Source organism: Xiphophorus hellerii, chromosome 16 (assembly GCF_003331165.1).
Source record: "Xiphophorus hellerii strain 12219 chromosome 16, Xiphophorus_hellerii-4.1, whole genome shotgun sequence".
Lineage (NCBI taxonomy): Eukaryota > Metazoa > Chordata > Actinopteri > Cyprinodontiformes > Poeciliidae > Xiphophorus > Xiphophorus hellerii.
Window position 1 is genome coordinate 24,976,827 of NC_045687.1, and position 64,343 is coordinate 25,041,169.

At 39.3% G+C, this 64,343-nt stretch overlaps 1 protein-coding gene across 1 annotated transcript; it reads left to right on the forward strand.

The window, feature by feature from the left end:
- Positions 1 to 2,449: 2,449 nt before the first annotated feature.
- igf2bp1 (insulin-like growth factor 2 mRNA binding protein 1) lies at positions 2,450 to 48,332 on the forward strand. Its single transcript, XM_032588509.1, has 15 exons — positions 2,450 to 2,802; positions 3,840 to 3,900; positions 31,114 to 31,162; positions 33,877 to 33,928; positions 35,041 to 35,104; positions 36,081 to 36,374; positions 37,163 to 37,297; positions 37,391 to 37,513; positions 38,453 to 38,588; positions 39,021 to 39,143; positions 39,933 to 40,049; positions 40,614 to 40,688; positions 40,809 to 40,940; positions 41,075 to 41,188; positions 42,008 to 48,332. Exons 1-15 carry the CDS (start codon positions 2,628 to 2,630, stop codon positions 42,161 to 42,163), a joined length of 1,806 nt encoding a protein of 601 aa, XP_032444400.1. The 5' UTR covers positions 2,450 to 2,627; the 3' UTR covers positions 42,164 to 48,332.
- The last annotated feature ends 16,011 nt before the right edge of the window (positions 48,333 to 64,343 follow it).

Sequence of the window (64,343 nt, forward strand, 5' to 3'; positions counted from 1 at the left end):
TAATACGTTCTCAACAGTATGTGTTCAATCACAGATGCTTAATAGTGAAGCTGCAGCATCCAGACCTAAACTGGACTTAGAGCGGAATTTCCATGAACTCCATCTTTAATTCTACATACATGGTTCATGTTTTAGGCATTACTTCTACTACTTTAAGGTTTAAAAATAATGTGCTTATTGCCATTTCTAGTTTCAGTTGTAGTTATTTATAGTCTACTGTTTTGTTTATTGAATATTCCTACAGGTAGGATTAGAAAACACATTATGAAATTTGCATGGAGCTGTGATTGGAGGTGTGTGGGGTAAAAGTCCATGGATACTGGACTTTTACCCCAAGAGATCACAACATATGAATGTTTTTTTTATTATTATTATTTCCACAAGAAAAAAGAAAATCATTTACTCTTTACTGGACTTCAAGCAAACCTGGTTGTGTCTAAGATATGGGAAACATGGAAACCACACAGGTTGATGACAGCTGCTTTTGATTTTTTAGGTATTGATTACTGTGTGTACATGTGTATGTTTGTGTGTATATATATATATATATATATATATATATATATATATAATTTTTAAAAGTTCATGTTGACCTTTTAAAAAGGAATGTTCTCTTCCTTTGTTTGAAAACATGTCAGTGTTGTTTGAGCCACAGAACTGCCCTTTGACCTGCGTGTTTCTCTAAACAAGGTGGGTTGGAGAGATGGAGCTGAAGTTTTCTCATGGAATGGAAAAAAACCTTAAACTGAATCTCATAGGTTTGCAGTAACAGAAGTGCACAGGGCAGCTGACTGTATGAAGTGATAGGTTGTGCAGGTTTGGTAGATTTGTCAAATAAAATTTATTTGTTATACTAAGGCTTTTAAATGTAATTATACATTTAAATTAAGCATTCCTGTCATTCAATATTTAAAACAACACTAGGCTCGTACTGAGATGTCTGAATAAGATGCTACTTAGTTTTTAAGGGTTCAGAACTCTGGGGTTTTCATATTCGGACCCAGTAATAGTCTGGGAACGACGGAAAGCTCCTCTGGACCCGCGTTCAGGGTTCGGATCATCTTCTACGCAGAGACGCCACGTAGCACCCTGAACGTGATGATCGTCACCTATCACTGTAATGAAATAACCATGTTAACTCAGATTCGGGTTAGGGGCAACACAATGAACCAACAAGCGAGAAAGCGGATTATAACCACGCCACGCGGCGCCATAATGACACAGCCCACCTCCACGTAGCCTGCGCAGTCAGGACAGGCCTTTGGAACCGTTGCAGCCTCCATTTTGAGAGGTTGGAGGTCTGAGACAACGCCATGTTATCTGTTCGCTTGTGCAGCACAACTAAAACTGATGTAAACACGAAGCTCCGTTCTCCCGAGAATGTAGCTGAAGTGCCTTTAGGCTGAGGTTAAAAACACAAAACACATCTAGGCGACAAAATAACTGGTTCAAGTTAAAATGTCTTTTAACTGCAAATTTTATGCAGTTAAAAGACATTTTAATTAATATCCGTCTGACTTGGGGAAATGTCACAAAGGAAAGCTGCTACATTTTTGACACATTGCTTCAGTAAATACGAACTCTGCCATACGATACATTTGGTCAAAATAAGGATCATTTTGTAGTAAGTACAGTCAGCAAGGTTATTGCAGCTCTGGAGGAAAATTTAGGACTTGAGGTTTGTTACTGCGAACGTAAGTTTAGGGAGCAAAACTGTTCAAATATCCATGTTCACTTTTTCCTATATAAACATCAGGAGGCGTTGGACGGAATAAATAAAAATAACAAGTGGAAATCCAACCACTCAGCTAACACTGTTGACCTACTTCATAAAGCTGCTCTTACGACGAGCAGAAGCAACTGAAACTGGTTATTGTTTAAAAAATAAGCAGAAAAGACAGAAATCCACAGATGACAGATGTTTGCGAGTGGAAACATCTCTCATCTGGCGAAGCTAAAATATAAACGTGGCCCCTCCCCTTCCGCCTCTAACCTACTCCAAACAGACCACGTGGTAAAAAAAAAAAAAAAAACCGTGAATCGGAGTCTGAAGAGGGGCGGCGTCACCGCTCAGCCGGCAGCTCGCGAAGAAAGACGGGCAGAAAGGAGAGAGAGAGAAAGGAAAACACAAGCCTACTCCCGATTTGATCTGGTCCCGCCAGAGTTTCCCCCACTCTTCCAACACAGACCCACCATCCACCCATCAGCTCCAACCCCTGTAATCCACAGTCCGATAGAGAGCCCACAGGCTGCTGCTTCGACTGCTGGAGCCGGTTGCGATTCATCGGATTTGATTTCTTCTGCTCCTCTAATCCATCTGGATTTACAAATACACTAACTCACCTCCTGGTTCGACTTTTGAAATAGTTTTTTTTTTCTTTTAAATTTTGACTTTTGTCCGATTTGTAACTTTTGTTCTGTAGCCAGTCATTTTTGTTATCCTTTTTTTTTTTTTTTTTTTTTACATTTTTCTCCTTTAGCTTGAATTCGTTTCTGTTTGAGAGCAGTGTGACAGGGGAGCTGGTTACGCTGTTTGATTTTTTTACGATCGGAACTTTTTGATTTCTTTAAATTCCTTGGTTTGTTTTTTTTTCATATTTTTGGACTGTGACAAACAATTAGCCACCATGCACAAACTATACATTGGGAATCTAGGCGACAGCGTGACTGCCGAGGACTTGATCAAAACCTTCGAGGATCACAAGATCCCATACTCCGGACAGTTCCTCATGAAAAACGGCTATGCCTTTGTGGACTGTCCTGATGATCACTGGGCAATGAAAGCAATCGAGACCTTTTCGGGTGAGTTTAAAATGATTACTAGTCGCCAAAAGCTTCTTTTTAATTCATAGTAATTTCGGCTTTAGACGCCGACATGCAGCCCCGGCTCCACGCTCACCCTCAGCAGTGTGTCCTCGTTTTATTCTTTGTGAAATTTCCCAGGCTTCTGCAAGAAGGCGATGCATAAAAATCCATGCATTCTGTTTGGGAACTTCTTCGGTAGTGACTTAATGAATGAAGGGGTGCCATGGATTATACGCCCTGGGGAGTCATTCAACTTTTGCAGGGGGGAGGGTCACGTATTCTGGAAATTTACGGTCGTGGTGGTGAATGTATATCTAGGAGGTTGCTGTAATGTAGCAAACAAAATAACTTATTATTTTCTGAATAAAAAAGACAATATGTTGCATCTGTCTTCCCCTCAGGAGGTTTGATTGAACAGCCTTCCGTGTGATATAGAGTGAAGCTTTACTAATCTCCCCTCCCCCTTAAAGATGAGAGTCCACTGTGACAAAGATGGATAAAAAGCTGACCTATGTTGAGTGGTCCAGCAAATTCAGAAACCCAGTTCTGAACATCACCACCTTCCCTTCCCTCGGTCTTCTACGTAAACCCCATGCAGCGAATTTTTCATGGTTTCCTACATGTGTAACATGAGGAGTGGCGAGGTCGCCATGCCAGTCAGCTGCCTCTTCTTCTGCCTGAACTCTCTCTTAATTACCAGAACATATTTTTGACGACAGTTTCACCTAAAATGCCAAAACACACACGCATTTTAACTGAAGGTTTGGGTTGAATTTACACAATTGTGTGACGGGCTCTTTCAGTTCTCTAGAATAATGCACTTGGGTGTTCCTTTGAGTCTTTTCTTAGCCAATGTGCTATTTTAGTTTTTTAATAAATAGGCTGAAAAACAGGTTGCTATAGTGGCCCCATTACTTAAGCTCTGAAGTTTAAAAACTCCAAACCCCCTCCCTTAGGCCTACAAAGCTAGTAAACAGTTAGCATGTAGCCACGATTTTTTTTTCTGAACTCCCCTTATGTATTTTTTTCCCCAGGTAAAGTGGAACTTCATGGGAAACGTATTGAGGTCGAGCACTCAGTACCCAAGAAGCAGAGGTACTGAAAAACCTTAAACACTTTCAACACTTCCTCTTCTATACACACCTCTAAATGTGTTTCACCACTTTACCTTCTGTGAAATTTCAGAAGGATGAAACCGCCTTTTCTGCTGATTTTATAATAAGTGTGTGCCTATAAGAAGCAGTCTGATTTGTTGTAGCCGGTCTGGGAGGCTAGCAGAGGGGAACCGTGCTGTGTAGTTGGTTTGAACGCTGTCGGCCATTGCTGAGGAACTGCACTGACAGTTCTGGTGGTGGAGTCTGCTGTGCGCTCTTTGCTTCTCGTAGCTGGATTTTCCTCCCCCTTTTAAATATGTTGATATTGGTTAGATATAAAACCTTAGTAATGGGATACATTAAAGTGCTACAGACAATTTTCTGGATAAAGTCGTCGCCATAAACTGTTCAACTCAGCAGGCCACACTGGCTGCTTTAAAAGTGGCCACAGTGTGTTAGACAGGGGTGTGTGTGGTGTGTTGTGGAAATGTCTTTTTTAATGCATTTATCTTCTGCATTATGGCAAAGTTATTTTATGTGTAGCGTTTGTTTCTGCATGCACGTGCTATGAATCCAACCACTTTTGATTTCTACGTCTTGTACGCAAGTATTGCTTACGTGTTTACGTTAATGCGGAGTCCTGCTTGTGTTTTTTTTTTTTTTTTTGGACATTTCCCAATTTTAGTGTAGTAACATTTTTAGTTTAGTAACTGCAATCTTATACTATTATTTTTTCCAGACCAAACCTCGTTGTAAGTTATTCCCTATTGTGCTGAGGGTAAATTTGGATTATTATTACCACATAGGTCTACATATAGCGTTTAAAATTCCTCGTTTCAGAGAATAATCTGTCGTTCAGTGTAGCTCAGCTGCTCTGTATTAAGATCCAGACCAGACCTGCTTTTAGCAGCATTATGGAATTCGCTTATAGTCCTCGATTCATGCCTGTAACCTTTGGCACAGATACAGCGCAGCTCCGCCATTTGGCTTCCCGTGTGCTCATCTATGTGCTCCATTATCAGAATAATGTGTTGTGCTTGTTCATATTCCACCCAACTACGTTTTTGGAGACTCCCCTGTATGACAACAGCACAAAGTATTTGATTAAGATCAGTTTTTAGGTGTCCGCCCTGCTGCCTGATTGCAGTTAAAATTGTGCAACACTGTAGCAGAACCCCCATGTTATTTTACGCTGAGCTGGAAGGACAAATCTCGAAAAATGAGAATTAAACTCGACCAGCACGAAGAGCAGATGGTCGTAAATGTTAGAATTGTCCAAATAATTATTGTGAAGTTACTGTGCTGTGCAAAGAGACCCACAGGCCTCCCATGTGGTAACGTTTGTGTAAAAGACGGTTTGTAGGGATCACCGTCAGCCACAGGCTTTCTATGGCGCTAAAACACGTGGTATCAGCAGGCGAAAAAGAAGCACTCCACATCAGGCAGTCAGCAAAATGGCGAAGCTTTCAGTTGAAAAAAGCTGGCTGCAACAGTGTGCTTCACTCCCCACCCGCAGTGTCTGCGTCTGGGGCCCTTCTGCGGCTGACGCACCCTGTTTTAGCGGCACAATTAACAGCGGATTGTTTGCGGCTCTGTCCTTCGTTTAATTCCGCGAGCTCGCTCTCATGGCCCAACTTTTAGGAACCCCATCTTAAAATGGCCGTCCATACAGCCACTCATCAACAGCAAGATTATTTAAAATGTTGTCACGAAATGGCGAAAAATTATTTAAACGTGCTGTTTAATTAATTAAACATATTAGACACCTGTACGCAGCGTTATGATAGGTTTTATGGTCACAAAATTACCGAAACGGTTTTTTTTGTGTAAAAACCTCATTAAGTCAGCAGTGGATTCCATTGAATCCATGTTTACGGGTCAAATAAATCAGGAAAGAGAAGCAAACAAAACCTGACGAGCAGTTTCTGTTTAATATCAAATTGTTTGAAAATTCCACATGAAACTAAATGTTTTTGGGGATGTTGCCTGTGTGGGTGTGATGGGTGCTGGTTCAATTCCAGGCTATGAAGAAGCTACTGGCGTTGCTCTAAAATTGCCTCTACACCTTTAGGTTGCAGTATTCAGTTGTTTGTGAAATGGGACCTCAATGGAGGTGTGTGTTTGTCCTGGAGGAGGAGGAGGGGTGTTCAGAGGGAACTGGCCTTTATGGAGGGGGGAGGGGCAGCCCGCTTTCTACAAGAAAAAGGCTTCAATTCTCTCTTTTTATGCTGCAAGTGGCAGGTCTGAACTTATTAGCTACAGGGGGAGGGGGCAGCCCCTGACCCTGGTCATGTTGTGGACGTAGAAGCTGTGAGTGTGTGTCTGTCTGTGTTTTGTGGAAGATGCACATGGATAGGTTTTAACATTCTAAGACAGTGATAGTATTCATCATGATGTTTTTGGAATGTTTGTGGAAAGTATTGGTGGATGGGGGAGATCTGGGGAAGCCTACGGTGGGCAGCTCAGAGCAGACTAGCTAGCTAGTGTGTGTGTGTGTATGCACACACGTATGGAGTCCTTATTGTTGGGGGAGAACATCTCTCTCCGTAGTCCTGATCAGTAGGAAATGGTGAGCACACAGTCTGGACAAACCAGAGTAAAGACGTAAGCACGGATCCTCTCTACACAACTCCAATTTTCTACAGCTGCCTGCAAAGTAAAAATATAAATTTCACACTAAAACGTGCAGCTTTAATCTGAAGTGAAACCATTTCAGATAGGGTTTGAGTTGAACTTATGCTGCACTAACACGGGTTTCAGTGTTGAATTTGATGTATTCAAGCAGAAATTTGTCAGTCTTTATAATTTCTATATTTTTATATCCATTGAGTCTGTAGAGATTAAAAAAGGATGTGTGGATGCTAAAAATAAATATTTAGACTTTATTAGCTTCATATTATTCATATGGTTATTTATGGGACTCAGTATTTTTGGGCTCATTAACATTGGATGTTATCTTCAGTAATATTTAGTGGCTGCTTGAAATAGTTTCTAGATGACAGACTTTAAATTCTGAGTTTGTAGAAGAGTTACTGTACGCTGATGACAGGTGAATTTGAAAATGGTTGTTTTCAAATGAATGAATTGTTGCCTTTATGCTCTTGGATAATAACTGCAGCCCAAATCTGGGCAATCATTTTCTAAATGGCTTCAATTATAGAATAATGAATAATTACTAATAAGCAGTCTTTATTAGCCTATTGTGTCACTTATTTTCAATATCAAATGAATAGTTTAATTGATAGAAGGAAGGATATTTGACAAAACAAGGGTTACAAATGTGGTCTGACGTTTCTCTGCCTTTGGTTTGGTCCGAGGAGGACGTAGTGAAACAATAACGTCTTGTTTGAATTCTAAGTGGAGATTTTTTCCACCAACCAAAGCTGAACTTGTCATTAAAAAATATCTGGTATTCTTCCCCAGCTCCACTCGCTGGTGGAGGATTCAGGGACGTTCGGCAGACCCAAAGGAATGAATGCTGCGTCTATTTTTGACTTCAGAAAATGTATTTCAGCAAATTAGCAAAATGTTTAAGCGTGTCAAATTTACTGCACATTATTTCCGGAGACTGGGTTGGAAGAGCAAGCTTTGAATGTTTCATATTTGAATGACAAAGAACGCGTTGAGCAACTGCTAGAATCTTGACTTTTTTTTTTATCAGTTTGGTATTTAGGAAGGATGGTGCATCATGCTCCTCTCTCTGCTGGTATTGCAGCTTTGGTTAGCCGTGGTGGACTTGTTGTTGGTCAGGTGGTAGAGCCCTTAGACAGCCCAGCAGAGCAGCGCCACAGGAAGGGTTTGATTGTGATTCGAGTGTCCGAAAGATAAAGCTGGACCCAAATAATTGATGGGTTATTCTTAATGAACAGGTTGTTGTTGAGTGGAGCACAGGTTCCAGTTGTCTGGACGACATGGAGTGAGCTGGAAGTGCTTGGCTAAAAACCCTTAATCACATCAGGTTGTGTTATCTGGTTGTCGCTCCTGCTACCACAATTATGATTCTGGAATCGCTTTCAGATGCTTTTCCACAACTTGCATTAGCAAACTAAAGACTACCAGAATCAGACGAAGGAGACATTATATACAAACCTAACCTTGGTCTTCATGTTTCAATAGAATACAAAGAGAGTTCAATAACAGCAAAAGCAAGAAAACCTTTCAGACGTTCACACAATACATCAGGTTGTTGTTAGTTACAAGCTAAGACCAGTAAACAGGTAAAGTAAAATATGTGTTTATAAAATGTCAACCTGTAGTCTGTCATGTCAGATGACCTAGTGGAGGGAGCATCATTATCATTTATATAGGTAGACACATTTTGGATCGGTGATCCCTGGAATTTGTATTGTTCTAAAATCAGACATTTCTTTTTTTTTTTTTTTGTTGAAAAGTTCAAATGTCACATTCAGTTATCAGGCATGGTGGTCATGTGGTCCTGAAGGCAGCAGAGAATCGGTGTACAGACGAACCCTGGCCGAGGCTGCTGGGCCTGGAGGACGGAGGCTGAGGGGAGGTGGAGGTCGCTACACCCAGATGCTATTCACTGCCCAGATGCTGTTCACTGCTTTGCTCCACAATAACCTCCAGGAACATTCAGAGTGAAGGAGTTCAGATATAACAGCTGCTCTTCTACATAAAATGAAATGGAGAAAGTGAGTGTGGAACACACAGAGCATGTGAGACGCTGCAGCGTTCAGAGAGAGGGAGCCATGGCTGGGTTTCCTCTCCTCTCGTGGCTGGAGAATAGGAGGAGGAGGGGACAGTGGGTGGAGGGAGCAAGGGGGGTGCGACCAATCGTCTGGCAGAGCTACCTGTGGTCACCCAGCTCCATGACTGGAGGGACTGGGTCCTCCCCCACACGCATGCTCTGACAGCGCTCCCAGTCTGCTTCCACATTTGCTCGCCGCTTTCCGTCTCTCTCTCCAGTACAGTATGTTCATTTCTCCCTCTCTTGTTATGCCCGGCCGTCCCTTGGCATGTTGCCATGTTCGCTGCACCACCCTAGTGCTTTCCACAAAGAGCCGACGCTGCGCGGTGGAAACAAAAGCAGACGGCGAGATGAAGTGGTGCAGTGAATGTGGCTGGAAGATGGATATTTGCGGTTTACATTTGAATTGCAGTTTTTCTGCGCGTCCGACAAACAGTTTTGGTTGCTGGAAGGCGAAAGTGATCGTGTGCCTCCAGACAGCCGCTGTAGACCTCTGTGTGTGGGGGCGTGTGTGTGTGTGTGTTGAAGACTAAACCACAGTTAGGAGACGGGGATGGGAACAGTCGCTCCAACCTGAAAGGCATAAATCTGCTCCAAAGAGTTTTTCTCTTTCTAAGCTCAGCAGAGTTAAATGAGCAAATTATCGTTCAGAAAATCCTGTGCTCATACATACTGGTGTTTCTGTTTAGAGTATGTACTGAAAATGTTTTCACAAAAAGCTGTCTGGCATTTCTTTTCTAATGTGATTGGAAAACAGAGAATCAATTTAAGGTTTTGTAAAACCTCCAAATGAACTCCTGATTTTCTTTTAAGTGCTTCGATAAAATAAACTGCAGCAGAGATGTGAGGGACACACATGGTACCAGCTGGATTTAGAATGAAATCATTTTATTTTTGCACATTGTCAAGTATACAGTTAGAGCTGTTCTGAATTATGTGTTGGTGTAAAGTGTTTTCTTTTTTGTGGAATACCTAAAAGGCTTTAGTGAAATCCTATACTACCTACGTCTTTGTAGCTGTCTTACAGCTTGGTGTGTAGACATGATAGGAGTGATATTGTATGATATTGTATGATTGTATGATATTGTGTGTCAAAGCTGTTGTTAAAATGTTTTTGTTACGTAATGTTCATAGGCCAGTAACTAGGCTGCTGTAGTATTTAGTTGTCTGCCCCAGACTTCCTGCTTCTTCTCTAATTGTGGTGGCAGTTTTGCGAGGCTAAAAGCTGCTGCTCTCCTCTTGTTTCAGCTCGCTGGTTTTCACTAAGCAAACTGTACCAACAACTCAACGTGTTTGTTATAGACGCTTCCTATATGTCACTAGAATGGTGCTAGAAGGATTCCTCTGAACAGAAGGGATTTCCCAACAGCTGCGCTTTTATATGGTGCGTTCTGATACAACGGGTACACTGGGTTATGATCCATATGTCAGAAGTCCAAAGTGATTTAAAAAAATGTCTATATTATTAAAGGTCTTCTAATACAAATTGAAAATGATTTTATATTGGCTGCACTCACTAATCCATTGGTAACTCCCAAAACAAAACAAAATCTTCAGTCTGTTCTATACTGGCCACCTTTTGTACTTGGAACCAGAATCCCATCATTCACCTCTTTAAATTATGTTTGTACTTTCATCTTTACATTCAGTTTTTCAGCTTGTGAACACAGTTTGCTCTTTATATGTGTTCCTGTATTTGTTAGTTGTTGTGCAGACTGTTGTTTGTAACATAAGCTGGTTAAGTCTGGGACTGATTGCCACCAGTTGGGTTTTAAAGACGAGGTATTTTTCCAAACAGGCAACATTGTGTCTTTTTTTTTTTTGTAAGAAAAGAAAAAGTGAAGCAGTCTTCTCTCAGTCAGCTCACACATTTTGGGGCAGTGCAGCATTCTACTGCTCCGTATAGATGAAGAAAACCTCCGTTTACGTTCTCTGGCCTCTCATTAAAGCTGGCGTATGTCACTTTTGTAAAACTTTTTTTATTTTCATATTTGTCAAAACTGTCCCCATATTGTGACAGGTAAGGTATGAGTCAGATAATCTGTGAAAAAGTAAAGCTCCTCTACTCAGGCTACTATAATAATCTATTTTATTATAACACATTGCTCCTGGTCAAAAACAATAAATCAGGACGAGTGTCTTAGCGCAGTCAACAACCTCATGTACATGTCCTCCGTCTCTCTTTGGTTGTCACCGTCTGTCACATTTGTCTCAAGTTAAACATCCAAACATTGCCTAGTCGTTGCTCCAGTGTTCAAAGAAAATTAAAATACATAAATAGAAACTGAAATAATAGAAAAGATGAGGAAAAAATATCCAGCTAGAGTAGAACATAATACAAATTTATTGTTAAACTGCCAGATTTTAGGTGGGTTTTTTTGTGCCACTATAAATTGAGAATATCTTGAATGTAATATTAATTTAGTGAAACTTGACTAACAATGACAGAATTAAAATTATTCATTAATAATTTTAATGGGTTACTAAACATTAAATTGATAGCTCAATTTGATTTCATGACATTTCCATTTCGGTGTAAAACTCTGGTCAATGTGAACCATATTTGATCATTTGTTCTGAATGTCTTTTCTATACTGCAAAAATAAATGAACCACTTGCTCTGTTTGGTTCTCGCAGAAGATTGATTTAGATCTGGGAAGGTTCTTGTTGTCAGACAGAATCATTGAAACATTTCAAAATATTTGTTTTAACCTCATTAGTAAAGAAAATGTTGTTCACTGCTGGAGCGCTCTGACTGAGACGTAGGTGAACGAGTGACGTGCTCTTGAAAAAAATCCCTCTGTGGTCAGATTCTTCAATGAGACAAACTTAATTCGACAGGGCGGTGTTCTGACATCTTCCTGTTGATTACTGGCTGGAGCTTTGGTGGTTCCTAAATGTCCCAAATAATTTCCTTTCCTCTAATTCTGGCGGTGTGGGTCAGAGGGTTGATGTAGTCGGCTGTTCCTGCAGGAATGATGATCCAAACGCATCAGAACTGCTGTTAGAATGAGTGGCATCTGGGACTGGCTCCCAAAGCCAAACCCTCTGAACGTTTTCTTAACTTTATTCAGTTGTAATAATGTTATTGTTCCGTTTCTGATAAAAAGAGTTCCTAGATATAGAGCTAGAGTCATGCCAAAAGTTTGTTGAGGTCTTTCTTCCTTTGCAATATGTTAAGAGACTAATATCAGTCAGTGTTTCTCTGTAAATGTGTGTATTGCTGGGAAAATGAGCTTTTTCAGATAGATTTAGGTTTTAAATAGAAGTGCTGCACTTTTGGTTAGAAATGTCCAAAAATAGTCTGCATATTGTAAAGTTCTATATTAATAATAAAAAAAAAGAATTTCAGTTCATTTAAAAATCCCTGTATTCTGTTTTTATTTGGGCTCCATTCAGGGTCCTGGAACGGAAAAATATGGCCGCATTTTAAAGAAGAGTTAAATTAAGCCTGTCTCTTTAAGAAGCCCCCACCCTTTAACCCCTCACCAACCGCTCCCTCACCCTTTTCTGATTGTTTCTTCTCTCTGGTTCAAACCATCTGTCCCGTCTTTCTTTCTGTCGATTTGCTCTTTCTCTCACCAAAAATAAACTGCACACACATCTGGGTACATGCATGACACACCAGGAGGAATGGGAGGGGGAGGGGCCGGAGGAACAATCAAGACATGAAGACAAAGGAAGGAGGAGGGTGGAGGCTTGTTGGTTGGGGCCCAGGGTCGGGTGTGTGTGGTGGTTGGGAGGCCGTGGTTATGTGAACAGCTTCAGTCATGGCGTGCATCAACAAACACCCTCTGCCTGTTTCGTGTTATTTTCTGGAAAGTCGGCTCAGATTCAGTCACTTGTGCATTTCAACAGGTGTTTCTGCAAGATGGCTGCTGTTGTGTCGCTTTTCTGTGCAACACGACCATTTTATGGACTCATTAGAAGTATAAGGTTGTTCTCGCCTTACTGTTGAGTTGCATCGGCCACAGGCCTCTGGGGCCTGTAAGGTGGCTGACTTTGCTGCGTGCTGGTTCTGATTTTCATGTTTGTCACACCAATGTATATAAAACCCATCAACTGACAGGCCGTCTGCAGAGCTGCTCTTGACCCAACCCAGAGCTGCGCGTGGCTGTAAACAGATGCTCGTTTTCTTCATCAGACTGATGGATCCTGCCTCCTGAACACCTGGATGTGTGTGAAGCAGCAGCAAAACATCCAGAAGTTCAAGGTTACAACAGAATTCCCTCAAATCGTAAACCTCAGCTAAAAAACAGATTTCCTCCAACTCCATAAAACCTGATGAGGAAAATCTAAGCATGTGGAATGTGAAAATACCATAATTTATTTGTTCAAAATTTCTAAAATGACCTTATTGCTGGCATTTAAAATAAAAGTACAATTATTTCAACTGCTGCCAAAAATAAAACTAACATCCTGGTGTTTACAGTTCTAGTATTTTATTACAATTATAATGTTGTGGTCAAAAGTAGTTTTTAAAGCAGTGCTGCATCAAAAAAAAGAGATAAAAAAAAAAGTAAAATTATGCATTCTTTAGTTTCCATAGGGTGACCACTACATTTATTGTTAATAAATCAGCAAATTCTTAAGTTTAAAAAAAACATTTTTTCTTTAGAAGGCAACAGGTAATACAAAAGTATAAAATGGTCTTAAGTACAAAGTACCAATTCAGCAAAGGAACAAGTAAAACAAAGACTTGATTAAAAATAATAATCCTGAAAATTCAGCATGTTGTGAACGCCTCATACTGACTGAACAAAAATAGGCAACAATGTGTCTCAGTTCAGTGGAAAAAGAGTTTCATTCTGTTAAGCCTTGTATTTAAAGTGCAGCAATGGAGAGTTCTGTAACACACTTCTCAACAGTTTATTAAATCTGTTTGATTTCCGAGTTTGTCTGCTTGGAATATTCATTAACAGTTTCCTAGATGTAATGGGCTAAAAATGAGAAGAAGCCAAATGAAAATGTCCGTCTGCACATGGACACAGCCGCCAAGGCATTAATCAAAAACTGCTTCAAGATTTATTCGAAATGTCAAACATGCATTGAGACAGAGCTGTTTCACTTAGTAGGTGGCTCTGTTTGTTCTATTGGCTCATCAGAAATGTCTAACACTAATGCGTCGTGCTGTGATTCTGTGTTAAACCAAGTAAACTTCCAGTGGGTCTCAGGCTCCTGTTTGTTTTTACCGACACCTTCAAGAAGTCCCAAACTTTACGCGGGAACCGCCGGTCCAATTTGTCTCTGAAGCAGACACTTTATCTGCTGGGGCTGGTTGAGAAGTAAGGCTGGGAAGAAGCCAGCTCCAGTGATGCATGCAGTTCACACACACACACACACACACACACAAACACACCCACACACACACACACCCACACACACACACACACACACACACACACCCACACACACACACACACACACACACACACACACACACACACACTACAGTACAGACAGGGGACTCCTCTGACTCTCTCTCCCTCCCTCTTTCTCTCTCTCACACAGGCACACACAAAAAAAGTTTATTTCTGTTGAAAGGTTAGGAATGAAACTATATATGCTGACGAGTGTCATTCATGTGTCATGATGAGTTAGTCAAGCTGAGGTAATATTCAGCTATAATTGGTAATATTTGCAAACTCCCAAAACTACTATAATACTGTGGGCTGTGACGAATTAAGAAAAATGTTTATGGAAGTTTTAATTGTGATTGCAATAAATACTGCAAAATATAACAAATCTGTAAGTCTACATCTCCCACAGCTAGTGGTAAATAAAACCATATGGATTATTATAGTATGTTATCCACTAGGCCAGGTGATCCTGGACACACAATGCTTCTGTTTTGGGACTGGAAATATTTTCCAAACAACTAAAATTGTCCTTCTAGAAATCCAAGAAAACTGCAGCAGTCAACATTGCTGAGCTGCGGTACGTAGCAATAAGTTGAGGAGGGGCAGATGGAGAAACGCTAGTCGTTCTTCCTCTTTAACTGGAATCTCATTAGACTGCAGAGACAGAAATTTATTAAACTAATTTTTATAAAATCTCAGTATACCTTTCCCAGCTTTCAATGTAAGGATCCATAATAGTGATTTACTATGAATTTTTAGTTAGAACTTTGAAAACTCTGCTGACTGAATCTTTTTGTTCCAAATTACCAAACGATAATGTTATGCAATAGAAATATATTCATTTTAGCAGTCTGGGTAATAAAGGAGCATTTTTGTATTCATTTCCATCTCCACCTCACAAACAAACATGAACACTTGTTGATTTTTTTAACCCTTTTTCTACACTAAAGAGTAGAAACATGTTTTCACTGAAGTGTATTTGCCCATTTATTATGAGGGAACACAAAAGAAAACAGTTCCCCATGTCTCCTTGCTTGGCCGTCGCCTTGTGCAAAAATGTTTGTAGAAGAATTCTTGCCTTCAGCTCAGTCTGTGCTTTCTCCCTTTGACTCGGATTGTCTCCAGTTGATTGTCTACCGGGCCAATCAGCGATCAGAAGGAGTTCTGAACAATGTTGGTTTTTCTGCGCTGTTTTAGAATTGTAGTCTGTCTGCAGTTTGATCAATGATAGCAGAGGAAGTGAAGGAAGCTGTTCAGTCTGTGAGGGTCACACTTCTAAATACTGAGTTAACTAATATCTATATGTAACAGATGAATGTTAACAGCTGCTTCGTTCAGCTCAGCACTTCTCTCTTTGCGGTGGAGGATGGTTGTTTACGGCACAGGGAATTTCTGGTTAACTTCTTGGCGTTGAAATGGAGCAACCGGGTAAAACTTAAAACTTCAACAGCGTCCACGTCTCTGGGAAGGAATCATTTCTCAAACCTCTGGATGAAGTGAAGAGCGTAAAACAACAGTCTGTTTTAACCAGGCTATGCCCCCTAGGGGGCGCTGTGAACTTGGATCCAAAGATTAGAATTTTTTTTTTTTAAATTGCTCTTTTTGTCTGGCGTGAAAATTATAGTTTAGGTAAAAGTGTTACTAACTCATGTCAATGTAACATGAGTTTAACAATAAAACTCATATTTTTAACTTCAGCTTGAACTTATCAATAGTGATTTTATATATATAGTGATTTATATATATATATATATATATATATATATATATATATATATATATATAAAAATCATTTTTCATTTTCATTTTTCAGCTTACCTTAGTCACCATGGTAACTCACAGGTGGTGCCCACAGGCACTGATTAGCATTTGAACTGGTTTTAAAAAGCTCCATTGTTTCATGGATCCTGTATTTTTCTCTGACGTTGTTTTGTTGAAGCAGAGCTGCAGCTGAGGGTTTGACCTCCACAGGCCTGTTGGTCAGTTCTGCCCCTGAACCCAGCCTGACACTCACTGCACTGCACTGCAGCTCTGATTGCATTCAGTTGATGCAAATGACTAGCCTGCATTTACTTTCACACCTCAAGCCTATCTCATTTTGATGCTTTAACTCTGAGTTAGATAACTGATGAGGGATGTCTGTGGTTGAGGAAGTGAAATACTCCATAAGATTGACTTAAAACAAAACATCATGTTTTCTGTGCAGCTGTGTTGACAAAGTGCACTGGGAATATGTGTGCAAGAAGTAGCGCTCAAGTTTTAGCATGGTGAAATTAACCTGTTAGTGTTCCATATCAACAACAAAAATAAAATGAATTTTTCTTACCTTAGCCACAGACTAACGCTAGTAGTTGTGAGTGAACTGGATGCAATGAAAAAAAACACAATTTCTGTCCCAAAGAGGTTATAAAATATTACTGTAAGACATCTTCAGGGCTCTCATTCAGTGCTGCTTCTTGATTGCTTATTGCACCGATATAAATGTGCAAATTAATATCTGCCTCTATTTTCTGGGTTTATTAATGAGAAAAGCCTCGCTGTGCCGGCTCGGTTTCAAGACATGACGCTCCAGGTTCTGACTGTTGTTTTCCTCCAATCCACATTTCTTTTCAACATGACAAAAGGTCTGAGACATAAATCAGTAAGTTCTTCAATTTTTTGTGTACATCAAAATTAATATATTAAAAATAAAATGAATAAAACCTATGAATATAAATATATATATGTATAGACCAGTTACTGGTAACACGGTGTACCAAGGTTTCTGCTGTTCCTGTGGTTTACATTCAGTGTAATGAGAGGTCATCGATGGTACTGACGATTTATTGGGATGTGTTGCCCCTCCTCCACATATTGCTCTGCACTGCTTTCTGAAGAAGGGTCTCCCTAACTGGCAAGAAAAATTCGGCTCATCCTTAAAGCGAGAGAGAAAAGAAGATTATATGTTTTCCAGTCACATAGAGTCACTTTGTAGCACAATCAAGTAACTGTTACCTTCAGTTGTTATAAAAATGCTGCATATATCAATCTTAAATATACACTGTATATCATAACTATTAACCGAGTTGTTCTCTCTGTTCCCACACAGTATGGTTTGCTTGTTGTTCACATTTTTCTTCCCACACTCCGTAGAAATAAAGTCTGAGAGAAATGTTTTGTTCGAGGTTTGAGGGAGAAGGACAGGGACGGCTCTGAGTTTTGGATTTGTTGGAGCATTTTTGTGCTGTGAAATGACCAATTTACTTCTTAATAGAGACAGATCCTGGTGAAACATGGAGGCGGTTGCCTGCTCTGATCTCGTTTGGGTCCAATTGGACATTTTTCTGTCGCTTGATAGCGGAGAAACGTGCAGTCTCTCTGATGGAGGACGTTGACCCCTGGGTGACCTGCCGGGGCGTTTGGAGCAGTTGAACCATGATGCCCCGGCCCAAAGCCTTCATCTGTGGAATCTGCCACCACTCTTCTTATTTCTTTCATGTTCTTATAACTGCATATTCTTCAGCACATGAATGATTCTCTGGTTTGGCTTGTATGGTTTTTATGTGGCTCTTAAAACCATTTGGCTTTGACAAAATGGTTTTAAAAGTATCCACTTTTGGGCCACCTGTTTTTAATTTTGATCGTCTTTGCCAGTAAGCTATGGTTTAATAGAAAATTATATTGATCAATCGTTTGTGTTTTACAAAGGTGTGGCATATGGTGCTTTTAGCTAAAAAAAAAAATTCAGTCAAATTGAATTAATAATCAATTAGAAATGTCTCCAGCTGAGTGTTTATACTCTATAGCACAGATATTTAACCTGATTTTTTTTAAATGTTTTTTTTCAACACAAAGTGGAGTTATGGGGATTAAAATTGCAGATGGAAAACCTCCAAATACAATTTTGACTGAACAGCAATTTTTTTTTTTACTGATCAGTTATCCTGATGTAAAAACAGAATGACTAATAAATAAATATTTGTGTGTTTAAATATCAAAGTAAATCTTGGAAGAACAGTCAGAAAACTTGATTATAACATGTTAGCTAGTTTTTCTATATAGATGAAGTACAGCAGCAGTAGCTTTTGAGCAACCACATGAACCAGTTTATTGATATTTTAATAACAAATATCATGCTTTGCAAGAAAAGTCATTCAAAAATAAAATGAGTATAAAAATAAGCGATAAATTCATCAGATGTCCTCTGACCATGTTTTGTGAAGTGACCCTTCCTGTCTGCTGGTGGAAGTTAAACTGAGCCGCCATTTCTCCTACTTCCGGTTCTGTGTTCCTAAAACAACAGGCCCCTTGTGCAACTATCAGGGGAAAAAAAGACAGAGCTGTGCTTATGGACTAAGAAAGGAAATTGATTTTAGAAGTTGTCTCACACATTTCCTGTCTGACACCCTAACACAACAAAAATCTCTCATATCCATCCTGGCAAATTAGGCATTTTATTTTCTAAGGAATTAAATGTTTAGTTGCATTCATGCTAATTTTTGGGGTTTCTCATCTTTGTGTGTGTGTGTGTGTGTTCCTCCTTTAGTTTCTTTTTTTCTGTTTTTCATTTCATTTGTTACAATTTCTTTTTTGAGCGTAAAACCTTTGGAGCTGCCTAGAAGACCCTTCCCCCAACAGCCAGCAGAAGATGCATAGTGTGTGTGTGTGTGTGTGTGTGTTTCAGAAGGGTAAGAGAGGACGGACAGGGAAGCACACAGCCTACTTCACTGCTGAAAAAATGTGAAGAATTCAGGTAAAAAGGGGAAGAGAAGCTGAAGGAACCTATAGGTCATCATAGCTTCTCATTGGCTGCTGCTGACTTCTGATTGGCTCAGAGCCGTTTCTATAGTTCCATGTATATAGAACTGTGGTCGGGTTTTTTCACTGCTCCTGTATGTAAACAGCGACTCTGCCAGCAGCCCGCCTGTCTGACCCAGATTGGCTTATTTTCCTCCTTGTCTACAATTCTGTACTTCCATCAGATTTATCTGCAAACATCTATACACATTATGTTTATGTGTATAGATAAACTCCCCCCCCCCCCCCCCCCCCCCCCCCCCCCCCCCTCCCACACACACACACACACACACACACTGCCCATGTAGTGTTTTGACAGGGGGTGGCTGCTGACTACATCCAGCGGGCTTTGGACGGGTGCGGGGTACAAACGAGCGTTTTGGAATGAGAGTGAACCCAAATGATGTCTCAGGCTGGTTCTGGACAGTAGGAAGAAGCTGGAATACCCGGAGAGAACGGACTGAGGCCGGCCCAGGTTGTTCTGGTCATGTGGGGTCACCAGACACGTTCTTCATTTAACCAAAAAAATTATATGTTGAACAATATGTTGACAGTCACATTTCCTCCAGATTTTATGATTATTTCCATCAATAAGTGGGTGAAAACTGAATAAATACAATTGTTAAAATTAGAGCTGCAACGAAGGACTGTTTTAGTAATCGATGAATCAATAGATTGGTTTGATGGTTAAAAAATGGTCAATTTTACAGATGTTTCATTTAACCACTTAGGCCTTTTTACACAATATTAGAAATACATCAATAGATGCAACATAACAAAGAATTGAGTTTCTTTTTTAAATTAAGAACTTAAACATTTTATTGCCTAAAATATGATACTACAGCATTCCTATAGTAAATTTGAACCAGATGAACAGATAAAGATATTTTTATCTAAAATGCAAAATATGTAAAATGTAAAAAAAATATTTTTTTTTTGCACAGTTCTGGCTTAATTACTACTGTGAATGTTTTTTTTAAAAAAAATCTGAATAATCAAGTTAATGATAAATCAATTAATAAATTAGTTGACAGTTATTTCAATAATCAATTAATCTTGATTAATCATTTCAGCTCTAGTTGAAATTGTTTTCCACTCTTTTTTTATTAAATAAATAATTTTCATATGTTCTTCTGTTTTAAATGTTTTAATCATTAGCTATTCATTGGTAAAACATTTATTGCTTTCTACTTGAGGTTTAGTGAGAGTGTAATGTAGACAGTTTTAAATTATACAAACTTCAAGCAGACTCAGCTCTCTGTTAATTTGAGTTTCATATAAAATACTATATGTATTTTAAGACAAAAGCAAAGTTTAAAAAAAAGAAATTTTGTTTTTCTTTCTTTGTTCTTCTGTCTAGAAAGAATTAAAACTGGTGAATTAGGTGGGGAAAACAAACTGATCAAAACTCAGTTTAGAGAAAAATTGGGCAGATGGAAAATGAAATGTTTAGGATATAAATGCAGGGAAAATGTCAGAAATAATTCAGCAAATCTTCCTGCAGTGTCGATGTTTCCAGCACATCACTTACTTCAAACAGCCAGAATCAAAAACTGCCTTTCAGAAACTATAAAATAAAATGAGCAGCCTTTATAAAATAGAATTTAATTTAAACTTTTCTGTTTGCACTTCTTCATTAATTTCCATGTTAGGACATCAGCCCTAAAAGACTCGAGCAACAAATCTTAAATTTTTTTTAAATGCATGTTTTCATAAAGATGAAGGAGAATGCAGCGTTAGTCTTTGGACATCATAAGGCAGCTGATTGTCTCCAGAAAGTTTGAAGATTTTTATACCCTGAAAAGTTTGTCTTCCAATTTGCTTGGATGAAGGAGGCCATCTTTAACTTCACAATGTTAAAACTTCTAAACAAACAACGAATCTTCTGGTTCACTTTTTACAAGCCGTCCTCTTGATGGAAACTAAATCTAATTTTAAATGACATGAGGAGTTGCTCTGAGCTCCAAATAAATGTTAGTAGAGATCCTAAAGTTTAGGATTTGTTTTGTAGAAAAATCTCACCTGTTTTCTGTGACAAGCCATTTACAGAGTGGTGGATTTAAGCGGAGGACATGACGCTAATGGAGCAGCGTGTCCTAGTGAAAGCAGTGTTTGGATGCAGGGCCGAACTGAACCCTTCAGCCTGCAGTGAGCTCTGCCTCAGTAAAGAATCTGCTGCAGTAACTAACGCTTTACGGCAGCATTCCCCTGTTCACCCACCCCCTCCTCCTCCCACCCAAATCAAACTGGGATTTTCAGAGTTAAAATGGAGGCTATGCCTGCTGGTCACATGTCTGACACGACAGCATGTGCTCTGGACTCCTGCACGCACACTCACTCATACACACGCTGTGTGCAGACATGTATGAGCTGCTAAGAGAGGAAGCAAGATCCAGAGAGAAGGAATCCCCTCCCCCAGCAAAGATGTGTGTCACAGCTCCCTCCCCCTGAGTGGGCGTGGGCGAGTGGGGGTGTGCCGTATCACAGCTACAGGCCTGGCTCACATGGCAGGGAGGTGTGTGTTCCTAGGGAGGAGGAGGAGCAGCAGCAGTATATATTGTTATGCTGAGTGAGATTCTTCCAGAAAACTCAGAGGAGCTTGTTGTCTTTGCAACCCAGCAAATTATTCACCCTGTTCAGAATGTGGTGGAGCGGTGTGGGGCGGCTCCTTCAGGGCTGATGGAGGTCGGTTAGCTGGAGCAGTCGGGCCGACCCCTGGGGAAACGAAGGCCCAATTATCCTAACGGAAAAGGCCTTCACAGCCTGTCGTTCTGACCCCACTTGTTGCTGAAAATCTCCTTCCAGGTCAGAACAAAACCACTGAGATGATCCAGTCAGTTAATAAACTGAGAACTGAATCAACTCGGAACGTGACTGACTGAGTAAAATGTCGCCTTTAATTCTCCTAAAACAAAAAACTAAATGTAATTGTAAATAAGGTGACCTGAGCACAATACTTTTAGTACTCAAATCTTTGAAACTTCTTATAGATTAACAACTCTCCTGCTTATGACAGAATTGTATTAAGTCATTATCTGCATTTTTAGTTTATTATTTTAGAGTATAATCTGTCTGAAAATGAGTGAATGTCAGCTGAGCTGTTAGTTACTGTTGCTGTGTGGTTCGCGTTAATTTAGTCTAACGTTTTTCCTCAAACCTCCGTCCTGAATAAACGTCACAAACGTGCAAAATGAATTCATTAGTAAACATAAAGAGCTTTGTGTCCATGTGAAGGAAAGAGGAATCCCCTCTGGTGGGCAGAAACATAAACCACTGCTACACTCAGTTTTATTTACAGCAGTCCTCTTTGACTATATTATTTATTATTATTTTTTAGGTATTTTACGCTGTGCATCATGGTCCGGGAGCTGATCATTGTGTTTGCAGCATCCACAAGTTTGATAGAAAACTTTTACGTCATGAATGCTCAGAAAACTCCTCAGATTCTTTTAAGCTCGTTTTAATCTTATTTCTTTTGAGCTTATTTAATGTAAACAAGCTCTCATCATATCTGATGAGTAGTATAGATATGTCTTTGATCAATGTTTTATATATTTTTGATCAAATAACTGTGAATCTAAACTGGGGGGAGGAGGGTAGAATGAAAAAGCACTGAACAACAAGAATGAGACAATGCTCTAAAGGTTGGGTTGATAGAATGCAGAGATACCATCCTTTAGCTGATCCTTTGCTCCTGCAGTGACACACAGAAAAAAAATATAAGAATTTAGACTCTTTAACCTTATTTTTTTTAAACAAACATATCTAATTAAATCTACTGTAGAGTCGCATTTCCTGCCCGGTAGAAGCTGAGGCCCAGAGCTGAAGGATTTAACACTGCAGAGGTTTGATATGCTGAAGGCTCAGCAGCCGGTGTGGAGCTCGGAGACTCAGTTCGCCCTCTGCTGGCCGAACCTGCAATAGCTTCACGAGATCCAGGGAGGCGAGGCACTGAAATGTGTGGACTGAAGACGGGCCCCTCTCCGTGCTGCTTCTCGATTGGCTGCTGTTGGCCCCGCCCCTTTTCTCACAGACTCACAACAAAGCGGGGGTTGCTCTGACTCGTCCGCTGCTTTTACGCAGCAGGAGCTCTGTTCTTCCTTCAGCCCGGTTGGTTCCGAGGTGGCAGGGTCTCCATTTCAGCCTGATGCGACCAAACAAAGAGTCAGATGAAAAAAAAAACGAAAAAATGTTGAGGGGTAAAAGACCCCATAAAAGATCTTTAAATATGGATTATGACTAATTTCTGATTAATTGTTCTGAAAAATCAACTATAGTTCACCTTGTAATATATATATTTGACATATAATTAATTATTAGGATATTTAGAGACATTTTACTAACCACTTAAAAATTGTTATTGTTATATAATTAAACCAATGTTAACAGTCTGCTCAGTTGAAATTCTTTTTCTTTTAATATTAAAGAAATATTAATAAATTTGTCCTAGAATCTTACTCTTGCAAACAAGTGATGCCAAAATGATGATTAACATTAATGTTAAAAGAAAATAAAGTGAAAAACCCTTTTTCTGAAAATGCATTTCATATTCCATAACTTTATGGAATACTGTTACAAAACAGAGTGTCTGAAGTAAAATACTGTTAAATGAAAAACACATCAAATAGATTTTTCCTTCTACCTAAGTTATTTATAGATACGTTATAAAGTTTTTGGTCAAAATAAGGGGGCAAAAAAATGATGAAAAGATTCTGGTTTTGCCTGCAAAAGCATTTAATTTTTTTGTCTGCTTCAATAATATTTCTTAGATGTTTGTAAACATTAGGAAGTTGCTTTTAAGGTGAGTGGACGAATCATTAAGCAAAATTGTTATAATTGCAATTTATTGTGGAACTTAATACAGATTTGCATTATTCTGAATTTTGCCTTTTGAAAAACCAAACTTGGTTTTTAGTTATTTTAGTTTCCAAAACTATTTTTAATTGACAAGGTTTGTTTCCTCTCTCTATGTTTTATCAAAGATAGTTTTAATCAAATCAGTTCCATCTTATTTTTAAAAGAATTTTTTCTTCTTAATCTTCTGGCTTTTTCTGTTTGTTGGACTTTGACATGTTTAAGTGCAAAACAATCAAACTTAAGAAGTTTTGAGGATTTTCTTTTTCATATTGAATTTAGTTCAATTTAAACCTATTTTTAAATGGTATCTTAAAGTAACGTGAGACAATTCTCCTTAAAGAAACAACCCTGTTGCTTTATTTTACAAATACTTATATATTTTTTGTTTTGTTGTGTTATAGGGCCAGGACTTATTAAAGAGAAACTTTCCAACATTGACCTATAAACGCTGTATGTAGTAACCTTCCTGTGACACGGTTGATTTTTAAAAAGAGACAATGAAAAATCGACAGTCGTGTATTTCTATACTTTGGGATAATATTTCCTGTTTCACTGACGTCTCATATTTTTCTTGGCTGGATTCCAAAAACAAAACTTCTCCTAAATGACTTCAAATCTTCTCCAGGATCTGTTCCTGTCTGGTGGATCATCGAGGTTCTACTTCCGGGGAACATTGAGAGTTTTAATTCTGAGAGGAAAAAAAAAACAAACAGTTCAAGCAACCACATTAAGACGTCGTTTCGTTTTGGCGCTCTTTGTGAATGGGGAGGCGCGCTCGTGCTGTTCACTGTGCGCGCGGACAGCGGCAGGTATTCAGAGCCGCGGGTCGAGAGGAGATGATGGACAAGAGGCGTTTCCAACACGTTAGGCCTAAAGGCGTTGCTGCTTCAAGTGAACCTGTTTTATACTGGAACTGTGTGAAACTATTGCTTTAATTTCAAACTGCAGTAAGCTCTACCAGCGCTTACAGCGTGTATTTCATTTATTGATTTTGGACGGGACGGGTAGTTGCGAGTTTCTTTTCCACACCACAGATCTCATTGTACCTACATTTCTTCTAGATTCTGTTTATAATCCCTGTAGATCCAGTAAGCTTGATTTTGCGTTTCCCCCAGTCAGTGCATGTGAAGCTATCAGATCGACCTCTGGGCAGGTTTTCTGTCCCTCTGTGAGGAGATCAGCTCCAACAGTCTCACATGTATGGCCCCATTGTTCATGTAGTTTAGCATGTGCGCGTTTCCGCCTCCTTCGCAGGCGCTTCGTGCCTTTTCTGGTGAATTCTCCAAGTCACGTGACAGTCCACTCTTGTAGTAATGGGCGTTGCCTGCTCAAGATGGCGGTTTGCTGGCTCCCACATGTATGTATCCCGTGTGCGAACAAGAGCCGGGCGGGAGGAGAAGGGAGGCGGTGTTGAATTTCAGCAGATTTTCGCTTTCTTACCTTTCGCTCTTCGTCCGCATCGTTACTGGGATTTTTCAACATATGGTTTTGTTAGTTATTGATGTTCTAAATGAGTAAAAAATATGTAGTTAGGATCCTGGTTCGGTTCAAGGCTCGTGACCCGGCCTGTGACCTTCTCACAGAGTAGTGGTGCATACAGCCGGTCCCATCCCCACTCATTCCACCTGGGCTTCGTGTTGAGGAGCCTTCTGTCCACTAACATGGCTTCCTGTGGCTCTGCTGTTACTCAGTCGTGTCCGCGCGCCTTCATGAGCGCAAAATGGCGAGAGGAAAGGGAGGAGGCGTAAGGGCTACCAGGTGCTGGTTTTCACGAGTTGATCATTTCATTTATTCTTTGGCTTCTTAGTCTTTAGAAAATACTCTGACCACATCACACCTCGACGTCACAGGCTCGTTCAGCGTTGCACGTGCGTCTTGGGCAGATTTGAGCCACGAGGCTTTGTAGTTTCCTCCCAATCTGTTGTTTTAGTTCATAACAAAAGTCTTACAGACTCAACTTGGAGTTGACAATTAGGTTGTGTTATTTACTGAAACTGGGACTAAAGTTGCTGCTTTGACTGCTTGATGTAATGATGCGGAGTCAGGCGCCCCCTTTCAAAATGGAGACGCTCCTTAAAATGGAGGCGTGCAGCAGGGGGAGGGTGGTGGTGGTGAACACAACCTGAACTTTGACCCATGGCACCCCCACCTCTCCTTTGGCCTTAATGAATTCCAGACCTGAGGTCTCTCTGTCTTCACCATGATTCTCACCCTGTCTAAATTCCATTTTTTCTCATAATTTGGATTTAATGAAAGAAAAAAAGTGACAGTTGCAGATCATTTTTTGATTAACGGCAGCATTTAATCATATTTTTATACCAAGAGTTATAAAAATGAACGTGTTTTGGGGTGTTGTTTTTTGACGTTTCATAGCTGAACCCTTGCATGTCCAACGTTAAAACACACCTCATGTCCATAAGAAGTCAGACAGACTCCCGCTTTCTCAACTCTTTGTTTGTCCGACCAACTCGAATCATTTTTCTGTTTAAAAATCTTCTAATTAAATCCATTTTTAGCTAACAGGGAAAACCCCTAAAAAGGAATGAACAGGAGCGACAGAGATCAGAAAGTGACAAAGAGGGTTGGAAAACAGACACAACAAGCAAACAGCCTGCAGAACAGAAATGATAAAGATTTAACCCTCTACATATGGAGTGGTTATGTTTTTACAGAAATGTATTTAATCACGTAGCAGACATCACCTTTTAAAAATCTAATTGTAATTAATTTAGTTTACTTCCCTTCACAGCTTTAGCAGGTCTTAAAATCAGATGTAGGGATGTTCAGATCTTTATTTATTTTAAAACAATGCAAAGTTCTGTTTTGGATTAAAAATAATTCATAAAATTGGCTGTTAAAACATATATTTTTTCAGAAGTCTTGTGGTTTTTCCAGATGAGTCCTGACTAATGTAAGCTGTAATGTTTTGTTCTGAGGTTTTCAAACGTTTCAAACTTGTTTGTTTTGTCCTGTGCTGAACTTTATGTTTGAACACGTTTACCGAGGCGTGTGGCGTCCATGCAGCGCTCCGGGTTAAATGTCTGACCTTACGGTGAACTTGGTTGATTCTTCTGTCTGCCATTGCCATACAAACAACGCTGAAGTTTGCAACGTGGTATAGTTGTTTATTCTTTCTATTTTTTAGGAATCTGTGTGAAATGTTACATTTATGCTGATCTGGCATGTGATACATCCAGTATTCCATTTTCACATTTTGAAAACCTTCTAAGGACCAACTGAGAGGCTATATTTGCTTTCTTTTACTTTGACTAGACTAGATGGAGCGTTACTGAATGGTTGTTAAGATGGCAGCACAGCTAGCATACATGTTAGCCTGTGTTTAGTTTCCTCTGTCTCCTTGCTCTGCAGCTATAGCAATAAAATATTCATCTTTCATTTTTATGCTGCTTAGATAGCTCTTATAAAATATTAAGCCCCTGCACTTCTGTGCTTTTGTGTCGGGCCCCGGCTCCTGCTTTCTACCAGGGGACATTTGAGAGCAAACTGTGTTCTAATTGTTTGGTGTGGTAATGACGGCAGATGAACTTGTCGGCATGTTGTCTGAATGAGCTCCCTGGTTCTTTCTGTGGACTCTCATGTTAACACCTTTCCTGCCCAGACTGAGTTACAACTCAGAATGAAACATGTGAGAACGCCACACAGTCGCATAAGGAAACCGATGGGGTGGATTACAGAGACAAATATTCTTATTTCAAAATTGATGAAGGAGTCTCTCTACTGTTGGTAGGTGGGGCAACTGGACGTGTTTTGGAGAAAGTTTGAGCTGGAAGCGCATCGACTGTGTTGGACAAACTCCTCTATGAAGTTCCAGCCTGGAATAAAATGTTGAATTTTGTCCTAAAAGGCTAATTTAACACTTAAAAGTGGTGAGCTGAATGTGTTCTTCAAATATTGAGGATGTGTTTATTTGGACTAAAATTGTTCTGGTTTATCCTACTGTGTTAATTGCAGCATAATGGGATGCCACATTATAAACCACGACCCAGACCGTCTATTCATTCTGATCTGATCTCTCAGGCCATAAATACATGTTTGTAATTTACAGAGCACATCTGGAAAAGGTTCCGAGCGGTGTGAGTGATAACTGGCTTGAATCAAAGAGTAGTTCCTGACATGACTTGTGCCAACAGTACTGCACACACACAGTGGGGCTGTTGCTGGGATGTTTGTCACTCCCCTTCTTTCTAGAAATAGAAGTCTTGCTATTATTGCAAATCTGACGATGTCTGTAAAAACGGAATGAACAGGAGCGACTGAGATAAGAAATTGACGAAGGAGGTTGGAAAGCAGACAAAATAAGCAAACAAGCTGAACAAAAAAGTTCAGCACATGTAATAGGTGATCCGTTTTGTTTTTTGGCAGATGAATGACTATGACATAACATGACATGATGGGATTCCATGTTTATTTGCTTCAATGGCATACCAGTTTTACACATCTTGAAAGCAGCTTGTGACGGGGTCAGCAGGGTGCTGGCACCAGGTCTGGACAGTGTCGTCAGTCCGGGTGAGATCTGGTATTGACATGTGATCTGCACCAGGGCCACTCCTAGACGGCGGCCGGAGGGTTTTTCATGGAGGCACAAAACTAGAGAATGAAACCAGAAAAAGTGCAATATTTGAATAAGTGAAGAGAGCCACAGAGCCACTTTTGGCCCCAGACCTGCAGGATGCAGAGTTGTGGTCCGGCAGATGAAAACTGATCCTCTCTGAAATGAAAAGTGCAGCCCTTTAATTTTTAATTCATTGTTAAAGTAAAACTGTTCTGGTTAGTTATGGGTCTGAGTCACCACATATCACTTTAAGAAACTGATTTATTATCTTTTCAGTACTTTGACCTTCTGAAGAATTGGCTCAGTATCTCCAGTAGAAGTAGTCACCAGCTTCAGATGAATTGGGATTCCCGTCTCCAACAGGACAACAGCTTCTGCCTGCAGCAGCCCCAGCAGCTGTTTTCAGGGTGTTGGCAGAAGGTGTGGTCAGGCTCCAGCATGCTGGCTCCTCCTGCAGGGGTGTGGCGCCGAGTGTTAGAGTGTTACTAGTGTTACTGGCAGTGGAGAAACATGGGGTGGAGGGGAGGTGCAGGGGGAACCAGTGACTGCAGCTTATTGGCCCCTTCAGATATCTACCAGATCCAATTGGAGGACAGAGCATCATGAGAGATCCCGCCCACCCTGAAGCTGTTGGATGGTCGGACCTATCAGCTCTGTAACTCTGCTGAGCGTAATGTTGTTCTGCTGCTGCTGTTAAAGCAGCAGCAGCCCTTTTTTTACATGTTTATTATGCTGATGTTGGTTTTCTCTCTGTATAGTAACAACTATTTTTATGGCTCCACTGGTTCTGGTTCCAGTGTTTCGTCTCAACCATAATAGAGCATCAATAAGTTGAAAAATATTGTCTCACATAGTCCTTTCCAAAGTCCAATCAGCACCTCTGGGTGGGTGGGTGGGTGGTCTTTGTTGTGTGTCAGGTCACTTTGCTGTTGGACTGATGAACTGGTACAGATAAGCCCCGCCCCCCAGAATCCTCCACCATCTTGATAGTTTTCTCAGCTGTATTTATTGCTGCCTGCTTGTGATCAGATCACCCAACTGATGTTGGTTCCAGCTTAGACAGAGGTGAAAGATTTTCCATATCTTTCTTTAGCCAGTGGTCTTATTACGCCCGGCCCCCCTATCACTGCCCACCCCTGTCTGAAGAGCTGTGACCCTTGACCTTTAAACCAAAGCCTTTTCTACTTTTTCTTCTCTGTGTTCTCTCTGTTTTGTTCCTTTCATCACCGGTTCTTTGTGTCATGAGAAGCTGGAGCTGAATGCTCCTCCTGACACATGGAGCATAAATGTTTCACTCTGCTGAAGACGCATGCTCATCTGGTGGAAGGTTCTAATGCAACTAAAAAAAACATGATTTTATTTTACCTGAACTGTTATGTTGATCCTTTCATGTATGTTTGAGAAATCCTTCAATCTTCCATGGCAACCATTGGGGCTCTTGCTCTCATGGAGCTCCTCCTTGGAGCTGCAGATTCCAGCTGAGCTTCCACCCCACACAGCACCCTTCCCTTTCACCTTCCCCACTCAGCTCCTTCAGACTAGTGGCAGCAGCAATTAGCAAACACCTGCTAGACTGGAGTCTGCTGAGCTCATCATACAAATGACTTCTCAGTTCAGTGTTTGTAGAAACGTTAAAGGCTAAAATGGAGAAACATTGTTGTGAGGCGGCGTGTCGAAAAGAGCAGGAGCTTCTTAAAGAGACAGAGGTTCAGTTTCAAGGCGTTAAATTGCTAAGTCCAATAGGCACAATGGTTCTGGCTCAGGATTCTTGTATGTTCTTTTTTTTTTTTTTTTAAAGAGAGACTAATTGCGTTAAAATTAATTAATTAATTGTAATTAGACAATCAAAATGAATGTGTTCAAGAACCAACTCTAAACCTAATGTCACAGCCTTATCTCATCCTGTAGCACGCCTATGTGGACAAGTTGCTGTTATTTCCCGTTCAGCAGCTTCATCGCTGATCCTTTCACTCTGATGTTTCCTCCATTAAATGAACATTTCTGAACAAAAAAACTAAAAGAAGTCATTTAAAATAGCATAGCAGGAGTTTGTAATGTTGCTCTGGAACTGTTTCAGTGTTTTGCATTCACTCTTGTAAAAAGCTTCAATGTATGGATCAGTTGTATGATCCATCTGTACCATCCACATCCATCCACAACAGTCACTGCCTGCACCCAGCTGAGCATCAATAGGTTTAAATGGCCACCCCCACTCATACCAGAACACTCCCCCACCCGAACGCTAAACTCCCAGGAGGCGTTACCATGGATATCGTCTTTGTGTCCCTCAGATACCTGGCAGCCCCAATGGGAAGATCTGTCATCATTTTGATTCTTGGCTCTGTCATGGCCTTACCACCAAACCTGGACAAAGCACAGAGAGTCAGAGCCACTGCCACATTTATTAAAACTATGCACATGGAACATTGGTCTTATCAGCACCTGAACACTCTTCATCCTCCCCCCATGCCACTGGAAGCCATCAGTGCCCTGGTCACCATCAAAGAACTTGTTTGACCCCTACCATTACCACCTGCTGACTCACAGCTTATACCATAGGCTGAAACCATGGAAACAGCCCAAGAATGGGCTGGATAAGAAGACAGACTGATAAGAAAACCACAGGCCTTGGAGTATGTGCTCTGTCACCAACTTTCTATCGGTTCTGGTGATCCTCCCATTAAAGTTAGCGGCCAGCAGTGATGAGTCCACTTCATTTGCAACACAGTGGCTGAGTTGGGTTGTTATGCACAGAGCTGGTGTTCTGCATGAATCACTGTCAGACCAGCAGAGGAAATGTTCAGAAATACATTTGATTTAGAGTTTGGATATCTTTTATTACATTATTCAGTTAAAGTCTAACTTGACTTTGCACCTTTTCTCTGCTCATCATGTTGTTTCTCTGTTGGTTTCTCATGTCTGTTTTTCTTCTGCCCACAGGACCAGAAAACTGCAGATCAGAAACATTCCACCTCACCTCCAGTGGGAGGTTAGTTCCTGTTTCGTCATAAACACACTGGGTCTGACCTCTGCACTCACACTGCCAACCGCCCTCATCTTATCGCTCCTCTGGTTTGAATCCAGTCTGGCTGCAGCCTGTCTGGCTCGGCCAAGAGAGTCAAATCTAAAGATGTTAAATTCCAGGAGTTTTCCCCCCGATTTAGTTGAGGAAAAAAAAAAAAAAACCAATGAATGAATAAAATAATAAAAAATAGGTTTGATAAATGAAATGAAATGAAAAAGTTCCAAACGGAATATGATGCAGAAGCAAATACAAACCTCTTATTCTATATTATCAGGTACCTTTATGATTTGTATATTTTTTGAAACCAGAGTTTTTCACCTGTTATGTAACAGAATGTTTTGGGCAGTTTGCTGCAGAGATGAATCCTGTGTCAGACATTTTCCATCCAGATTCACCCTGCTGCCCTGCTTCTTGCTCTGCTGCATGCAGGCTGCATGTTCTGCCCCAGGCAGGGGTGGGTGTTTCTCTGGGTGTCTCAGCTTTGTCCCCCAGTCCAAACGCTTTGTTGGAAGCTCTGTTACAGTGATGTTTTTACATCTTTTTACAGCAACTAGTTGCTATAAAAAGATGTTTCAGTCATATACCTTTAAATCAAACGCCTCAAATCATTAAGATAGGTGTCTTGTGTAACTTGGTGTTGCCCCATGCTGTGGTCCGAAAACATTTAACTAAACTACAATTAGTCCAACGTATGGCATTGCACTGAATTATTCCATTTACACAAATATTATCAATATGCATAGTTATTAGGTTGGACCTTGGTAAAAATAAATTGCCCTTTTTTAAAATAAAAATTTTTTTTTAAAAAATTTTTAAGTATGTAAGATACCAAATGTTTTATGTAATCAACTTTTATTTATTCATATTTGACACAATTTTAATACAAGACATTCTATAAAAGGTTGTTTTGCTTTTTCCACCATGCAGCAAGAATGCTGGACATCAGTCTGTTTGAACTTTTAAAAGAGCCCTGCTTAGTTATTTTATTACATAAGGTGCTATAATTGTGCCTTTACAAATTAGTAGTGTGTTACTACTGTTATGTTGAGTATGTGTAACTGTTTCTGTAATAAATCTCTATTTTTTTTATGATGTGGACCCCGGGAAGGGTTTTCTTTAGAAACGTCTTCATCTAAGAATCGTTCCTGTAAATGTCGGCTGAACAGCAGCCTGCGTTTATTCTGTCGATGACCGCTGGCTGCAAGCGGTTTGTGACACTATTTATAATATTGCTTTTCTCACTGCAACAACTTGCCTCAATCATTACTGAGTAATACTGAGTTTGTACGTTTGTTGCATTGTTGGCACAGTTCTTAACCTTTTGTATTTTTGTCACAATAACAACATTTACTGGATGATAAATCGTCCCAGAAGTTGTTTCGGTAAACAACACTATTGTTGTTTTGAGACAATTTTTAAGTAATCTAAATGTAACGACATATTAACGCAAGAAGGATTAGTAAACTTCAAATTCTAATGAACATTTAGTACTGGATTTAACAAGACATATTAAATATCCTAAATAAACTAAACGGAAACGATAAAAATAAAATGAATTATGAAATCTCTGTAAACAAAATTGTCCTTCAAAAAATGATTTAATTGAAACCAATGCAGAAGACTGAAGACTTAAATCATCCGGTTTTTGGTGGAAAGAGAGAAAGAAAAACAATAAATCATGCAAATGGAAATTATTACATTTGTTTTAATTTATCATGCAATTAATTGATTTATTGCTTATTACAACTGGCTTAACATATTGTTGAAGATCTAAAACCTGTGGTATGAATATTTGCAGGAACTCTACTTTTTACAACATAATACATATTCTTTTTCTGACTTTTTCATAAATAAATTAAACAACTAAAGACTTGGTGAAAACTACCAAACAATTTTAACCTAAATGTTTATTGCTCATTGCCAAAAAATACAAAGAAATCCCCCAGAAAAGGTTGTTAATTCACACAAAATAAATAGTGATTATTGTCTTGAATATATCAAAGATTAGTAATAAATCTGATTTATTCCATCAGTATGTTTATGTAGAACCAGAAGCTTTTTTTGGACCTTCAATAGCCAACAATTCTCCATTAACTTCTATTGACTTCTCTTTGTTTCCATCTAATTGCAGCATGTAGCAATTTATTCTGTCATGTTAATATTTCATATAGAAGAAAAAAAAATCATTGATGGCTGATAAATAAATTAATTGTTCTATTTGTGCCGTTATGGAGCCAAATCTTTAGAAAGTCTGAAGTTTTAGAAATTGATTTCAGAAAATAAGCGGAAAAAGTGAAAGTCTCCACTCACTACCAGACGTATGTATGTACCCCAACTATTTATTTCATGAAAAATATTTTGTCCTTGTTTTCTCTCTTTTCTTTTTTTGTATTATAATGAAGTTTTAAATAATTAAACATATATTTAAATGGTAAAAATCCTGAGAGTAGTTAAACGTTTGTTAGTTTGAAGCCAGTCTTAATTTGCTTATGGGCAAAAGAATTGCCCTAAAATAGGGCAGGAGTTTGAGAAGATGAGAAAAATGTGTAAATATGAATGAATAATTTATAAATAAATGTATACATTTGTGTCAGTTATCTATTTGGCTTGATATTTGTCTGTGTGTGTGTGTGTGTGTGTGTGTGTGTGTGTGTGTGTGTGTGTGTGTGTGTCGTCAGGTGCTGGATGGTCTGTTGGCTCAGTGTGGAACCGTTGAAAACTGTGAGCAAGGTGAGTCTGACATAGACCTGCAGCTAATGATTATTTTAGTAATCCATTACTATTTAAATTTTTCTGACAGTTATTTGATTAATCAAAAAAAGTGGCACATTCTGCAGATTCTTCATTTAACTGTTGAAGCTTATTTTGTGCAATATTTGAAGTACATAAAATACAAATAAATCATTTATTTCCTCTTTTAAATAATAAAACAATTTATTGCCTAAAATGCAACAGCAAAAGGTGTTAATAGGAGCTGTTTTAATTAATTAATTCATTCATTTTTTAACATAAAAAACATTCCATTTGACAATTGGATAGAACAGATTTACAAAGACTTTTATTGCCTTAAATGTAACATGTATTATATATTTTTTGGTTTAATTTCTTCTCTGAATATGTTCATTCAAAAAATTGCCTTTTATGAGTCTCTGTGCTCTAGTTAATGATTAATCGATTACTAAATTAGTTGGCGATTATTTAATCATATTTAATCATATTAACCGTTTCAGTTCTGCTCCGTTACCTTCAGCATCGGGTGAAGTTAGCTTTGTTCTTATTTCGCCATCTTCTCTGCTTTAAAGTGTGTAAACATGTCGGGTTGTACTTACCCAACTCCACCTTGTGTGTTTGAGATCTCTAAAAGCTTATACCTGCAATTTCACTTTGTCTGAGATTTAATGATTCATTAGTAAAATAAACACAAACTCATGTAAATCCTTCCATAACTGATTCTTTTCTAACTTGAAGAGCAGGCCTTGTGGCTAACCAGGGGGAATCTCATGCATTTTGTCAGTAATGTTAGCTCTGCATAGAGTGGTTATCATTTATCAGGTTTTTTAAACCAACTCTTTGCAGTACTGTGCTTTCAGTTTCCCGTAGTGTCTGAATAGAGGCTGTAGATGTGGTTCATGTGTGCCTATTAGGTGTTCAGGATAAGTTGGTTCTGATTGTTAAGTTTTGTGCTCGTATGAATTGTTCCTCACTGAAAAATCTTTCATTACCTTTAATCATTCCTGAGATTTTTCATATAAAGCTGCAGGTGAAGCCAGGCTCCTCACAGCAGCTCTGCATCAGGCTGATTCTCACTCAACTTTGTGCATTTCCTGTTTGCTTTGTTCCAGTCAACACAGACAGTGAGACTGCAGTGGTTAACGTTACATATGCATCCCGGGAACATGCAAGGCAGTAAGTTACTCCAATTTGTTTTTGTTTTTTTTAATTAAATTTTTTGAAAATGCACAGCATATTAAATAAATATACCAAAGGAAACAATCTGGAGATCTGTGTAACTTGTCATAGTCAGATAATCATAGGGCTTTGTTTCCATTTATTAATAGGCCTGTGTGTCCGTAAATCAAAGAAGGCCTTCATACAACTTTTTTGAGAGTTCCATCCATTTTTTATGGTGTGTGTCTGCCACCTAGTGGCCATTTTATGTTGAACTTTTCCCCATATGATCAAGTTCTGCTGCAGTTCAATTTAAGTGATGATAATTTAGCTTTAAGCCTCATCTCCAGCTATAGTTGAGATTTTCAAGACTTCCTCTGAATTTGCTCACTACTAAACAACCATGTGTTTTGGTACAGATGTTCTAAACCAGATGTTAGCTGTGCCTGGAGAAGGAATGAAGCACAGACTCCAAAATATATAAAACAAAAACGATGCAAAAGTATTGGTTTGTATAAATCAGTGTAAGCCCAACTCAGTAGATTTCAGGTATAGGGGACAATCGCTTTTTCACACAGAGCCATAAATAAATTAGATATTAAGAATTCATTTCATTGTTTTATTTTGGACTAGTATTTACATTTGTTTGGTCCGCTACATTTCTGTCCGAAAAACATACAAAGAAAAGGAATCATGAAGTGGCGAGCACTGTATGACTGCTGTGACTTGATGGAACACAGTCGCTATGAGCTTTATATGTGAGAAGAATTTTAGTGCTCTGAAATCTGCCTGGATTTTAAAAATGATTATTTCTGCTAGCACTTTATATTTTACTGAAACATACTGTAACACATAGGCATTGCTGTGAATTTGTATGAAATAGAAAGCAGCCAAATTTGTAAATGCCAATTGAAAGACATCTTTGTTAAAATGTCAAACCTGTTTCTCTTTAAATGGATCTGCAGTCAGGTGTTGATCTGTTGTTTGCCATCAGAGCCATCCAGAAGCTGAACGGGTACCAGTTGGAGAGCAACGCCCTGCGTGTCTCCTACATCCCTGATGAGACCTCTGACATGGAGGGGGGTCAACGTGGAACTGAAAACGGCCGTCGTCCTGGTTACGGGCCCCGTGGTGGACTCCGTGGGGGGTCCCCCAGCTCCGGAATGCCCCCTAAGCCTCCACACGCTGACATCCCCCTCAGACTGCTGGTCCCCACGCAGTACGTGGGAGCCATCATCGGCAAAGAGGGAGCCACCATTCGCAACATCACCAAGCAGACGCAAAGCAAGTGGGTGATCATGAAGAGAGAGGGACCTGCTGGAAGGGAAACACTGTGTGATGCGTCTGCTTCTTTAGTATCATTTTTTTTTAAGATTCTGTTGAACCACAATTCAAAAGCAGTGTCTGATTTTCATTGGTCAACTTTCAGTTTTGAAATTGTTTTTTTAATTTATTATTTAATTACTTTTTATTCAGTTTCAATTGATTTCAGTGACCATTGTAGGTTTTTTAGTCATTAACAGAGGGTTACCAACTACGGATGTGCCAATCCACTTTTTTCACTTCCAGTACCGATATCTGAGATTTAATATCAGCCGATACTGATCCGATACAGAACAACAGAGCTGAATTGACTTAAAACATTTCTGTTCTTAAACATGTGCATAAATGCAGAAATAGATTCAGAATCTTAGTCAAACATGTAAAAACAACAACTTTCACTTGTTCAGTCAGTGCAGTTATGAATAATACAGCCAATGTAAACTAAATAATAAAGAAACTGAAACTGACAAAAACAGCAGGCTGACTACCTCGGTCCAACGTGAAAAAACTTTGAAATGGTTCATAAAGTGCAATTAGGAATTGTAAATATAATGTAAAATAAACAATAAAGCATGACGTTGCTCAGAGCACAAAGCATAGAGTTAGACTGAATAGATCTAACGTTATGGATCGTGCACATTGTCACCAATATTCAATCTCTAATTTTTTTTTTTCCAATATCGAGACAGATTATTAATTCATCCCAACTTTTAATTTATATTACACCCACACGCTTACTGTTTTTCCCCACAGGATCGATGTTCACCGCAAGGAAAATGCGGGTGCTGCTGAGAAGCCAATCAGCATCCACTCCACTCCTGAGGGCTGCTCAGCCGCCTGCAGGATGATCCTGGAGATCATGCACCAGGAGGCCAAAGACACCAAGACGTACGTGTCAAAGAGATCCAGCATGGCAGAGCATGATGTCTGACCGTAGGCTGCATGAGGCCCAGTGTGATGAGCAGGGATTTTGCTTTTCAGAGCTGACGAGGTTCCTCTCAAGGTTCTGGCCCACAACAACTTTGTGGGCCGCCTCATTGGGAAGGAGGGACGCAACCTGAAAAAAGTCGAGCAGGACACGGACACCAAGATAACCATCTCACCGTAAGACATGCTAACTATGACCAGCTCAACACATTTAGCTTCAGTATTTAGAATGTCTTGCATAAGTTTTGACACTCAAACTTTTTTTTGTCTTGTCACACTACGGCCTCAAACCTCACAGTATTTTTATTGGAATGTAATGTGACAGACCAGCACTAAGTAGTACACTGGTATAAAGTCAAAGGAAAATAACTAGTTTTTACTTAGTTTTTCAAACAAAACTGTTCCATCCATTAATATTCGGCTTGCTCTCCACTGATACCATTTAATAAATTGGCTTCAGAATTCCCCTCATTAGTAAATGGAATCTGGAAACTGTTCTGTGAAGGCCTCTGAGGTTTGGTAGAGAACAAACTGAAGACATTTAAAGGAGGCTTAGGTTAAAAACCAACATCCAAACAGTTTCTCACCAGCCATGTTGGGAAAACAGCAGAATGTGGCAGAAGGTGTTCTGATGAGATGTTATGTTGTTAGCGTAGCGGTAAAGCTAGCACCCTGGACTTTGATTTCTGAACTAGTCTTCCTCATCTGACCCCCCGCTCTGTCTAAAGCGACTGAAGGCCACAAGCTTGATTTATCAATTTATGCAGCTCTCTCTGCATTAGCTTTAAGTAGGCACTTCTTTCTATGAATAGAGTTCTGACTTTCTTGCTTCACATAAACAGGAATATCTGGAAGTATGGTCCAGTCAGAACCCAGTCTTCAGGCTTATTCAAAGTTGAGATAATTACTGACCTTTCATTTCACTAAATAATTCTGAGCAGTGATTTACATTTTGCAACATTGAAGCATGTTCACAATATCTGTGACCTGGACTTACTTAGTTAGGTGAAACTATCTCTCAGTTCTGCAAACTAACGCAACAGGAAGCTGAAGCGCTGCGTTCCAAACGAACGCAGTGTGTGTGAGTAACCACGCTGGATGTGCTGATGTGTGCAGTCTGCAGGACCTGACCCTGTACAACCCAGAGAGAACCATCACAGTGAAAGGCTCCATCGAGGCCTGCTGTAAGGCTGAGGTCGAGATTATGAAGAAGGTCAGAGAGGCCTATGAGAATGACATTGCAGCGATGAATGTAAGTGCACACACATGCTCATCAAAGCTGTTATCTCCAGGCATATTATCCTTTGAATGACAGATTACAAAGGATATGTCTATACTTCTTTTTTAAACAATTATAATGTGAAGAATCTGCAGTGCAGGTGTGATGAAAAGGTTGGAATGACCTTTATATACTCAGGTCAAACTTCAAAAAAATGTTCCTGTAAAAAGAGGAAAGGTCAAAGCAGTACAATTCTGACACATCAAGCATTTATCTATATGTATTGGGATTATGCACCCTTGCTTGTGTTACCTGGTCAGTACAGTACTGAGTAACTGCAGTTGATATTTCATAAAGATCAATGAACATCTACAACACTAGATTTTTAGATCATCACTGTATCTTCAAGGTTGTCAGCTAAGATCAACCTTCTAAATGTCCCTGTGATATTCTTCTACTCTACAGCAACAAACTCACCTGATCCCTGGACTTAACCTGGGGGCTCTGGGTCTCTTCCCCCCTTCATCCAACATGCCCCCCCCACCGCCTGGAAATGCAGTTGGAGGAACCCCCTATGGCTCCTTTGGGGTAATGTAGTCAGAGTACAAAGGAAAATTGTAATTCCTTACGTACATGTGTGATAAGTCATTATTCAGATCTCACTAAAACCAAGCAAATCAAACTACAAACCAACAGACAGTGCATTTTGACAATTTCTTTGTCTTCATCAATAATGAGTGCAATCTAATAATTTAACATACAATCTTTTAGCAAATGTGCCAACATTTATAACTAGAACATGTAATCTTGTTTGGCAAATTATTCCAATGACTCGTCACGTTCATTAAATGCTTTATGCTTTTATTTATGGCTATAGTTCCTTTTGGGTGTGCTGTTTTTATTTTTGTACTGCATTTTTTTTGCCCCTGCTTCCTAGACAAATTTCTCCTACTAGAGACTAATAAATGTTCTCATCGTGTCCTCTATTTTGGGATGCTGCACTCACCTCTAGACGGCGCCCTCTAGACTCCATTCATGTTATCTGATCTCAGACAAACTTTCTTGAAAGTGGAGCAACAATGGAGAATTTTATAAACTAAACAAATGTTTACATAAAAGATAATATTTTCAAAGTGTAAAAGATCATATTTAAAAGAATATGATGGTGATATTATTGTTTAGATTTCTTGTCATGAATCTTTAAGGCATGTTTGTATATTGATGCAAAAAGTTTTAAAATGATTGAATTGGATGAGCAAATCATAGAATTTGGATAACTATGGAAGACCCAAAACACTGCAAATCTTATACATATCAGTAAAGGGAGCAAACGACAAGCCCAACCTGACCCTACATACATATGAACTTTGTGTGCAGGCCCCAGAGCAGGAGACTGTTCATGTATACATCCCAGCACAAGCAGTGGGAGCTATTATTGGCAAGAAGGGACAGCACATCAAACAGCTGAGCCGCTTCGCTGGAGCCTCGATTAAGGTTTGTTAAACATGGAGATGGAAGAGAATAATGGAAATATTCTATAATGTCATGCATATTCACAAAAAGATAAAAACAAGAGAATGTGGTTCAAACTTAAATTAGAAAAATAATGCTGTAGAGTTATTGAAACTCTGCTTAAAAGAAATGTGCAGTTAAGTATAGTAATCAAAAAGAAAAATGTACAAGAACTACATAAAAAAAGACTATTTGCAAGAAGCAAAAACAGGGATGTGCAAGTGACAGCAGGGATGTTATCTGAAATGAGAAAACTGCAAATGAAAGCAGGGATGTAAAGTTACTGATTGAGTTTGTTGGGAGCGGTGATGTGATGAAGTCTACCAGCTGCTGGCAGGACGGATCAGTGTTAACGCTGCTCAACACAGTAGCTCTCTGGTTTATTCGCCAAGGCTGAGCAACATTAAGCTGTTCCTGAAATAAAAACTTTGATATATTTTAGGTTTGAATAAAAATGAAAGTAATAGTTTCTACCAACAGAATTCCAGTTCCTCTACTGCAGCCGACACCTTGAAGACAGTAATATATTCCTGTGTTGTTCCCCAGATCGCACCAGCTGAAACTCCAGACTCTAAGATGAGGATGGTGATTGTGACCGGACCTCCAGAAGCTCAGTTCAAGGTGAACATTAACAGCTGATTGACATGAATCCCATTCAACACTGGATTATATTACCGACAGATTACTGGGGTTGTCTCCTGCTGAGGATTATTAATCTCCTTTTCTTTCTCTTACCCATAGGCTCAGGGCAGAATCTACGGCAAACTGAAAGAGGAGAATTTTTTTGGTCCTAAAGAGGAAGTGAAACTGGAAACTCACATCAAGATGGCTGCTGCTGCTGCAGGAAGGGTCATCGGCAAAGGAGGAAAAACGGTAAGCAGCAGAAACCTCGTGCTTCCAGGCCTAATTTGAGCCTAGTCTGAGCTCCAGAGTGTTTGTTCTGCCATCAAACAAACTAACATTCAACTGTTGCTCATTCTTGAAGTAACTGAGAGTTGTGTTTGCAGGTGAATGAGCTGCAGAACCTGACAGCAGCTGAGGTGGTGGTCCCTAGAGAGCAGACACCTGATGAAAACGATCAGGTCATCGTCAAGATTAATGGACATTTCTACGCCAGCCAGGTACGTTCCCTGTAGGGTCGCTAGCCTGAGGCGCATCACATTTCATGTTTCACCTTCTGCCAATTTACAACAAACTTCAGTGTATTTCCATGATATTGTACATGACTGACCAGTACAGTGTAGGGGGAAGAAAAATGATATTCATTGTTTTACAAATAAAATGATGAAATTATGCGGTTTGTTTAATGATGTTCTCAGTAGGGCTGGGACTTTTAACGCATTAATTCTGATAAATTTATTTAATAGATTTTAAATAAATTAAATTTTTTTAAATGCAATTAATTGCTTCTTGCAAATTTTTTAAATACATTTCTGGCCAGAACTTTTATATTTGCTCGCTTCTGGTTCACCCTTAAATCTGATGGACATGCGAAATCTGCAGATAACATCAATGGAAGACAAACCGGCTTCTCTCAGCCCGCTGGGGTTTAATTTTTGCTTCAAAAACAAGACTATTGCTCTGATCAAGTTATGCTAAAAGTAGTTAGCCTGTCAGTGAAGCTGTTCAAGCCTAAAATAGCATCTCGATGCTAAAGATGTGGCAGCAGCACAGACGCTAACGTCGACGTCCACACACCACATTTCCTAACAAGTTCCAGGACTGCTCAGTAGTTCCTGAACCACTGGAAAGCTGCACCAATCTGATGGTTGAAGAACAGTTTAAAAACAATAAATATCTCTGTTAGTGGGCTCATTTGGCTATTTATTCAATAACTGAGCAGCAAAAAGGGTTTTTGAATTGAAAATGTTGCTTAATTTGTCTGTATGTAGTTTTTGATTAATTCCGATCAACTCTGTGGTCCTCTGCCTGACTTCCAGCTGGCTCAAAGGAAGATCCGAGACATCCTGACGCAGGTCAAAATGTCCCAGAAAGGTGGGATGGGTATGGGCCCCGGACCCCACCCTCAGGGCTTCACTGAGATGGGGAGCCCCACACAGGGCCTGACTCAAGACCACCAGCCACGCAGGAAGTGAGGGTCTCCTCACATTGCTGTGGGACTTCCCCGCCCCACACGCCAGACAGACACGTGCAGACGGACAGACGAACGGATACAGAAGAGTAAAACGCGGACCCAGCAATAGACAGGGAGAGATACTAAGAAGGGTGGAAGTACGCTTGATAGCCACTGAGAAACATCCTCAGTGAGAAAAACCTAAAATTAATTCAATCAAAAGATGAAATGATTGGGATAAAAAGAAACTTGAAAACAAAGACCCAGTGCCAGGCCAGAAGAGAGACTGAGTGTGGATGAGAGGATGAAGAGATGGAGAGATGATTCAGGCGCCGTGGTGTGGCTGCACAAAGCTCCTGGCTCGCTGCAGTTCTCACACACTTTGGATCGATAGCTTTCATTGACAGACAGACGGTTCTCTCCATGAAGTGATGGAGAGCTGGTGTAGTTGGTGAAACCTGTGTGAGTCTCAGCTCCACTAGCCTGTGTGCAGCTGCTTCGACGCTTCATTCCTCCACACACCTCTCCAAACATCTGCAGTCAGTCTGATATTTTAAGGGCGTTTTTTAACATAGAGATATATGTATAGAAATGTTTTATTCAGAGCTATTATGATAAGAATGCAGTGAGGCGGAGCTGGGAGAGGGAGTCTGGAAGCTGCTGCAGCGGGCGCAGGTGGGCCAGCTCTGGGGTCCTGAGGAGGGGGCCGTAGATGCTAACACTGCTCTTTAAACAGCTCTCTAAAAAGCAGCCGGAGCTGAATGAAAAAAAATGAAGAAAATATGAGGTTGTAAATATATAATCTTCAAGTTATTGTTAAAAATGCTGCGTCTGAACCACGTTTTTTAAGAAAAAAGGAGCGGTTGTCTTTATGTTTCCCTCTCCCCTGTTTGAGATGTAGCATACCGTAGTCTACAGCAAGACGAGAGGGGAGGGGGTTTCCAGGCGCCCCCTGCTGGTGGGAGGACGCAGCAAGAGACAGTAAGGAGGCGGCAGTCGGAGCTGGTCCTGCAGTTCTAATGCAGCGGTCGGCTCACAGCCCCAGTAGCCGTGCTCGCTGGCCGCCACCCGCAACGTCAACGGCATATTTTCTATATATTATATATATATGATATGTGAGTTAGCCCGGCCCCCGCTGAGTGGACTGTAGCTAGTGAGTCAGTTGTGAGGGTTTGCTGCACCTGAAAGTCCTGCAATGGCAGACAGACAAGGAGCGTCTGAGACCCTCTGCTGAGACCCTCTGCGAGCGGTCGACCGCTCTGAAGCAGCCTGGCTCTCCGGTCAGGGTCTCTGTTTCTGCTCTGACGGCACAGGAAGCAATAAGTCAAGTCTTCCGCTGCTCTCCACCTGGACCTCGGTAGAGGAAGTCTGAGTTGAGCGGAAGCAGCTTCCTGGTTTCCTCTCCCTAACCTGCCACAGGCCTGTGGGCGGAGCCTCCACATCCTGCCTGTGTATGATAAAGAGGGGCAGGAGTATGGATGCTTTTACCAAGATTAGAACAGATCAGAGAAGAAATGAAACAGAAAAAACTACCTCAGGGTAAAATTACCTCAGTATTCCTAACTTTTTTTCGCTTGCTGGTGTTTTATATAAATAGAAAAAAAGAGCTAATAGTCCTGAATATTTTTTATTTTTTTAAGAAAAAAGATTTTTTTTTTAATTATTGTCTTGTTGCTTTGGTTATTTTTTTCTGTTTTTTTATTTTTGGTGGGGATGGATAGATCAGTGAATTCAGGATGACAAAGAGGCTGTTTTCTCTTTAAGCAGAGAGCTGGTACAGTACACAACGCTGAGCTAGTTTGCCTTTCTTTGGTGGGAAAACATGCCATGTGTGTACCTGAAGTGTGATTGGAGCAGCCACTGCCTGAAGTGGAGAACTGGCCAATGGGGAGCAGTGTTACCTCAAGGGGAGGGTCCTAATAGGCTCAAGGATGACCAAACGCACCACTCTGTGGGTCATTAGCTGACCGTTATGGATGTCCTCCTCCAGACAGACAGATCCCCCCTGACCAGTCCAGTCCCTGCCTCTAGTCTTTGTCAGTGTGCCTGCCTTGAACCCTCAAGGACCCTCCTCTGGTGCCTTATTGACATCATCAGGAAGCGCTAAGCAGGAGCTGTGTTTTCTCCCTCAGCAGTTTAAGAACTTGGTTTTACAATCAGTTGTATACTTGTGGTCCAGATAGAGCCCGACTGCTCATGCTTACACTGCAGGCGGCTTTGATGTCTCTAAATGTGAATATTTATTACCTGTGCACTGACCATGATGCTCCCTGTTGGCTACATGGATGTGTATGTGAATGCAGGCATGTGTAAGTTTGTATTCAAAATTTAAATTTTTTTTTTTTTTTGTATTATTTGTTTTGGTCAGGGAATGTGGTTGGGTTCACAAGAAGCTGAAAAAAGTAGGACGAGAACCCACGGCCCTCCACCTGCAAAACCCATCGAGGATGGAGAGAATTAAAAACTTTCTGAGAAAATGGGAGCAAAATGGCAGCCATACTGCTGCGAAAAAGCTTAAAACCTGTTCAGTCATCGTTATTCTTTTGTATTTTTGGAGAAAATTTCAGAAAAAAAAACCCCAACAAGGAAAGCAGTTGAGAACAGAAAGATAATGCTAGTCATCGTAGGACACTGCCAAACGTAAAACTCCTTTCAAGTCCTCACAGTGCTGAACGAAGCGGCCTGCCGGCCTGCGCTGGCTGCCCCGCAACCTGAGCATCAAACAGGGAAAAGCCTTTTCTGTCATGTCTATGCTTCCATTTTTGCCCAGAGGCCCGAACTTCACAGCTCGGCATGGTTGCCCTGTGTCGCTTCCAAACCATAGAGCTCTGTTCACAACCGCCAAGACACATTAGTTAGGATTTATTATTCAGTCTGCAGGGTTTTTGATTGGTTAGATTTGACGGATTTTGTTTTTATTTAGTTTAGACAATACAGCAAGCTTTATTTGGACATAACATCTAGGGACTTAGCGTTGCACTAATTGATGAAATATGCTGACGACGACAAACTACCAAAACGACTGAGAACACCCAGCCCACATAGCAAAAGAAAAAAAGTGCAACAGAGAGTAGAGATGGAATGATCACCTTCAGTCTTTCTCCTCTCTTTTGTATTCTTGGAAAGGAAATATTTGATTTCCTTCAGTTTCTGAATAATGTTTAATTTTTGGAGCGGGCAGGAACATCAGGGTCCCTTGCCCTATCTTGCGCTGGTCTCCATTGTGTTCGCTTTGCTCACTTCTGTTGAAGACCTGTTGATTTTTCTATTTAGTCCACTTTAAAAAAAAAAAAAAATCAATGTTTAAACTTTCTTTTGGTTGGAAAATCTGAAAATAGTTTAACTTCTACGTGAATACATACATCTATTAACAAAACGGCTACTAAAAATACTGAAGTACTAACAAGTATCAGGATGTTAACTGTGCCAGACACACAGTAGAGGCTCGGTCCAAAAATGCAAAATGAGAATATCTGCAAATAATCTCTGAGCTGTTCCTGAAGGAAAGGTTATGTCTATGAAACAGCAGAGTCTCATCTTGGAACGGAACTCCTCTTCATTGTTTTATTTTATTTTTTAATTCTGTACATTAGAGAAAACAGCTGTTAGGATCAAACTGAAAGCCAGCACACGCTGTGCTGCCTGCAGCTCCTCTGTAGGTCAGAATGTAGTGAGAAGGACTATCTTCTAATTTGCTCTCGGCCATTTAATACCTAGTTTTGGATCATTTCTGGGCTAATTCCAGACTGATCTATTGTTGTATAAGATTGACAGAGTTTAGTGTGATGTCACCTTTAAAAATACTTCAATATTAATTTCAAATGCTAACATTAAATATGTATTAAAGTCTTCAATACTGTTTGAATCTTCATTTTAGTTTATTGTGCATGTTTTGCCCCTTTCCATTCTGAAGTACTTTGTATTACTGCTGATCATTTCTGTAGCATAAAGCTGGCCTTACATTTTTATATTCTGTAAAATATCCAATCTGCTGATTTTATGCAAGCCTAATGGGAGAAAATAACAGAAGTCATATTTTCATTTTTATTGTTGTAGCATAATTTTTGGAGCTATGTTTATTTGCAAAATTCTAAGTCTTTGGCTACAATGGGAAAGAGTTCCCAGGAATCCCTTACCAGAGAAATTCCACTCTACATGTTGGTGTTTATCAGCAACTCTTTAAAGTCTCACGAACAACTGATGAAGAAAATAGAAAAGCCTCTGTTGACACGTTGGATTAGTTGCTGGATGCAGTCATGTGTTGTCATGGATTCATAGAATATAGCGGATACTCTTTAGGGAGTGATTCTGCACCAAGGGTATTAATGCTACTTATTATGGTGAAAAATTCATCTTGTAACCACAACAGTGTAATGGCAGCACACTTATATAAACATTACCTAAACATTAGTGACATGATCAGCATTAATGTAAAATACACAATAAATTGGCAAAAAACAAAATAACAAAAGAAAAAAAACCTCAAAAAACAAAAACGAATAAAAATACCTTTTCTTGTTCCCTTTTAAGTGTAGAACCTTGGATAGTCAGACTTGGAAGCTTCTTGCTTGTTGTAGTGCGTTAAAGCTGCACTTTAAAGCGCAGTATGAGCGTCTGCCCCAACAGAACTCAGAGGAACTGACAAAACTCCAATGTGGCGAAACGTCCCGACATCCGGCTCCGAGCTGGAAAATGACAAACACGGCGGAGGGATGCTGTTACCTGGAAATAACGAAACGTGATCCTCTTAACACATAACCAGCAATGCTACCTCAAAATAAAAAAAGATCAAACACCGCTGGAAGATTGTCCGTTTTCTGAAGGTTAAAATGGACAGGAGTGAGTATTCAGACAGCTGGACATGCAAGCAGAAAGGAGGACACGATATTTTATAGCACAATTACATTTGTCACTTGTTGATTTACATTTTTCAGTTTTTAACATTGTACTTCTCCGGGTAGAGTTATAACTGAAAAGAGTAAATTTAAAGGAGACGCGCACAGGAAATCCAGAATGCACACATTTTGTGTAGTAGTGCGTGCCAGAGGTCAGGGGGCGCTGTGAGAGTCTGGAGAACCTAACTGGACTAACATCAAGCAATCACAGCAAAGTGTTGTTTGATCCTGTTTGTGTTTCATAGGCTGACTGCTGGAGGCCCATTGAAATCACAAATTTTGCCTAAACTGGATTAGAGATGAGAAGAGCTAAAGTTAGCCCGGTTTTCCTCCAGCCCCACTCCACATGTCTCCTCTCTGGGATTCATCTCCGGAATGACACCGGAAACCATGTAATTAATTTGTTAATCTACCTCCTAGGAAAAAGAAAATAGGTTATGTTCTGTTGGAAAAAAAAAGATTTCAAAATAACACCCCTTAAAAAGAAATGAAGACAGAAATTTTTCAAGAGAAATATAGATGAATGAATAACATGGTAGTGGCGTCTCCATATACTGTAGTGGATAGTCTATTAAAGGAAAAGAAACCTATACTTCTTCCAAAGATAACTTTATTTACATTCTCTGTTTTTAGTTGATTTGGAAGGAAATATATGATGGGATATCAAACAGACAAAAACAACCTAATTCTCATCGTCACCAACTCAAGATATATTAGATTTCTTTACTCAGTTCACATCTATTCCTTTTTATTTCAATGAACTTTCTTGTTTGTAACTTGAAACTCTTCATGTTTTGCCTCATTTTGATTGACTCCTATTTTTCTCTCCCTTTTCTGACATCAGATTGTAACTCTTATGTTTGGGTGCATTTAGCATTTCCTTTCTCTCTGTGAAAAGTTTCAGCGCCCTGCAAGGACCTTTTACACAAACTATGATGTATTCTCATTTCTCGTGATTCATTTGAAACAAGCAAAAGGACCTGTTTTCTAAGCTGACTGTGTTGATGCTGGTGAAAGGAGGGCGATGATGTCTCACTATTGATTTGTGTTGGATTCATCTACACTTATCAAAATTACATTTGACCTTGAAAAGGAAATTAAAGGATTTGAATCGCTGCAGTCACAGAGTCATGGATATACACTTTTATCATAAGATATTTTGGTCTTCACAGTATATGGACTTTCACCTTCTGCCTGAATGATTTCTTTACTCCTCATCAACACTTATTTTAATTCCTTGTAAACAAACAGAGCATAGATATGAATGTGTTATTAAAAGATGAGATAATGGATCTAGTTTGCCTTGTGTGTGTTTTTGTTTGCACAGATCATAACAGCGGTAAATTCATATGTAGATGGTGGTAGTCATCAGTGTTAAAGTAGCTTTAAAAGATGTATGAAATAGATTCTGGTCTCCTTGGCAACCATAAGAAGCCAAACAGTGTTAACCCCCTGCTGGTTTGGGTAGATTCAGCCACATTACTTCCTGTGTCTTTTCCTGTCAAACCTTCAACACGAGCCATACTTCCTCCGCTTTTGCCTGGCTGTCGGCTGAAACACATAAATGTTGCTGCTGGTGTTTTGGTCTCAGTATTTTTGTCCCTAGCTGTTTTACTACTTCTTACTACTTTTCCCACAAACAGAACATGTATGTATGTTATGGAACTCTTGATGCAAAATGGAGTATCTGAACAAAACTCAATCATACTTAGGAAAGACACGCAAGCTCCACTAAGAGGGTCTTCGAGACTGTAGGAAAAGATGGAAAAGATCAGAATTCTGGTCTTGATTGGTTTATGAAATACTCAGCAACTTCAAGAAAGAGAATTGTGATGGGTATATACATTTTAAAATTGCCTCCAATAGTTGCCTTGTGCTGAGACCCCCATGTAAAGCTTGATGTAAGATTTAAACATACATACAAATATTTCTGCTAGAGACCTACATCTTTGCCCTAAGCAGTGTGAACTGCCTTGTTGCTGAAAAATGCTATATAAATAAAAGTTCTTCTTTGATATGAAGGGAAAATTCTTTTAACACCGGATGATTGTCTGCATAATATAATGCAGTATATTCCCTTAACACAACTAACCTATCAAAAAATGTTTCAGGGTCTGAAACAAGCCCCTACTTTACTTGCCCCTCCACCAGGCTAAGCTGGTTTGTTTATTTTCATTTGGGTTTTTTATTCACCAGTCACAGTGACGGTAAAGACGAGTTAAGCTAGGTTTGTAGTTGACGCATTAAACTGGGCATGAGGGGTTGCGCACCAATTGCACCGCCCTGTATCTGACTCTTGACCTCTGACACTATTTCCAAATTATGATGCCGGCTCGTGCATCTCCAAATGTTTTTAACTTTTAAAAATTTTCAATGCAAAAATACGTTGGGCCACTGATGGGCAGCCAGAGCGGCCCAAACACCAGGCTCAGCAGATTTTCTGGGAAAACCCTGGATTTCATTTGAGTTTAAGGATAAGTTAATCATATCTAAAACAGGGCAGTGATCAAAAGGAACACTTTTTAAAAATGATTTGGTTGGGACAGGATCCAGCATGCATGCTGGCGGTTTGGAAGAAGCTAATACTTTTGATTACTCAGAAAGCTCTACTGACTCAAAACAGTCCAAACACATCCAGTTCTGTTGTTACATTCAGAGGCGGTCCTAGCCCGTTTGGCGCCCTGGGTGAGCCACCTTTTCTTCAACTATAAAATTTACATACCATCTCAAGTTTATTTCTACTAACTTAAATTGACTAATCAAGAAAAATCTTGCAGTTGCTGAGTATTTTATGAAATTGGACAAAAAAGAACCCTAGAATTATTCTTTATTAATGGTGAAAAATACAATGTTCTAGTTTGGCGAAGGGTCTTTTTATAGAGCAGTGGACTATTTTTGCAGGATTAATAGAACACTTCTAGATTTGTAGACTGCAGTTTTCTCTCCAGTTTCCTGGTGAGCTGCTTTAGAGTACTCAGTTCTGGACTTACCAATCTTCCATGAATAGCTATGAATAGTTATTTTCTTTTTTTTTAAGGGGGCTTCATTGTCTAATGCCACACACAATGAGTGCAGAGAACTGGTGGACCGCATGGTGTGGAAATACTCATCTTGAATCTTGAATGTGAACAAAACAAAGATGATTGTTGATTTCAGGATCCCAAATCCCATTTTCATCATGGGTGAAGAAGTGGAGGAATATAAATACCTCAGTGTTCATCTGGGCAGCAGACTGGACCGGAAATGCAACAGTGAAGTATCTATAAAAAGGAACAGAGCAGACTGGACTTGTTGAAGCTAAGATTCTTCAAGATTTGAAGCAAGATGCTGCAGATCTTCTATCAGTCTGTTGTTGAGTTTGTCATTTTGTTTTCAGAACCGTTGTAATCCAGACCACTACAGGAGAATCTTTCTACCCACAGCCATCAGCATCTACAATAAGTCTTTTAAGAATTTGAAGTAATATGCGTTACAACAGCATTTTCTTTCCCTTTTGGATCATTAAAGTATTTTTTAATTTAACTGAATTAAATTTGAAGTTATTAAAAGATCGACAAGAGACCAAATCAAAATAAATGTTTTATAAAATAAAATAAAATGATAAAGATGGCTGAAACTGAAACATTGTGACAACATAGCAGTAATTCAATTCATGCATATCTATTGCCCATTAAAAGTAACAATAAACAAATTTGTCTTATATATGGAATTTACAACGTATGGATTTTCGTGTCAGGGTTTAAGACCGTCATCCAATAACATCTGCACTGCTTCCTGCTCTTATCCCAGCTTCTCAATGTTTTTGCTAAGTTTTTTCAGCTGTAATATTCGGTAGAGACACCAGATGGCAGCATAACAACCTCTTCAATTTTTAATTAATTAATCTAGTCATTTTTATTGGAGCCTTGCAACAAAAATTTCCTCACTATGTACATTGTAAATATGTAGTTGAAAGACAATAGATTCTGTCTACACCTATATCTAGAAATCAACACTCATTTAAAAAATGACAGCTTCATATTTCAGCAGATAATGTATCTGTAGTAAACACTGTTGTTTGACCCAGAGGTAAAACTTTAGGTGATATTGGCTGTCTTTGCATAGTACATATACTGTATGTATATACACATACATATGTATACACACACCCACACTTGCACCCCCCCCCCATATACAGTATATATACTGTATACTGTATACTGTATATATATATATATATATATATATATATATATATATATATATATATATATATATATACACAGTATATCTCATGCCATTTTAGTTTTTTGAGTTAGTTGGCATAATTTCTTTGAGACATAATGTCCTCAATTCATTGTAAACCCAAGGTGCTTGATCTATGCTCACAGTCAGTTTCTTAACGGATGTGTGCTTATAACGGGTTAATTATTATTCAAAAATACACATAAGGTCACGGTCTTGTTTGTCTCAAAAACATGTACCCAAGACAGTTATGTAGACAGTGTTATCTGTCCATTACAGAGTAAAAATGTATGAACATTTGTGAGTGAAAATTGGGTAAATGTGGTCGGAAAGCTTAGAATTGTTTTTAATAAATTTAGTTTATTTATCATTTAATATGTATTGGGCCTTTGAGGAATATAAAAACGATATCTGACAGTTCTTTTAACAGAAAAAATTTGGAAAATATTTTAAGAGGTATAAAATGGTACGACAGTGGCATCTAGTGGTGAATTACTTAAATTGATAAACACATAATTGACTCGCATCAAAAAATTATGAAAACCTCACTTTATATAAATCAACCGCGTTGAATTGAAATAAAGTCAGAGACACCTGACTGAGGGGGGGAGATGATCATACTGGTAGTTAGTCGGTGTGAGGGTGAAGAGTATAAAATGGAGCCAGATGATTCGCTGATGATTAGTGACCCCTAAAGGGGAAAGCTGAAAAGAGAATATGTTTAGCAATTAACTAAAGATAACTGAGCATCTATCCAGCTGTGCAGATATTTTGCAATTTAACTTGAATCTAAACATAAAGGAACCTGTGTAAATTTTAGAACCCAACCCATTCTGCCTTTCTGCTTCTGCTGTAGTTGTGACTCTATTGAGGCCATCAAAACCTGAAAGCTTTTAATTGTCAGTTAAACGTTCTTGATTTAAAAAAAAACCCAAAACACTGAAATAAGTAATCTTACTAAAAGAAAAAAAAAAATTCTAGTAGACAAAGAAAGAAACAGCAGATGAGATAATCTACTCACTAGAAGCGTTTTTAAAATCACCCAGAATTTCTAGAGCTTTGATGGTTTCCTACTGTCCCATGTTTGTATTTTTGGACTGTACAGAAACATTTTCCAGTTGCAAGTTTAATTTTCTCAAGTCCTCATGATTTTTAAAAAAGTTTGGCCTTTAGTTATTGCCACACTTTTAAATTTCACTAACATTTCTAAAGTTTTGACATTTAGAAAGTTTTCACTTCTCTTCAGTGAGTTTTGCGTAAAGACTTTCTGTTCGATTGTGGAGCTTTGTCGCCATCTTGTGGCATAAAACAAGAGTCCTCTATATTTCAGAGAGGCTAGATGAGAGAATCTCCTTCTGACATGCATGTTCTTCTCTGCAGATTCAACTATGCTATTCTGAAATGATTAAACGTCTTTGAGTGTCCTAAATAGTGCTATGTAAGTTTTATTTATTATTATTATTGTTATTATTATTGTTATTGTTATTATTATTATTATTATTATTGTTATTATTATTATTGTTATTATATCTGTAGATGGAGATACTTTTGAAGCATATCCATTAAAATCTGTATTCTTCTAAACAATACAGATAGCTTAAAAACATGCTCTATTCCATTCTAATGTTGGACCAAACTGTGCAATATTAGATTCCACGCTACAGTCCCTTAATGTAGTCAGTGCAAATAAACCTTTACATATCCAAATAAAGCTTTCTCTGAATGTGATGAAGTAATGTGATAACAGGAGAGCAAATAGCTGTTCACTGTTTGATGACCAGACCTCCAGTATCTCCAAAGACTGTGCATGGTTGCATGATGCAAGGTTTTCTTAATCTTCACAATCAATTTACCATTAAATCTGCAGCAATATGAGATTAGTGAGAATATTCTATGCTTTTCACTGAGTTTTTATTCTGCTTTGCAAGTGCTATTATTATAATAATAGCATTATTATAATAATAGCACTAGCATTTGAATAATAATAGCATTTGCAATCATTTGGCAATTTACAAAAAGTAAATTGGTGATACAGTGAAATACATTATTGCTGTTAAAGAGAACAGTTTAATTGCAAATTTGAGTAATTTGATAAATTGATATCAAATAATGATGTCTACAGTCAAATATGACGTCTACAGAAACCTAATATATGTATTATATCTAGAAAAGCTTAATGAAAATGTTATCAGTCAGAGGCTCGGTGGCGCCGGTGCATGGCAGCCTCTCTTCTGTCAGTCTGCCCCAGGACAGCTGTGGCTACTATCCAGTAGCTTTCCACCATCAGTGTGTGAGTGACTGACTGTAGTGCGCAGCGCTTTGGGGTTTACTGGACTTGATAAATCAATATACAAACACAAAGCCAAAGACTTTTTTTATCTACTATTTGATAAGATATACAGTTTTTTTGATAGTCATTAAAACAATTGAGGTTATTTCTTTGAGAATGTGTGTATTCTGGACAGAGTCAATAAATAAGTACTGGTTCAAGTAACTTTAGAGACATGTAGAGTTAATATTAGTAACAGAAGCTTGTTTCTGATAGGAAATCAGACTTGTCTTCCAAAACACCCCCAAAAAACAAAACATAAAACAATGTGAAAGAAGTGGTAATTTCATTGTGTTAAAAAGATCTGTCAAAACTGATCAGTTCGTTGTCAGGTGTGCTGGTGCTTGTCTCCAGTGGTGGTCAGACACCGAAATGTTTAAATTATTTGACATGTTGTCCAAGCTCAAAGTAGAAGCAACAGAAGAAATTCTGAACGGAATTGTTCATATTTAGGATTTTTTATAGAATTGTCAATAAGAGAAAATGCTCCGTCTGCCAAAAGAGACATCTCCACCGTCTCCTTCTAGCTTAAAGGAACTCCATTTGGCCTACCATCTTTCGCAGTTATGAAAGTTAGTCATCCATGTTATTTCAGAGAATCATGTCCTCCACATCATTCTCTTCTCCCTTTTCAGATCCCGTTTCCTTCTCTGTTTTCCATATGTGCCTCACTCCATATCATGTTTTCCACTTGCTCAGTTTCCACCCAACCTTTCTCCTCACCCAATGTCATATTTCTCCATTAGTCGGGATTTTTAGCCACCTCTTGTATCTCCTATTAAAGGAAGTTCTAGATCATTTACCACAAATGTGCATCCATCACCGTCTCCTTCACTCTGACACCCCCTCCCCACACACACACCCACGCTCACACACACATACACAGACTTATTTTCCAATACTTCATTGGACGCTGCATGCAGTTCCATTACATCCTGGGGGTTATCCCAGGATGTAATGGATTTTTATGTATGAATTTATGTAATGAATTTTTATGTAACTAAATGTAAGACAATAACTATTATTAGCTTGACTTTGTAATGGTCTTACAATAAGATCTTGCAGAGTTTGATGCCAGCTTGTTTGGTTTAAACAAAAACACACACCAGAATCTGCCACAGTCGCATCAATATAAAGGTCCAAAAGTGCAGGGCTAAATCAAATTGATCAGAGATTATGAGATGAGTACGTTCTTTTACTGTTGCCCATGTTCCATGAATATGAGCCTTGTTACAGGATCGAACATTGCCTCATGATTTTATTTTTGCAGACAATGTTTAGAGTGAACTCCTGTGATAGAGGTGATTACCAAAGGGACAAATGAATAATTGACTTAATTTTATAAATAAGAAGGGCTGCTAATGCATGTCAGAGCGAGCAAATAAAATAAAGTACGTTAGAGAAGTTGACAGAAACACGAGAAAAGGAGGAAATGACAGAGAGCTGCAGAGTAGGGGAGGATAAAGTCAGAGAAGCAGCAACGCTTAGTGAGGTCAGCAGGTTAAGGATGGAGGTGTGGAAATCAAGAGGAAAAATATGAGGTAGGAGGGCTGGGGAGGAGAGAGAAGGTATCATTAGTCCTTCTTAGTTATCATTATGAAGATTAAAGTGAAGTCTGCCCATAAGTTTTAACCCTTTCCCCTCTATCTTTATGCATTCAGTGATTTTTAGGTCTTATCAAGCTGCTTTGACACAGATCAGGTCTGGTCACACAGTACCAGTCAAACTGAATTAAATATTTAGAAAATTACTAACTATTCAATAGTTTTGTTTCTTTATATTGTCTCTCAAAGTTTGCATTGCACTGCTGTAAGACTGATTTTCTCTTTACTCCAGTTCTTGTGTCTGTATCACATTTACTTTGGCAAACATCTGTAAAATAATGTATATTCACTTCCATTCATTCTGGTGCACAGCCTTGATGATAATTATAATTATCTGCATAGCCATCTGGACAATTCCTGCTTATTCTTGCAAAGTTGCGGGGTTGGGAGTGTGTATGCATGTGTGTGTGTGGGTTAGGGTTAGGGTGTGTGTGTGGGGGGGGGTGCTGGCGCCTATCTCCAGCAGTCATTGAGTAAACAATGTAGTTCCTCTCAGACAAGTTACCACTTGGAAGTAGATGAAAGATTTTAGTAATTTTGAACAAAAAAAAAAAAAATCTGAAAATGTGTCATGCCCCCTTTACTCGGATTCTCCAAAATGAAACCGAAATCGATCATCTAATTATTGAATATGGTGTAACTCAGTCTCGGTCTGCAGAAATTGTGGTGCTGATTTGTATTTAGCCTTTTTTTACTCTAAAGCCCCTAAATAAAATTCATTGCAGCATGTAGCAGGAACCTGCGAGATGTGACACTATTAGTTTCAGGTCAAAAATAAGTTTGAATTTTCTATTCTATTTTCTATTTCCATTGACTTCCATTCATTTCTACAGCCTATACCTTACCCTTATCTTAACCCTAACTATTACATACCTAACAATAACCAAAACGTAATTCACACCTTAGTCCTAAATCTGACCCCTGACCCAAAAACAGCGTTTCCCCTTGTGGGGACCAGGCTTCAGTCCCCACAAAGAGCAGTGGGTCCCCACAACGTAATATGTGTCAGGAAAATGGTCCCCACAAGGTATTAGAAACAAACGCACACACATACACATTTTCCCCAACATGATAATTAGCAGATTAGCAGGAGTAGAGAGATGTATAGGATAGAAAGAGAGAGACTCATCCAAATAAAAGTGACGATCAGAGTATCAATCAAAAATGAGCAAAAGACAGACAGGAGCTGCACAAACAAGCACACGCACACACACCCCCACACACTCTGTCTCTGTCTTTTTCTGTCATGCACCCATGCAGACATATAATCACTCCCACCACCATCTTATACACAAAACACACACACTGCCTTCTTCAACTCTCCTTTCTTTCTCACTCTCTTTCACCAGCACACATGCTCTCTCTCTCTCTCTCTCTCACACACACACACACACGCACACACACATACTCAGAGGCAGCCCGTGTGATTATGAGTGATGGTTGCAGCTTGTGTCTATCCATTACGGCGGTCTGGCTCAGACAGGTGAACAGGCTGATACATGAGCAGGGCTTTATCTGCACTCACCGACTCCCCACACCGTTTCATTCAGCCGCTCACAATGTTAACTGCTCCAGCCCCCACCATGAGCGCCCCCCCTCCCCCACCCACACACACACATACCCCCCCCCCACACACACCCCCACGCACACACACACACACACACCCACCCACACACACACACACCCCCACACCCACCTACACACCCACGCACACACACACACACCCCCACACCCCCACCCACCCACACACACACACACACACTGCCTCCATCACACCTTCGCTGCCACAAAGAAGGAAATTTTAAAGCCCAGCTACCATTTAAATATAATTTCTTTATCAGGATTTCATACTAATGGCAGAGTAGGGAGAAACATGAGGTGGCTGTTATCAGGGCTGCACAGAGGCCTCATTAGTCACACTTTCCTTTAATTGGTAATCAAACATTCAGGTGGAATGTTTCTTTTTCAAAATATATTTGTGTTTGCATGTTGAGGATAATTAATAAAAAAATTATTGATTACTTAAAAATACTGATTCAAATTGAAGCTCCAATTGCTTTCCAGCATAATGAGAGAGATGATCTGTATGTGAGTTTAATGCATCATTCTAGGTGGACAGGATCATATTTAACGTAAATGAGGGACAATATACCTGGATTTAATACGTCACAGGGAGATACATGTTTTTAAATTTATATGTCAGTCATCACAGGAGAATTATGGGTCTTTATGTCATAAGCTCTCATACAACTAGAGACATTTTATCTGAAGTGTTTTTCTGGGCAGATAAAATGCTGTCAATTTGTCTTGTAGCCAAACAGCTACAATCTTTGTCTCTCAAAGTTTGCATTGCACTGATGCACTGCTGTAAGACTGATTTTCTCTTAGTTTTACTCCAATTCTTGTGCCTGAACAAATTCAGAGTGATGACATTTTGTCTGTTATGCAAACTTAAATCACCCACCAAACCATCAAATCTGTCAGGAGTCTGTTTAATTGATAAACAATGCAATGGAGAAAATATGACAGAAAAATGTCTGAGCTAATGTGAATAAAGTTTTTTAAGTCAGCAGCAGAAAGGCCGAGGGAGGGACAGAGAGAGAAGTTAATACACCAAGCCAAACGGGGGAGCAAACTGAAACAGTCTGCAGCGTCTCATTCTAGCACTCTCACTAGTGTTGCAGTGTAATGGATCGTCGTGTCACACAGAGCATTGTGCAGCTTCATTTCAGCTACAGCCACTGTTTCTATCATTTGGAGCTTTAAAACTTATAAACACCTGTGTGTTACGTGTGTGTTTGGCCTTGTTTTTGATACAGTGTTAGGACCATTTTTCCAACAAATGCTATGTCATGAGGACTGGTTTGTCCTACTAGGGTCCAAAGCCCGGGCCTTATGACAAGTGCTGCTTTTCGGTTGTGGTTTAGGTTTAGGAATAGGGTGTGAATTGAGTTTAGGTTAAGGTTTATGGAGGAATGTTTCTGCCATAATCCAAGAGCACACATTTTCAGTCTGAAAGTAGGATTTCATAGAAAAGTTCCTCTATAGAGGTTAAGCATGTACTGGTAACAGTTAGATTTACGGTTAGGGACAGGCTATAGAAATAAATGAAAAATGAATGGGCGTCAATGAAAAGTCCCTGACATGACAGCATGACATTTTTATAATTTCAAAGTATCTACACTGGTTTAACAGGAGCTTCATGTTAGAATAGAATTTGTTCTACAGTGTTTTAGAGATTACCCAACCAGCGACTGGATGAGAACAAGTCCAGAACAAATTCCTTTAATTGGTAATCAAACATTCAGGTAGAATGTTTCTTTTTCAAAATATATTTGTGTTTGCATGTTGAGGATAATTAATAAAAAAAATTATTGACTACTTAAAAATCCTGAAATTGAGGGAAAGTGAGGGAAATTCTGGAGACTGTATTGGATGTACAAACACACACTTGTCTCTCATTGCATATACTGTATATATATACTGTATATATATGTATATATATTTGTATATTTGTATATATGTACATGTCATTCATTGTTTCATTTATGAAGCTGAAGGTAGCAGCAGCATTTCTACATTCACATCGATGTCAAAGAGGCCGGTTCAAATTAAAGAAGCTAGTGTAGTCGGATCTAAAGACGGCAGAATGCATTGCAGAGTAAACAACATAGCAACGTTTGTGTCACAATATTTTCCATCTGTCCATCCATTTTCTGTACACCCTTGTCCCTAGTGGGGTTGGGAGGGGTGCTGGTGTCTAACTCCAGCAAACGTTTCGGGTGAGAAGCGGGGTCACCTGCACAGGTCTCCAGTCTGTCGCAGTCATAATATTTTATTGAAATTTATAAAATCTAAACAGCCTACAGTATTATTACGGTTTTGTTTTTATATATAAAATAAATATTTCTCAAGTAAAGTCTATTGTTACAATTAATCATGGACCCTTTAAGCAACCCCTCCCAGTCCCCCAAAAGACTTGCAACACGCCCTGTCATCTTCTAAACAGCCACCAGAGGGCGATAACCCTCCCATTGAGAAACCTTGATCTTTTTCCTTTTTCACCACCAAACCACATACAGTATATTACAAATATGTAGTGTTTTACAAAGTGTGAACAACAAAATACAAACTCAACTGTGTAAATATAAAACATGATTTGTTAGTTTAAAATAATTAGACTGGGTTAAAAACTATGGACAGTCCTAATGGCAGGCGAAAGAGATTTTGTAAAAAACATTTTTTCCCAGTTCAAACACACATTCACACAAGCGGTCCTAAAGCAACACAGACAACCCCCTTGTTTCAAGCCAGATGCCTGCATGTCTTTCTGCTCCAACAACAGCTCTCCTGACTCCTGGGAACTGACCTCTCAAAGGGTCAAAGGTCAGCCTCCAGCCTATTGCTGTTGATGAATGGCATCCTGAAAAGTGTCTGTGAGTGCATATGTGAAACAGAATGAGCATTTATCTGAGTCTCTGTGCATGTGTCTCACAGTGGTTGACACTGCGTAGCTTCAAGAGCTACCAACACAAATAGAAACCCTTTTGTGTGTGTGTATGTGTGTGTGATTTACCATTGTCTGTAATCTGAGATAGACTTTTAATAATTTGATTAGAAAAATGGAAATTAGATTACAGCACAGCAGCAGGTCCTGTGTGTAAATGGGCCACACACAAAGCCAGGACATTGAGAGAACAAACACACACACATGTGCACACACGCACGCACGCAAACAGCTCAAAACACACTTGCTTGGAGTGTCTATATCTGCCTCTCTTTGCAGAGATTTGTTTCAAGCAGAAGGTATGAAATCACTAAGGAGGTCAGAGGTCATGAGGGTTACTTAAAACAGAAGCACAAACGTAAGAAAAGTGATAACCTTTAGGAGAAAAACAACAACTCAACTTTACACTAATTCAAACTTACATGATAAGCTCTAAAGATGCAGTGTCCCATTTGGAGCAGTAAAGACTATTGGTATCTGTCCTGTAACCACAGTGAGAAGAGCTGGATGGGCTTCAACAGCAGGAGCCATGACTCCTGATCTGATTTCAACATCACACAAGTTCTGCTAGGTTACATGGAGAAGTATAGCTCGACTTTCTGTAATAGAAAAAACACTGGAGCATGGAGAAAGTTTAATAACTCAATGTTATTTACCTTGATATTCATGCAAATACATGTCCTGATATTGTTGCCTGATTTCAGGTTATAGATTGTATTTTAAACCAAGCAGTGCTTCTGAACACTGTTGAAAGATAAAGGTTTGCTCATTTTGATCCACAATGTGATATTATTATTTTTAAAACTCTCTGTCTTATTGGATTAACTGTTTTCGTGCCAATTCACAACAACCTTCACCTACAAAACAACCATCACCAACAGAACAACCTTCACCAACAAAACAACCATCACCAACAAAACAACCATCACCAACAAAACAACCTTCACCAACAAAACAACCATCACCAACAAAACAACCTTCACCAACAAAACAACATTCACCAACAAAACAACCATCACCAACAGAACAACCTTCACCAACAAAACAACCATCACCAACAAAACAACCTTCACCAACAAAACAACCATCACCAACAAAACAACCATCACCAACAAAACAACCTTCACCAACAAAACAACCATCACCAACAAAACAACCTTCACCAACAAAACAACCATCACCAGCTCGATGCTCCTTGTTGCCATAATTCTGCTTATTGGTTTTACTTCAACTTTAAAGGAATACCAATCACAGCAATCCTTCAGCACACTTAGTTTTTGCTACATCATCTCTTGCTGTTAAAAATCGACACTACCAACTTTAAACAACATGTTTCAAAAATAAATATTTACATTAAGCCAAGAATGACTGTGGGAGCAGGAAGGTGATGTTGGTAATCTGCTTTCAGAGTCTGCATGTTTGTGTGTGTGCGTGCACCCCCCCCCCCCCCCCCCCCCCCGCCCACACACACACACACTGCATGTGCAATGAAAAGAAGGGGTAGAAAACAGGATTTGCCACAGCAGACATATGTTTTTTTTTCACCAAGAAAATAGATATCATTAGTTAGCTGCTACATGCACACATCCAATAGATATCATTAGCTAACTGTTTAGTATTCATAGCCATCCACTCGACCACTTCTGCACTCACACACAGAGCCAGAAATTAGCCAGCAGCACCTGACACTCCATCATGATGTCACAGCAGGGTTTGGGTGTGTGGATGTCCGTCTGTGTGTGTTTGCATTCTTTTGAGTGTGTGTAAACGTGGTGCATGTTTTTAGGCATAATACATTAGAGACTGGGAGGAACAAGAGGCCGCCAGCCATTAGCTACCTAACACACCCAATGCTTCCTGAAGAGACACAGCAAGAAAGAAGGATGAAAAACAGGATGAATGGACGTTTATATCACAGCAATGAGACAAAACGACTTGCAGTGGTGAACAAAACTCAAGTCCTGACAATACTTCTGTTTTCAAACTGATATTTTTCTTCTGTATAAAAATAAACCTACTTTCGGATAAGAAGTTTTATAATATATCATAGCAAAAATGATTTTGGTCATTCATACATATCAGAGTTTTTCTTTCCAGTAATGAAGTTGTGTGTGGCAGACAGTTACAAATAGTGGAAAATCACTCACAACACTGTTCACTCATGTTGTGACTGAACAGTGTTCAAGACAACTTATCTGAACTGTGCAAAGTGTCTTGCATTGAATCACATACAGTATTATATTAGATTTAGTTAAAGTCTTTTAATTATTATTATTTTATATTTTCTTACCATAAATCTTACCATATTTTAGTTGGCTAAATTTACTCTTCATTTAGTGAATAAAAATAAGAAGTTAAAGTTTCTAAGGCCCTCTTATCAGAGGTCAGATAGTTGTGATCTGCAAACCGTTTAATTAGACCTTAGTAAAATATTTAACTCATGATGGATTTGAGATAATCTTTTTAAAAAACACAAGTACACAGATTAACATTTGTTATTTGAAATATCAAATTTAGATTGTTTTTTTAAAATTAAGTTTAGAATCCCCTAAAACATATTGTTATATGATAAAACATCATTACAGCAGCAAATCAGTCTTTTAGTTTGTAGCTTTGCAAAAATAATAAGTCTAATCCATAATCATCTGTTGGAGAAACAGCATTAGAGGTCATGACCCACAAAAGCTCAACAATCTGGTGAAGAAGGCTGGTTCTGTTCTGAGCACAGTTCTGGATCTTCATAGAACGATGAACATAATGTTCAGAGCATCCTCTACATGAAACTGTAAAACAGCAACACAGTGTCTTCAGTCAGAGGGTTCTTCACATTTGCTGTAATACAGACTATTATAGGAGATCTTTCCTCCTCACAACTTGTAAAAATAAATATTTCTAACTAGATAAGCGAGTCTCAAGTCATTCCTGTTGAGAGTACTGATGTTACAATCAGGAGTAATCTAATTCGTTTGATCGGTTCTGTCAAGTCCACATTTTCCCTTTATTTTTCACATTGTCCTTTTATTATGTTTCTACATTACAACGCCCTAAAATGGTATTAATACACAGAATACTTGTAAAGTGCAACATGGGTATTTGATATTTATATTTGTAAATGTTATGTTGTGTTTCTGACAGTCAGTGCTGGGGTGGTTACTGCAATGTCATGTAAACAAACAGCCTTCATTAACACTAAGTATCTGATCTGGTTTCCAGAGTGCCGGCACTCCAATTCCCATATCTCCTTCATTTTATATTTCTATTTTTATTTTCATGTGTTTGATATCATTAGACATCAATTAGACATCATTTGACATCAATCCTACTTTCAGAAAGATTAAAAATCCATACTTTCAGAATCTGTAAAAAAACAACAGAACCTCCATGAGAAGGTTTGTTCTTGGTTTCATCGTGGCCAGCTACATACAGCATTTTAATAACATCACATGTGCTTCATACATCATATAGGAGCTTTTACAATTAATATGTATACATATGTATTGAAACACTTCATGATGCATAGATACAACCTGAAGAAAAATGTGTATTTAAAATTGGCTCAGCTGCTGATGGGTTGGGGGTTTGACAATGTACTGCCTCAGGGTAAAGAGTCTGCTGTGTATCTGGGCGGATTTTAAATGGCTAACGTTGTACTGTGCTTATCTACATCTATACATGTGTCTGTGGGAGTCTGTGTGTGTCTGGGTGGGCGTGTGTGTGTGTGTGTGCGTGTGTGAGGGGGGGTCTCGACCCCATCAGTCTCATTCAGGACTCACTTGGCTGAACCAGAGGGGTTCTCCAGCAACATAAGCTCAAATGATCTGTTTGTGTGGACTAGCGTGTCTTTGTACCCAGATGTTGCCAAGTAAAGAATGAACAGAATGAAGTTCTAGTTTTATGCCACCTTTCTGTTATTTGTGGTACTGATGATTTTTTATCCAGTTGGGAATGACCAGTTCTGCTTCTGTCTGTGATTTCTTCCTGTTCAAAGGGAGATTGTCCTCTCCACTACTGTTACCTTATCACTCTGAATTGGGATTGAATTGGACTGGGCCTAACTGGAACAGCATATGACTATCCAACCACACTGCACCAGAAAATGTCATTGGAATTGAATCAACTTTATGACTACACTGGATTTAATGTCACTGCTTATAAAAGGGCAGATTACATTTTTGTTCTAACTTGAGGTCACAGTTAACTCCTAAATGATGGAGACCTTTGGATGAGGCAAGATTCAAAATCATTTTTGTTGGGAGCCAGGGTTGGGGTACCAGACTCTGGACCAGCTTGGGTTCGGTCGGTGCCTGGCGCTGATGGGCTGATGGGCTGATGGGCTGCTGTGTTACTGCAGGAGGTTGGGCAGTCTGGTTGTCCCCACCCCAGAATGACAGGATCACCTCCTGGGTCTGGGGCCTGGTTGCCCTTCTGGGTTAATGCTACCTGGACCTGAGAGTATAAAGTGTGTATTAGTGTCTTTACATTGGATGTGTGGGTGTAAGTGTCTGTGTGTGCATGCATGAGGCTGTGAAGTGTCAGGTTGGGTCCTGGGCTGTTCCCTCTCCTGGATCATCACAGGCCCCCCACCAAGTGTGAAGAAATTTAGAAGTACAGGCGAACAAACTGAATATATTTTATTATGATTA

What these genes read in the sequence shown, in the direction of transcription:
- igf2bp1 (XM_032588509.1), top strand. Translation starts at nt 2,628, where the DNA reads ATGCACAAACTATACATTGGGAATCTAGGCGACAGCGTGACTGCCGAG. An exon ending in ACCAAGCAGACGCAAAGCAA is followed by an intron (nt 36,375 to 37,162) that starts GTGGGTGATCAT and finishes TTTTCCCCACAG; the next exon opens with GATCGATGTTCACCGCAAGG. An exon ending in ACCAAGATAACCATCTCACC is followed by an intron (nt 37,514 to 38,452) that starts GTAAGACATGCT and finishes TGATGTGTGCAG; the next exon opens with TCTGCAGGACCTGACCCTGT.